This window comes from Seriola lalandi, unplaced genomic scaffold (assembly GCF_002814215.2).
Source record: "Seriola lalandi dorsalis isolate HSWRI2012SDOR001 ecotype SW California unplaced genomic scaffold, Sedor1 jcf7180002054302, whole genome shotgun sequence".
In the NCBI taxonomy this organism is placed as follows: Eukaryota; Metazoa; Chordata; class Actinopteri; order Carangiformes; family Carangidae; genus Seriola; species Seriola lalandi.
This window is the reverse complement of record NW_019524855.1, coordinates 202,616-274,704: the sequence shown is the minus strand read 5'-3', so window position 1 is coordinate 274,704 and position 72,089 is coordinate 202,616. Positions and strand designations below refer to the sequence as shown.

The 72,089-nt window shown below is 40.4% G+C and overlaps 2 protein-coding genes across 2 annotated transcripts; one reads left to right on the top strand and one right to left on the bottom strand.

Annotated features, from left to right (window-relative positions):
* The first annotated feature begins 21,734 nt into the window (after positions 1-21,734).
* On the top strand, positions 21,735-45,615 carry LOC111655073 (protein arginine N-methyltransferase 8). Its single transcript, XM_087174018.1, has 10 exons — positions 21,735-22,536; positions 26,846-27,097; positions 28,733-28,888; positions 33,487-33,550; positions 34,291-34,433; positions 35,408-35,495; positions 36,840-36,955; positions 40,347-40,497; positions 43,183-43,304; positions 43,799-45,615. Exons 1-10 carry the CDS (start codon positions 22,468-22,470, stop codon positions 43,880-43,882), a joined length of 1,245 nt encoding a protein of 414 aa, XP_087030144.1. The 5' UTR covers positions 21,735-22,467; the 3' UTR covers positions 43,883-45,615.
* Positions 45,616-45,962: 347 nt separating this feature from the next.
* Positions 45,963-62,671, bottom strand: LOC111655072 (EF-hand calcium-binding domain-containing protein 4B-like). Its single transcript, XM_023406319.2, has 18 exons — positions 62,545-62,671; positions 58,536-58,931; positions 56,803-56,914; positions 56,526-56,715; positions 55,173-55,319; positions 54,736-54,826; positions 54,507-54,602; positions 53,220-53,407; positions 52,538-52,609; positions 51,715-51,760; positions 51,450-51,538; positions 50,956-51,307; positions 50,471-50,603; positions 49,793-49,874; positions 49,319-49,433; positions 48,864-48,965; positions 48,394-48,470; positions 45,963-47,531 (listed from the first exon to the last, which is right to left on the bottom strand). Exons 2-18 carry the CDS (start codon positions 58,743-58,745, stop codon positions 47,444-47,446), a joined length of 2,190 nt encoding a protein of 729 aa, XP_023262087.1. The 5' UTR covers positions 58,746-58,931; positions 62,545-62,671; the 3' UTR covers positions 45,963-47,443.
* Positions 62,672-72,089: the final 9,418 nt, after the last annotated feature.

The window sequence follows — 72,089 nt, the reverse complement described above, 5'->3', positions numbered from 1 at the left end:
GTGTTTTCATTCAGGTTCATTAGAGCATGAGGCTGCTTGTTGTTTGCGTACATCCAGCTTTTGACACTTTGACAGGTTACTGCATTGTGTTTGTGGGCAGCAGACCACACCACATCTTTGTGTGCCTGATTGTAACTGAAAACATCTTACGTAAGCAGATTTTCTTTTTTTCCTTTCTTTCAATTTTCCTCTCCCTCAACCCACTGCCTTTCTGTTACCAGCTAAACACACTGCTGTGGTCAAACAATAGGAATGGCAGCTAGTTATTCAAACACACATGATCAAAGTAAAGCTGTAAAATTGTGGCTGGGGTGGTAAAACTGGCACTAAATATGTTTGTCCAAACTCCTTCCACTGTGAGATGAATTGTGGTGATGAAGCGTGGCTGTGGAGGGCAGGGAGTGGAGCCTTCTGTTAACAGACTGAAGCTCTCTCCTCTCACCCTGAATAGGTAACTAGTGTGTATTGTAAAAGCCGGTATGATAGATGTAGGGGAAGCATTAAAGTTCACTCGATACCTGCATAAATTTCTCCTGACCTCTCCCTATCTCAATGAGAAGCGCTTTTAAAGGATTGTTTCACCCATGTTACTGAGTCCTAGACGATGAAGACTCCCATTTTAAGACCCACTGGAGTCAAGAGGATGACGAGGATGACACATTATTTATTGCTAATGTGTCTGCAGTGCTTGGCTGCCAGTAGAATTGCACGTAGGCTGCACAGAGCCAAAATGGCTGACTGGGGCCACATGGTTTATCATGGTCTAACAGCAAGTTTAGGAAAGTATCAGGCAGATTGAAGTCAAACCAGTCTGTCCTTTAAAACCACTTAGTGTCAGGTCACAGATTCCAGGCCAGCTGCCATTCAAAACTGTTCTTCTATGTTTCCCTGAAGGGAATCAGTTGTATAGAGTCACCCAACAAAGATTTAGCTTCACTGTTGACGGAAACATTGTGCTTTCGCAGACAAATCACTGACAGTGTAGGAATCGAAACTGACAGAACAATGCACAAAAACACTTTACGCAAGACATTGTAGAGGTTGTCTGTTATAATTACCTGCCATAGAAGATAACAGACCTAACAGTTATTTTTTTGTCAGGTCTATTTAGCACACTCCTTACATACATCAGCAACAGCACAATGCTGCACAAAATTAGAATTCAGCTATAACAAGAGAGGAAAAATAAGACTGTGGATGCTCAGATGGAGTCACTGTGGGGCAGCAGATAGAGGCGATTAATTCAAGAAATGATTGTAAGCAAACACAATGCACTCTCTCGTCATGTGCACAGTTATCTTGGTCTGTGTTTTTTTTTATATGCCTGTTATTATCTCTCCTTTTCCTTTTCATTGTTGTCTTTTTTCCTTTCACCTTCTTGCATCAATCTCATTCTTCTCTTCTTTACTGGTGCCCCTCACGTTTTCTGTCCCTTTATCTTCGACTCAATCCCTCTCTCGCACCTGTCCCCCTCCTTAGCCCCCCCCTCAGTCCTCTTCTACCTCTTGTATCCTCTCAAACTAATGGAGCACATTACAGGCTTACTAAAAATAGCCCTGCTGCAAAGTCAATTCATTTTTTTTTCGTTCCGTCTTTCTCTTTTTTTTTTTCCCTTTCTCCCTTTTCTAATGCTCCCATTTTCTCTCTCTTCTGTACCTCCCTCAGGAGGGAAATGAGTAACGGGGAGAAGGCTTGTCAGCTCATTTATCAGCTGGCAGCCCGTGTGCAGCTCTCTATGCTATCAGGGCTGAGCGGCTGATGCTGTGGGACCTAGGGCCTGAGACCAGGCCCCTGGCTGTCTGTCTGTCAAGGTTCTTGCTATACAGGCGTGGAGCTTGGGGGACAGGGTGAAAATGAATGAGTGGTCAGTGTTTATGGGGAGCTCCAGGCACCGTGGACATCACCTTCTGGTCGGACCAAGGGTCTTAAATCTCTGGGCAAAGCTGGTGGCAAACAATGTGCTAAGAGAATGTATATAATGGATGAGACACACTGGGGGAGAAAAGCCTGAGGCAGATGCATGAGTAAGGAAAGATAACATAGAACCTGCCCTACCCTCTGGGGAAAAAACAAAAAATTTAAATTAGATCTTGGACAGGTTGAAAGTATTAAAGGATAATTCTGGTTTATTACAGCCTTAATCCTATTTTCATAGCTTCGGCCATCATTGCTGTTGTTAATAATAACAAAATTGGAGGCACCAGAATAGCTGTTGAGATCTAGGAACGTGGCAACATTGCTGAAAAGAAATCAGACTGAAGAAGAAAACTTAAACGGACAGAAACTCATACAGGTTTTTATAGAAAATTACAGTTTAGGTCGACTTATCTGGAACAGAACAAGTCTGTTGTAAAAACACACAGTTGTTCAATTTTGACCTAGAAAGTTTAACATAGCGCAAGTGACTTGCACAGTGAGGTATTACTGACATGATACTGTTGGCATATTCCTTTCTCAGCAATGGCTTCAGTGAGTTATCTTCACAATATACACAATTAACCCGATTGCCTAAAATATGTTCATATACTAATGATTTGCAAATATGTTTTGAAAGGAATGTAATGCAACCTGGATCACCTGGATTTTATCAGTGTAATAAGGGAAGATTCTTAATGAATATATCTGCAATTTCGCTATCCGCAAAAAACCACTGTCCATTTTCCTCACAGTGTTCCCTCCTGGCAGCTGAAGCATGATTAACATTTTTATGATTATTTTAGGCAACAAGGTGCTTGGTTAAGGCAAGATTAAATACAGAATAATCCAACATACAGTTGAATAATGATACAGGACATGTTTATGTTTTTAACATTTAATCAAAATGATGTTACTATGTACAGTTTATCATTTTTGCCAGATGCCAGATATGAATCCCAGTCTCTAGTGTCAAAGTCCTGACCATTTCCCTGTGACATTATTAGGCAAAACCCTAACCCTTACATAGGCCTATACATATGTTTTGAATAAAGAGTTGATATTGTGCCCTAAACTACAGAATGACTTTAGTATTAAACCAGAACTCTTCTTCAAAAACGTTGAGTCATTCCAAAATATGCAAAATAATGCTTACCAGTTACTATCTGCTATTGAGTGTGGAAGATATAATAAACAAAGATAAAAATGGGAAACTCTTATTCTTTCCGGAGCAAAAATTCATGTCTGAAATACCACAGAAGCCTGGAGAAGCGACAGCAGCAGCAGAGGTTAATGGTGCTAATCGCTGAGTGATGGCTGACTCATTACGACTGTCATCGGAGTGTCTCTAATGATGCTGCGAGTATCTTTCACCCTTCATATCTCAACGCGGTGTAAACAGGAATGGATGTGCGCACACACATACGCAACACACAAACACACACCACAAATACTGACAGAAGGCTTTCTGGTGCAGCCAAACTCCAGCACAGTCCAGCACTACCATTAACTCCTGGGTCAGCTGGAGAAAGAGTTTCTATTTTATTGCATAAATACACTGGTGGCTGGGACCACAGCGCAAGCAAACACCCCATGACAGCAGAACAGAAACCAATATGTTACAACGAGAGCATGTAGCTGCTCATGGCAATAAGATGTGGTTAAACGAATCTGCTCATGTTAAACACACAATGACACACAGTTGCGCGCATACATACACACACACACACACACACACACACACACACACACACACACACACACACACTCTTTCTATTTTTACGTTGCAATAAATTCAGATTAATTAGAAAAGTAACGGATTGAGAACTTCTGGAAATAGCTTTATGCAGAAGATGGAAATTGGATTCCTTCCTCTCCTCCTCCTACTCTTGGTGGTGAACATTAAAAAGCACTCTCTCGTGAGATAAAAGTTAATCACTATTGTCAGAAATGTGACAAATGCGCAGTCATTGTGGAACCGCAGTAATCTGGTTGTTAACTGTTTGCTTCAGCTGTTGCGATCTCCATAAATAATAAACAGTTTGCTTTGTCTTTGCTGTGTGCACCGTGAAATTATATTAAACATTTTTTTCTCTGTTTGATAGTAAACATATCTTCATTCTTTCATCATGTATTCAGACAGTGTCATTTGGGTTGTCCTGTGTTTTTTCAAATAAACTGAATGCATCACCGACTCTCTCCTGTTGACTTTACTGTGAAATCAACGTGTGATGGTGCCACTCTGGCAAACAGACATGACTGTCGCAGCAAATGAGCCACTGTCATCCCTTCACTTGCTTCTGTCTGATGGATTTGTTCAACTTAGCAGGAGTTATCGGAACAGCAGCCATGAAAGCTGAGGGAAATCTGTATGTGTGTGTACATGTTTGTGTGTGTATGTGTTTATGTGTGTGTGTGTGTGTGTGTGTGTGTGTGTGTGTGTGTGTGTGTGTGTGTGTGTGTGTGTGTGTGTTTGAGGCAAGTCCTCCCTGTTAGTGGAGATGAGAGAGCATCTGCCGTACCCTAACTGTTCCTCTCAGCAGACGGCGGCTGCGTCTTGTGAAGCGATGCATCAACATGGAGATGACACGACGAACATTACGTCCACCACCACCGGGTCTTCCGAGCCACCTGCCCCCCTCTTACCCAGTGGCCCCTGGTAGATGCTGCGGCCAAAGTGCTGCAAAGCAAGTATCACAATGAACAGATTTAATGAAATGAAATGAAAGATAATCATTTGCTGAACCTTTTAGAGCCTGTTTAAATAAAGGGTATTTAAAGGAACAGTTATGTAGTTAGGTATTTTGGGAAACTATTATTATTTTATGATTAGGCCTACAATTATTTCCATTCTTGTGGAGAGTTAAGATAAGGAGATTGATAATATTCTCAAATCTGTGCTCTAAACATGAAGCTAACTGCTAACAGCAGGCAGTTAGATTGATCTAGCATAAAACCAAGAAATGTGGGGAAACAGCTAGCTTGGGCATGTCCAAAGATAATAAAATCTGGTTACCAGCACCACCTAACTTTACTAACACATGATATCTGGTTTCTTTAAACTGTACAAAAACCAACATGTAATGACAAGTTGCAGTTTTACAGTTATCTAGCTGTTTCCCTCATGCTTCCAGCCTTCATGCTAGGTTACGTGACCCTAGCTCTAGCTTCATAACGGACTATATAAGAGTGTCATCTATCTTCTCAACTAATTCTCAGTAAGAAAAGGAATAAGCATATTTCAGAAAATGTCAAATTGTTTTTTTGTTTTTTTTTTTAAATAAGGCATGTGTGACAAGTTTAAATCCAAAATCAGTGTTGCTTTTATGTACTGTAATCTGTGAGAATTTAAATGCGTCTTGCAGCATGTGAGGCGAAGACAAATAACAATTTTGTTAAGAAAAGTCAATATCCATGTTAAGTGCTGTTTCCACTTTTAAAACAATAATCTCCTGCATCTCACTGTGTACATCTTGGGGAGTGTACAGTATTACATTCAATTTGAGCAATGAGCTCTAACAATTACCAATTTTGTGAAATATTCAATACCCATTTTCTGAAACACAAAGGTCTGCTCCACAGCCGGTGTGAGTTAGGATCTATTTCCCCCAACCACAGAGTGAATTCAGATGCAGCTTCAAAGCTTTTCCCTGAGCTTTAATCATGTTACAAACAAAGTACATTATCCTCAGCAGGTAGCAGGGGAAGTAGGAGCACTCAGTCTGAGTGCTTTGACTGAGAAATCACAAGCTCACCGTCACCATCTCCTTTTCCCCCTCACAGGCTGACAGGGTTAAACCTGATTAGAGAAGATTGGTAAGATTGGTTAAGAACCACTGATGGTGAAACAGCCCTCAGAGCTCTTCTTTTTCCCATCAGAACCACTTTCTAATTAACTTGTAAGAACCTGTGGGTGTCTGTGTGTCAGTGTGTGTGTGTGTGTGTGTGTGTGTGTGTGTGTGTGTGTGTGTGTGTGTGTGTGTGTGTGTGTGTTAAGAACAGCAGGGTGGGCTTTTGGGCTGATTCGAGCCTGATGATTCAGTCTAGACCAACAATCCTTAGTGAGAGGGTGAACTCGAGGGTGAAGTGGGGTTCTGTCGGTTACGGTTTGGATACTAATGTCCAATTCAAGTAAGACCCATGCTTGCGTGTGTGCCTACATGTGAATAGTAGGTTCTGGTCTGTTTGAAAATAATCCACTTCCAGATGGACAATATGCGTATAGAAAAGAATTGTGGTTATGTCAATGCGCTGCTGTAAAGCTTGCCTCTGGGTGTACCAAAGACTAATGGGAGGCACAGAATGTCCTTTACATGGTTTAACTTCCTCATCACCACCAACAAATACAAAGCAAGAAAGATGCAAAATACAGAGAGGATGTTGCCATTAACACTTAATAAGATGGATGACTGTAACTGAAGTTCCTTATGCCCTGCCCCTTTAATTACTATTGCTAAGCCTGTCAAGCTGTTCATTCTTGCATGTCAAGGATATCCAGTATTTGTAACTGGGGGTTCTGAGATAAAACAGCTTTTCATTTGTATTAGGCAAAAGTTGCTTTTAACAGCTGAAGAAAGTTAAAAAAAATTATAATAACCAAACTTTCTCGCTTGTAGTTTTTTCAATGCAAGCTGTAGTTTTGTCTATGTATGAATCCTATAAATATGGAAAATAAACCTCAGTATCACGTGTCATTTTCTCAAAAAGACCAATTAAGTAATGCTGAATGAGAGACATTGGGCTAAAGATGCTAATAGAATAGAATTGCCCGGACGTGACGCCGTGACTTCAGCTCTCTGTAGTGAACAATAAATTTTCTCAAGATGCTCATAAGTCAGCAACAGAACTAACTGAAGTTCAAGTGATATTTTCTTCTTCTTTTTTTTTTTTTTTTACCTTGATTGACAAGTAGTTATTGCTTTAGTTTTCAACACTATAAAAAAACAATGAAATATTTGACTCTAGCCTTTTATTTTTAGGCTACCTCACCATCAACCATTTATGAAGTGGCTAGAGGCTCAATATCAATTGTTGAGTTTCAAACTGAAATTTTTAAATTAACTTGCATAACTCAAATAATACATTTCTTACAGTATCCAGTCTGCAGAAACCTACTTATAACTGTGAACTTACAATTCTAGTACATTACAGTATGTGATATAGGGTTACTATCACTATTTTTATTTGAGAAAAATATATGTTTGACATTCAATATATGTGGAAAAATGCCCCGGAATAATGCACATTTTAAACTAGGGAACAGCAGATAAGAATTTGTGTCTTCTCAGTCTTGGATTTTTCTAAAGAGTGGATATCACACTGATGTCAAATGCAAAAGAGACAGCAAAGTTAGGAAGAGTTCGGTGCTCCTATCCTCCATTTTCCAAGTCAGGCTGACTGAATAGCCTCAACTTCCTTATCATTTTAACCTCCCAATTCCCTGCCAAATGCATCTCACTGTGAGGGAAGTTCTTAAAGTGTCACCAGAGGAGGAAATATCAACTTATTTTTAGACCATTGAGGTCAGGTGTCCTTGGAGCTACCACCATTGATTCACAGGCTCTACTTGTCTTTTATGAGAACAGTTACCTGGCAGGAATGTGGCCTTTATCTTCAAAGCTCACAGTGCCAAGATCAGATTTAAGAGCCATGGAGTGGCATCTTGATGCCTCAAGATGAATGACCAGCTTTCATGTAAATCCTTTATATCCAAGCCTGTGCAGTCCAATACAAAGAACAAAGAGAAAGAGAAAGACGGTTCATGCTGTTCATCTGCTGACTATATTAATATGAATATCCAGAGAGAAGCAATAATGCTCACAATAAAATTTATAAAATGAGCATTATGATGTTGGAAGAGTGAGCTTTTGCGTTTATGAAAGATTCCTCATTTTCAATCATTGACAAAACCTACTAACTTTGTCTGTGTGGCCTCATATCACTGAAATCTGAATCAATGAACAATGTGACAATGTGACTGAAGCAAAGCGCAGAGCCCTGTTATACAAACGCAAAGCTCAGGCAGACAGTCAGGACCGCAGACGGCCTCAGTCAATGCCCTCTGAGGCTGTGCGTCTGTTCTTCTGATCCCCCTGATCTGAATGTCAAATCCATAATAAGGTTTGCTGTCCATCATCCCCTGTCATCGACAGTCATCGAAGTCGGGAAGATAGCAGCAAGGTAGCTCTTATCTTGCTGAGACACAGCTGGGCCTAGATAGACAGCCACCATCTTCGCTTTCTCCATGAGCAAACAGAGTCCCATCATTACACACATCAGTTGTTCTGTCGCTAACCGGGATTTATAATCTCTATCGTCAAAACTTGTATTCAGATGTTACAGCCAAAGCACGTATTATTGCACTCTAGCTTTATTTATATCATCAAACCCTAAACAAAAACTTTCAGAGGGTGTAATTGTTTTCCTTCAGGAAATGAAGTGGAATATGTGGTAGAGCTATTAATCTTCAGATGCACAGTTTAACAATTGTGCAATGTAACTAATTACATTTACTGAAGTATTTTACTTTAGTGCAAGTTTAAAAGTTTGCGATACTCATACCATGTATAAAACAGCACTAATTCATATTTTCATGTTAACAATCCATAAAATAACTTAATAAGAAAATGTGAATTAATGCACTTTTCTATCAACTTGTTATGCCAGAGTTGGGTCGGTTTGTTGAGATAAACAGATGGTGCTCATTCTCCAGTCAGGTGCCATTAAACCACTGCAGAAGAGGAGGGTTTATATTTATTTCAGGTATTAATTTCAGGTCTCCTCATCGCTCCGAAGAGACGCAATGTTTTCCTCTGCCTCTATTTTCAGTCTCTCTAGTGGACTGGAAGCTTCAGTGGACATTTAGTCACATGGTTCATGTAGGTCATGATTAATTCACTAAGTCTGTTTCCTTGCACTTTATTGTTTTACTTTTCTCAATACCTTTCCACTTCAGCCAAGTATCACAATTTTTGCAATATTTCAAGTTTTATTCAATATTTCATGTTCTGCCAAAGCCAATGTCAAATGATCGACACCAGACTTTAGAGAAAAAAATTTTCTAACCGTAAATAATCGGGATGTGCACCAAAATGTAATGTGTTCTTCTCTGGCCCATGACCCATCCCTCCAGTAAGTTCGGTGAAAATTGGTTCAGTACTTTGTGTGTAATCCTGCTCACAAACAAACACACAAGCAGACATGGGTGAAAACATAACCTCCTTGGTAGGGGTAATAATAATCCAATAACATTGTACATATTAATATTATACTCACAAATCACTACCTTTACTTCTGAATATTTTGAAATAATCCTTCCAATCACAAGACTTTTACTTGTAATTAAATGCAAGTGAGTGAATAAGTTATTGTTCATCATCTTTCTTTCTCCATCACAGTTTTCCATTTCCGGTCTTGTACGTGCTATCATTACCCCCCTTTGAGAATGACCCACTGTGGCCTGATCTTCACCCTCGTCATTCTCATCCCGTCTTCACCCAGGACCCCTCCAGTTGATGCTGTGCTCCCAAGACACCAGCGATAATTAATCAAGTCACACAGGAATACAGTTATTGCTGGTGGAAAGTTGGCTAACCGAGAAACTGTTTGGGTCTGCATTTCCGGGCAGTCTCAATCAATCTGTCATGTTCCCGCAGATGTGAGAGACTAATGAATATGAATTGGTGCTCCAGAATGAATGAGTTTTCAGCCTTTATATTGGCAGAATGCCCTCAGGAGGATGTCACCTGCAATGAGCTGTTTTATAGCCCTCCTCACTCCTGCATACCAAGCAGGGCCAATGGCCTCTTAGAGCCTGATGGATGTCCGTGTACATTGATGGAGATTCTACACCATGTTGAACGGGTGATAATCACACTCTAAATTAAAGCTGATTAGCTTAGCTCTTTCACACCATCTCAGACATATGTTATGTTAAGACAAATGTTAAAAGTCAAAGGCTGACCTGTGCAAGTTGTGGCATTCTGAGTGATAGGCGAGGTGGTTGGAATGACTCCTGCCTTTCTAAATGTTTAAGTTGTTGCATTTAATCTTAAAGGGAACATGTTAGGCCTGAGGATGCAACAGGAAGGTTTCAGCCTAATGCTAAATGACTCCACCAGGAGTTATAACAAACATGGCGAGTGCCTGCAGCTCCGTCAAGCTCTGTTGAACACGTGAAATAGGTTTCATAGCCCGCCTTTGGGCTTTGGAAGGATTTATGCACAGTTGCACACACATATACATAAAACCTACACACTCACGCACAGACACACCCACACACACACACACACACACGGACTAAATGGTGCCGTGTCCAACCTATAGGCTAAAAATCCCAAATGCCAGTGTTTCAAAAATGGAAATTTAATCAGTTTGAGAAAAAAATAAAGGATAGTAAATAATGGCCATGTTAACATACAAAACACACTAGAACTGATTAAGCTGCTCTATCACTCATAACATTTGCTCAATAAATACTAATACGCATTTTATTCCATGGTCTCTTTGTGTACATTCATGGGAAGTGCTTGATGAATCTTGCATGAGAGATGTGGCCAAGATCACTGTCAAACAATTTTTGCACAAAATGATTTATTGCATTATTGCATGACACAAATTCAAAGTCGAAATCCTCTAGCCTCTATAAAGATATGTAGTTCTGAACAAAGAAAGTGAACCAGCGGGCTAACCTTTAATTCTTCAACTGTGGTTCTTCTGGTTTTAAAGTTTAGTGTCTGCTTAGTGTCTAAATGTTTTCTGTGTAGTGTTTTGTTCATTCATATTCTGCAGACTGCCTGTGATCCAAGCCACCACAAGTTTGCTTCACTACATTAGCTTAAAAGACACATTGTGCATCATTCTGGGCTCCTTATAATGAGATGGAGATCGCCGATGATAGGGCTAACAGAACAAACAGCTGTGACCGAGACACGCGCACACACATGCGCACACACAGACGACAGCTCTTATTGAAAATGAGGGAGTGATATGAGCTTTATTATGAAAACTCATAACAATAACAGGTCGGCACAGAGAGGCAGCTGTAGAGGTTCTATTTCTACTATACTTCAGATATGAAAAGTGATGAACAGTCAACCTTTTGCCTCACCAATCTCATCCACTCAACAAGTTGGAAATAATACAAGTGTTATCCGAATGACAAATCATATAGTATGAGTACCAGTCCACTGAGGTTATGGCCACACTAAAAGGTTTTCATTTTGAAACGCTGTTTAAAGGCGAAAGCTATCTCCGTCCACACAATAATTTTAGCTCCGTATCAAAAACAATCTGCATCCATACTAACATACCTGAGAACAAATACATACATGACCATTCATGTACACTGGGCATGCACAACATTGTCTACTCTGTAGTTGATTAATTGCACAAAATACTACGAAATGCAGAACTTGAGTGTCTACATCATCCTTTCCTCACTAAGAATCGAGTCATCACCAGTTAACCAAAAGAGCACAAATGAAGGAAATATGTTGTTTGGCGTGAGGCAGCTTATAAGTTCTAGCTGAAAGTTAAATGTAGTATAGTTCTGATGACCTCATTAGGTTGTATTCACCTGCCTGTCTTGGAGCTGTTTGTAGGTAAATACAGTGCAGCTGTGATGAAGATCAGTGTCGCCCTGTCAGGGGGCATAGTTCTTTGTAGTCCCTGCAGGTTGGGAACTGAACATCTCAGAGTTTTGTTCAAGAGGGCAAAAATGATCACAAGAACAAAGGCAGATAGTTTCATTAGCGACTGTCAAATGGGCTCCGTTCAGGGCTTGTAAAAAATAAAAAAAAAACAAAAAAATAAAAAAGTTGAGACTAAAAGTATAACTCTTTATTTACCAGTTTATACTATTCTGAAGGACATCTAGGGACAGGGTGTATAGTTTCAAAATCCAATATCAGGTAAAATCAGAGTCCGACAATGTTACAGAGGTGAAATGCTAAATCGGTGGAGCAGTCTTTTAAATGGAGCCAGTAGTGATTTTGGCGTTGGTTCGTGGATGTCTTATTCTGGCACAGCAGGATTGTCAGATTGAAAGGAGAACACAAGCCAGTCAAGAGAGGCTCTAAGACGTGGCTGAGGAAAATTGCGCCTGAGCAGCCTACAAATATCCTAATGCAGTGTATCAGGATAAACTAGGTCATGTCATGTTCAGCAAGAAGGTCCAGACTTTTGTGCTTAATTGGCACCTGAGTAGGACGTGATAAGTATAAAAACTAAGCATTGTCCTTGAACAGGAAGTAGTTTTTGAAAAAAAATGGTGTCCTCATATGGGGACACTTTATTTATTTTACTTTATAAAGTCACCAGTGTGTAACAAAGTATAAACAACTTTTATTTCAATGCCTGAACATGGCTGTGCAAAAACAAAATTGCAAACAATGCACCACATGTAAAAGCCTTGTGATTTATTCAAAATTTCGTAACTATAAAATTTCCTTGCTCCATACTCTATGAACTATGAATGTGCTTTCGTCTGTAGGGACCGTTCGTCACACCTATCGGCCTGTGTGAAATGCTGCAAAACAGTTGCGTTCAGTTTGCAAGCATAGGCACTGATTACATGTCACACACTGATTTCCTAGAGCAGCATTTTTCTCTGCAACACACTGGGTTTTTTCGGGCTGACCAGGTGTGTATTCTCTCCCTGTACTGACCCACTTGCTCAAGTATGCCTTAGCCAATGTCTTGTGAAACTGCTGTCTTCTGTGTACTAATGAGGACAACAGGTATAACTTAAGCAAAATGAAATGCAAGGTGCATCAAACCCAGAATATAATGTCCCCATATGCGGACACTGTCTCTGGTGGTTAACAACAGAAGTATAACATCGAAAGTCTCCCATCTTATGTACTCCTCAGCTGTTTAGCAATGTAAGTCAATGACCCATTGAAAAGGTTAGTTAGCACCCTGCCATAGTTGTCCCACCAGGGGATGGATGTGTTTTCATTAACATTAATAAAGTTAACTGTCTTCCTAAAATATCTGTGCTGCATTAAAAAGAGCCGGTGGGCCTGTTGCTGGCTTCCAGAGTGGCCCATTTCCATGCAGCTTCTGCTGGGTCATTAAATATGGATCCTCTCCCCAGAGAATGTCACAACTGCAGGAACTTGAGGGAGAGAGGGAAACAGGAGGGAGGAAAAAGAGAGCAAGAGCTGAGTGCAAGAAAACTGCAACAAGGCACAAACATTTAACCCTCAGTTCCCTGGCAAGATTTGATACCAACATTACACTGCAGACCTTTGTGGTCTTTATTTTATGCTTTGTGTTAATATTCGTCTCTGTTTTCAATTTTGTTTACTCAGTTGCTCATGAAACACATTGATATGTGCCAGATATCCTGAGACTGTTGTAAGATGATACTTAAATGACAAAGGACAGTCAAGTGATTACAGTTTCAGTGGGAATGAAATCATCAGAAATGACCTGTGACATCTGATGATCTTCCTACTCAAAATCTTTCATACCTCAAGACCCTCAAGTTGTTTGTTTCTAGACCAAAGGATGTAGGCCATGCCCTCAACGCCCTCCTACGACACAATAAGATTACTCCCCTCATCGCTCAGCATAACCTCAATTTCTCGCAGAGCAGGGTTGTGGGGAAGACAGAAACAGTGACCGTGGTTTTGCTCAGAGTGACTCAGCCTTTTGAGTATCTATTTCTGGGAGATTTTGTCTTTTTTCTTGTCGCTGAATTTATATAAAAATGATCATATCACATGGTTCTTGTGTTTCCTTTGTGGTGAGAGTATACAGACTAAATTAAGTCTCGTCATTTCAGATGTCTCATGTATCTCAAATGTGTCTGCCACTTAACCTCACGGTTCAATTCACACAAGCACAACCATTGTAATTGTTGCAGCTTTAATGGGGGGTGCTGCTAACTTCAGTAACCAGGGCTAATGTTACCAGTTTCCTCTTGTAAAGAGCATTCACGTCAACATCTGAGTTTTAATTATGAGTGCTGCTGAAGTCCAATGTTATAGGTAATTGAATATTGAAATTTAGTAGTTACAGTACTATATTGAACAAGCACAGTATTCTTAAAAGGAGCTATTTGTAAGTTTTGCTATTTCTACATAGGCAGTGTTAGCATTAACAGCTGTTTATGTACCCGTCCAGAAGAAACGTTGTGAGTTCAGCATCAAACTTCATTCCTTTACTCACCAAGAGCGGTCTCCAGCAGTGGAGAGCAATGTCAATGTTAACTCTTGTCTCTATCACATCTTTTCTTCTACTTAAGTTAGCACGCTAACCAGCTAGCCCTTACTTTCATGTCAATAACCTCATCAAAAGAAAAACAATACTGTGTTAGAGAAAACTGTATTGGTACACAATATTCTTCTGCGTCACTGTCTCCATTTGAACTATTATATTGTCACATATTGTCAGTCATATGGATTTGACAGCAGCAGGTTTGTTTGTTTTATCTTCAGAGCGACATGGAACAAAGAGCCTGTCAGTTTATCAAGTATCTTCCAGTCCCTTCAAAAAGGCAACAGCAAAGGATATTAGAATGACACTGGAATGACAATGTGTGTGTATGTGCGAGTGCGGGGGAGAATGGTAAGGAATGAGGAGTATTTGTGTGAGCATGTCTATTAGTGGGCAAACATGGACTGTACATGCTTTCCTGTTGCTCCCTTGTGAATCTGCTGAAACTACCACCTTGCCTCATCAAAGTCAAAACACACACGACAGTGAATTAATTCAGCTGGCTCCATTTGATCCATTTCCAATGCAGAGACCTATCCCACAGAGTGCTACGTGGAGCAGCTGATAATGAGGCGGAAACACAAGGCTTTCTCTTTGAAACAACACTTCTGATGTGAGCAAAAGTCTGTGAAACTATGATGCACATAATTTCGCGAAGTTCTCTGTCTGAGGAATACAAAAATACACCAGCATGCAGCTCGTACTCGCAGTGCCTCAAGCCAATGATCACTGAGTGTACGGAATGATTGATGTGGTTATCACTTTCATATGGTTTCTCACATTAATTCGATCCCCGTCTTGCTGGGAGTTAATCTTGAGGTTGAATTATAATGTTATCTAACTTCTATCGGGGTATAATAACCAGACACGCCTTGATTAATTACCCTTTCCAACTTAAGGATTCTGGCTTAACACCAAGCCCTTTTTAGGGACAATGCAATGCTTTAGCCTCCAAAGGCAAATGGCTAAATCAACTGCTGTAAACCACAAACATCACCATGACTCATTTAAATGCCTGTGAAAACACAGTTCATCATCAGAAGCTGCCGCCACCAATCCGTGACTGCCGGGTATCTAACAAACCAGCTACAGCCAGCCTCGTACAATCAGGCAAAATTTAACCACAACACACAATAATGTTCCCAGTCAACCTTTGATCTGTCAATCATCTCATCACATTTTGTGTTGTAGTAAGCATGAATGACAGCTACATCCATTCTTATCCTCAGCCTCATTTCACAACACAAGGGTCTAATCAACATAGAACAAAAAAAAGAGCCAAACAGCACAGCTACCATGCTAAGAACAGCCACAGCCTTTAACGTAGCATATGCAAGCATTTTGTATCTATCTTTTGTATTTCATCACCACTGATGTGAAATTATTCAGCACTTGTCCTAATACTGTAATAACTGACAGCAAACATTGCAGACGATCACTACGAGGGAACACATTTTTAATAAAAGTTATCAGGTCTACTGTTGCTTTTTGTCTTATCAGTGTTTTTTTGTGGGAAAGCGAGGGGGGAATAAATAAAAAGGCTTGTGTTGCAAACTGTCAGGGAGAGATTGATGAATTGTGGAAAGAACACTATCAGTTTTTGGGGCCTCATGGTGGAAAAACAACACAGTGATGACTAGCAGTAATGAGGTCCCAGGCTTACCTGCTTCACTAAGGCCAATGATCCACCTGGGTACCTGTCAGGCTGTGAGCCCACTGCCCAAGGTTTGACTTTTTCTGGGTAAGGACAATGTAGGTACTGTACGATAGTTATGTGTGCCTATGTGTATGTGGCAGACCAAACAAATGTGCACTTTCAACTTTATTTATAAGCAGACGGTTGAAAGAATGAAATAATATATGCAAAATATTTGATTGATTCAAAGTGGATGAGGGCTGTTTATGTGCTACCCTCCTCTGGTGGAAATTACACAGTAGTATGGTAAAGTGGAAGCTATTTGCATCTCAATCCGAAACCAAATCAAATCAGCTACATAAGGTGGGAAGAAAGCCAATGAATGGCAAACATAATTGGATGACATATGCGGTACCGTCACATGTTAATGACTGAGCAGCTCAAAATGTGAAGAACATCTTTGCAGAACTTGCCCATCTGCCCTCAGCGGATGATGACACGGGGATATGCACAGAACAAATACTTCAAAAGAGAGATGTGTTCTGAGGGATGGGTGAGTTGTCTGGAAGTTAAAGTGAAAATGTTGTTATCATGAGGTGACTGAGAAGTAGAGAGGGAGAAATATTTCAGAGGAGAGGCTGTGAAAGTCTCTGGTGGAGATGTCGAAGAATTATTTTTGACAGATTTTTGCAGAGATACTTGGCATTATACAAATAGTCATGGTCAACATTGCAAGTCAGTTATTTTCTTCCATTGCTCTGCCATTTAATGTTGGACTTCATACTGTAACACACAGAAATACGGTAGACTGCCATTAGCAGATCCACTGGCAGCAATACAACATCAAAGTCAAGCCTCTCCAACCAATGGTTCATAGTAAAATTAACTAGTTTCTAAACAAAAGCCTCAAATTTCTCATGAAGTCTCATAAGATTTCTCATAAAGTCATATTTTCCAGTTTCCAGGAAATAGTTACAGTATAATTCATACCAGCAGTGGATAATCAGAATCATGTTCCTCCAAAGTAAACTGTAAAAAAAAAAAAAAAAAAAAAAAAAAAGGCAGCAGTTACAGTAGTTTGATGACCATGATTTTCCTGTGGCTGACCCAGAATTCAAGTGTGGGAAATCACGGCAGCAGAATCTAAAAAAGTACGACTTCCTTTAGTTATAATGATATATGAAACCTTATGCTGCTTTCATGTCATATGGAGTGGATGCGAGCCTTCACGAAACAAAACTCCAGACGGTTATATGATTACAGAGTTACAGGTCATGCGAGGGTTAAAGAAATATTCTGAATTGACAATAAAGTATTATATCGTAAGTGGGTTTAACTGCCTTGAATGTTGGATTTGAATGTTGAATGTTGGCTGTCATGACACGTCCATATCCGCCTGGTTTTAGGGAATCAAGTCAGATATTAGTAGGTTTCAGAGGCAGGTGTTGGAAACTGTTAAACATGATAACCCAGATACAGCATGAACGCAGCATCACACCAGAGTATATTGCTTTTTTTATTGCGCTGTATGGCTGAATAGTGTAACCCCTCTGACGTCACCCCACTGGATGTAAAATATTAAACTGGTCTTTTGTATCAACAGGATCCTAACATTTATAACAAACAAACATATGTAACCACAAAATAAACAGTCTCAATAAACAATAGTGCAGTGCTTCCACTGTGGGACTATGTCACTCATATATTACACATGAATAATGTTTGTATTCCCCCAGAAACAATGGTAAGTATCTTTAATGTAAATAAACCTTAGGGAAATTTGTAAAAATGTATAACAAAAATATATTTATTTTGTTTATTCTAGTTTCTCTTCTGTAATTTTGTATTAAAAAATACTTTCCTTCACTGGTACTCTCTCAAAGTGCTAAAGATTATGTTAAAAACACACCTCTTTTCTGTTGCTTCACAATATTTAATAAACACAACATCAATACCAGAGCAATCAAACAAATATGTAAAATTAAATAAAATGTCAGGTAAGTACCCTTTAAACTTTAATTGACCCTATCAAAAACACTTAATAAACAAAAGATTTAGACTAAACACACCTCAAAATTAACACTTTTTCTTTTTTTTCCCCGACAGAAAAATATGCCACAAATCAAAAACCTATGTGTATGTTTATCAGTGTATAGGTGCGTGTGTGTGTGTTGGTGAGAGTGTATTTGTGTGAATGAGCTTATTTATCAATCATATCAAACAGATAATATTGTAACCGGAATTGTATTCACCACAATGGAAAAGTATGAATCAATTAAATTTGTGGTTAGACCGTTCAACCTTTAGAGCAGTGCTGACTATTACCAAGCACTTGGATTTCTAACTGGGGCCCATTAGTTGGTGCAAATAAGAAGAAACAAAATCTGGCACAGTCAGTTACTCACAATACATGCAGTTCAGAAGAGTCCATGAGCTGGTAGATGATGTAGCAGCAGGCGAGGTGCACAGGTAGTTAGTTGTCTGTATCCAGATCCTGGTGCAGTAGCTGAGTCTGTCCTCACAAGCAGTAGCAACAGATGCCAATTAACACGGTGCTCCAGCACGTCCGTTTCCTTCCAGTCCTCAGCGAAAAATGAGGCTGGTGTTTACAGCTGACTGCCCCTCACGACGGTGCTAGCTTACACGTCCACGTTTTACAGTCCAAATTACACTTTTTACAATGCGAGTGAAAACAACAAACCGCGGATAACCTGGCTACACTTTCACTTTGAACGTCGGGAAAACACGTTATATGATAATACTTGTGCCGATACTATAGAAGTATTTTAGTCTACAAATATTAATCACCTCGATTATACAATTAGCTTTCACCGCTGCGCTGGCTATGTACACCTCTCTTCTTCAACATGTGCTCCTCTTTCTCCTTACCTATTTTTTCCAAGCTGATCTCCAATTGGCTAAGAGTGTAGCTCTTCCCGAAACAAATTATTTTGGGCCAAATCCCAATGTCCCACCCTCACAGACTTGGAGGCGCGTTCCCGGTGAGTTGGTGAGGGCTTAGGGCTGTCCCACTGTCAAACCATGGAGGGCATGAGGGCTCTCTAGCAGACAATTTGAGCTCTTTATGCAGACTTTTCGTAAGTCCGCATTTCTGCAGACTTTGCCTGAGGGTATTACCCAAAGTTCATAGCGTTGTGACATTCGACACGGTGTTGCCATGGTTATCAGGGGACTCCCGGAAGCGTTAAAAATGGCAAACAACGGCCATAAAACGCAAGTAAAATAGGATAGAGGAAGAACTGTTAACAAATAAGTATGAAAAGAATGAACCCTAATGTTAGCATAACAAGAAAAAAGACAGTATAATGACACCCAGATATTAATAAAACATAAAACACTCTGTTATTTAGGTGTATTTTGTAGGTCTCTACATAGGCCCTCTCTTTATCTCATTATCTTATCATTTCCCTATAATGTTAAACAGTATATATAACCATGCATGGCACTGTGTTTCAGTCTTAGTGTTATCATCAAAGCCACGTTACAGCAAAGGTATTCAAGCTAGGTAGGGGGCGAAAAACATTTGAAATTTACACATCTACAGGTCCACAGCCCTCAGTGTCTTTTTAAAATCAAAATTCTTTTTTCCATTTTGTCAAAACTGGTAACCCTCCAACAAATTTTGCTTGCCTGTAATTTTAGTGCTTATGCATCGTAAGGACATCAATAACCCCATAAGATCTTGGGCTATTTTTTAAAAACTGAATCAGAGAAATAGCATTCCAGTTGGGAAAGAGATGTTAGGTTAAATGGGAAATGACAATGAAAACTAACTGAAAAAAAAAGAAAAAGCTCCCAGCCAAACCAAACTTTTTTCACTACACTGTAAAAGTAGACAAAATTCAGCACTCTCTATTAAAGCTCCATAGTTACACCAGACATGTAAACCTGTGGGGAAGATCTGCTTCATGTTCTATCAGCACCACAATTCATGTATGAAAATGTATATTTACTCTCTGCCAGGAAATGTATGTGAAGCAGTTTGAAAAATCCCTTCACTCAGCTGAAGATGAACCCACCGTGAACTCTAGATAAACCGACATAGAAAGAACAAATGCTAAGCCGAAATCAAACAAGAGCACGGGAGAGAGGGTGAGCGGGTGCAGGGTAAATGGAATACAGTTTGAATATTTATTAAAGTTGACTTTCCGTGAACTGAATGTATAAGTAAAGCAGCAAATACAAGTATTCTGATCTTTTTACAGCTGCCCAAGCTGAATCATAAACTGTATAATTAAGCATCTGACAGTTGTTCCTGTGGCTCTCATTTTACATTGAGGTTAATGAAGTCCAAATGATTTGATGCTTCTGTTACTTGTGCATGTTTGTAAGTGTGTAGCTACAATTCAGGAAGTTCATGTAAAAATGAAAGACGCAGAATTGCCTAATTAAGCTTCACAAGGCTGCAATGCCTTCTCAAAGATAATGACTAGCTCCTCACACACATACACTGAGAGAGTCAAAACACAGCTCCTCACTACACCAGAGGAGGAAGCAATTATTGTAACTCTGGACAATGGGCTATTACCATTGATCATAGCTTTGCTCTTTATCAGAAAAAAAGTAACAAGGTATTTTCAGCGGCAATCAGCCCTGCGATGATAAAAGACACATCAGATACACATCAGAGGGAGCCAAAACGAGATAATTGAAGCGACTTCAGTGCATCTCAGGTTCTGATCCTCTCGCAGTGAAGACAGAAAAGGAGCGATGACCCAGTGAGAGAGCCAACTCATCCACAGTCGTTGTCAGAAAATGATATACCGCACATTATAGGAGAGTAATTACTAAGATCAAAGAACATTTTAGCAGTAATCTGCTTGACTGCATGATCAATTGTCTGTGTGATGAAATATTGATCCTCATGCTGTAGGAAGATCCAGAATTTGTGGGCTTCTCAGATGTTTTGGTCATGCTAGCAGCGTGGCTATAGAGATGATGTCGGTGCCGGTTCACCAGTTTGGTCCAGACTGAAATATCTCAACTATTTTTAGATGGATTGCTATTGCTATAATCTTTATACATTCATGGCCCTTAAATGATGAATCATTGGGTAATAAACATTAACATGCAAGCATTCTCATTCCTATCATGCTAGCATGCTAAAATGAGCATTTAGAGCTCCACCAAGTGTGGCTGCAGTTTTATTTGTTTGCATGCAATCTACATGCTTTCTGTGAGGCTGCCATGTTCATTTTTCTACAGTGCATGTGTACATCCATATTTTCATGCAAGACATGTGTGCATGTAACAGGTGTATTAACATATAAGATGGCAACAAAAAGAGCACCGGGGCAGGTTTCTGTCTTGGTGCCTGCTTACTGCCCGGTGAGTGTCTGCCTACCCTCCCTGTTGAATAATGTAACAAGTGGTGAGTGGTGTGGGTGGCAGAGAGGGATGGCCTCTCCTCAAAATAGACTCCAGTGCAAAAGCTGAAGACTTCAGAGACAAGATACAGTAGCACAGTTCTGACAGCGATGGCACTCTGCAGTAATTTACAAAATCACAACCACTGCAGTGTGAGCAGAATCCTATAGGTGCTCCAAAGAGATCTCCAGAGATCGTTCTGCTTGAGTAAAAGTCAAACAAGAGAGATTAAAATTGCAAAGAATAATACCACATCAGCACATTACAGTGGAGTGAAGTGCAAGGAGAGATTTTCATTAGAGAGATACTGCATGGATGTAGCAGCTGGGAGAAGAAAGACGCATCAAGGAAAAGGGTGCGTATGTGTATGTGGAGGATATCCTGCTTCATCCCTGGAGTGAACAGAGCAGGTGAGCCACAGAATTGGCGTGCAAACAGCAGCCAGCACTGATAATGCCTCTCTGGCCAGTGAGACAGGAGTGGTCACTCCCCTGTACACTCTGTGTGTGTGTGTGTGTGTGTGTGTGTGTGTGTGTGTGTGTGTGTGTGTGTGTGTGTGTGTGTGTGCAACCTGAGCACAGAGCGTCCTCGTTTTTCCCAACTCCAACTTTCTCTGGACAGGCGACGGTCAGCACTTTGCGGAGATGGAGAGCGAATAAATGGCGCAAAGAGAGGTCCAACTGAAAGATGATGAGCACCTGAAGACTTTAATGGTGGCATGTGTTGATAAGAAATCCGTGGGCACGTTTTGAGAGTCATCAGATTTCTGTGCATGTACTCAGCAGTAAGTCTTTCCACTGTGTGAGGCAGCAGCGGCTGCATTGGTACTATTTTTAGCAACAATGTTGCGGTAGAGGAATCAATCAAACTGGGGCTAAAACAGTGTTTTCATGACAATCGGCTTTGGTGCTGCAGTCTTCTGAGATCCCTATCTGCGCTTACCAGGTCATGGGATAGGACGTTAGCCTACATTTATAGCCTATCTTTTTTTTCTTAATCTCAGCTGATGCCTAATTATCCATTTTCCTCTCATGCTCTCCAGGAACCGGTGGACTGCAAACTTTTGCACCATGGGACACGCTACAGTTTATGGCAACAGTGGCTGCAATGCTTTTGGGACCTCCTGTACTTTAGTGTCTCTTCACAGTCTCATAATTTTTAAAGAACACTGCAGTTTGGGATGTGAATGAGAATTATTTGATGATAAAGAACAAAAGAGCCTGAGAATTGGGAGGCGCGTGTTGGTTTTTTTTCCTTTCTTCTTTCTTTTCTATCAAGTGCAAGCACATTTTTCGCTGGCTCTTATGGGAATTAAGCACTCGTCCCGCTGCATGCTCCTCAGGAGAAAAATGGCGGAGTCTGAGAGCAGTGAGGTAAGTGTGACAGACACCTTTGATTTTCCCTAATTAAAATGACAGCTAAGGGTTTTTTGGGGGTTTTTTTTTGGAGTCCTCCTAAATGCACCCTGCAGCATGTGTCCTACCTTTAACAGAAGTTGCATCCCGGACAAAATGCAGTATGCTGACTGTCCGGATAGTGAGACAGCAATCTGAGTAATGAGTCTCGGTAAGGATGTTTAGTAGCCCCCTCGACAAAACAGGCATTTTGTGCCGAGCAGGCGCAAGAGAAGTGAGTGTTCCCAACATCGAGTGCACTTAGAAATTTGTATGCAGTCTTGCTGTTCTTTTTTCTCTTCCCGTGTATCTCCCAAGGTTAGGATGCTGTGGAGGAGGAGTAGCCTACGGTTTCACTTTTATTCTACTAGACAGAGCAGTGACAGGATGGAACAAAAAAAGTATCTGCTTTCCCTCCCATTCGTTCTCCGGGTAGAGATCCCTCTGCAAAGGTCTCATAACATCTACATGTATTTGCGGTCAAAGCACGTGAAAAAAGAAGCAGTTTGAATGAGGAGTGTCCTGTGAGAAATATGTGTTGGAACGGGAGGGAGTGCTGCTGCCTGACGCTGCGCTGAGATCGGAATTCCTTGCGCTGTCCAAGGTACTGCAGCACCTTGCAGAGGGAGCGGAGAGCGCGGGGACTTGATGTGGAGAGCAATTCTGCAGAAAGTAGGGTGAGCAAAAGACGTGCTGTGTCTTTGGCTTGAAAATGGACACGATGGGAGGTCTAAGTTGCTAGTTTAAGTCCAGCTTTCACAGCCCCTCCATCCCAAAATCTTGTACTGCAATTTCCCCAAATGCACAGCGAGGAATCCATCCACCCTGGCTCCTTTCTTTTTTTTTTTTTTTTGGGGGGGGGGTGTACATTCAGCACAGCACAACATGATCCCTATGTTTTATTGAGTCCTGTGCCACATCTGTATTCACAATGTGGCTGGATACTGTAGGAGAGATTGCTGATTTATTTGAAAGTACTGCTTAGAGGATTCAAACACCCTGTGAAGTTGTAGACAGCCTCGTGTTGCTTCCTTATACATTATTCATTAGAAAACGTTTCCTCAAAGCAAGTTTATTCATGGCAGAAGCCTTCCACCTCAAACTCTCAGTGTTTTATCAATAGGCTCATACATCTGAGGGCAGAAGGAACCTGATACACGATAATAAGAGGACACTAGTTGGATGTTAGATGGATGAAGCTTTCTCTTCTGCTGCTGCTCTCTGCTGTTTGGGGTTGTCAGAACCATCTAAGAGGTGTAATGACAGAGGACCAAAATGAAAAATTAAGATGCCAATTTCCTTCGATTACTAAAGAAAACACCTTCCCCACAGAAGGCCATAATAAGTATTGTATGTGATTTTTTTTCATTGCAGTAAAACACCAAACATCCTTCAGCGTTGACATAGAGTTTACCCACAATCCAACCCCTGACATTACCACTGACTTCAGAATTAACAATACACAAACAGGAGGGGTCAACGTCAACAGTCAGACAGTTACAAAGTGAGTGTGTCCCCTCGCGCAGACAAGTACCGAGTCAATGTCCTTCTCAAATAACACGTCTCACTTCAGATGAGGATCCAGTGTGAACCTCAGACGTGTTGATCTGTGTTGAGGGTCAGCAGCAAGGACGTGCGCCACCCTCTCCGTCCTGTGTCAGGGCATCTCAGTTACACTCACTGCAGCTGCTCCCCAGGTCGACTTTAATCCATCCTTTAATGACACCCTGTAGTGACTTTGTTTTCTCTGCGCTGCAACTTCTGATTCTGTATTAAACTTGGCATCCTTAATCATCTCCTCGGTGGCCCTGTCTTGTAATTATTGACTCTGAGTGTTGGCTTCTTGCCAGCTGTTTATCAAATGCTGTTTTATTTATTTATTTATTTATTGCTTTTGCTGTTGTAAGTTGTTTTTTTTTTTTTTTTTTTAGAGATGCCAAGATTTAATTTGATCTGCGCTCTTTACACCCGGGTAAGAGATCCGTTGCTAAATGGAAAACATTTTATTAAAAGCATCAATTAAAGCACAAATTCAGGCAGTCACATTAAAGTTACCTCGACGACCCCAGTAATTAACATATTGTGTGAATATCTATAACAGAAATAGTGGGTTAATACTGTAGGCTGCAGTGTGCTGAGCCTCCGCAGATCATCGCCATGGCTTAACGGATTAGGAGAAGTTCAACAGTTGGTCTTTGCTTCTAAATTAAAAGTCAAACCTTCATTAAGTGTGTCATCTTTTATATAACCATCACAACACTCTGAACTTTACCCAGCACTTTTCCCAGCAGTTGGTTGCTAAAGAGTGAATGTTACTCTGCTTTCATTCATGTGACTTTTTCAAAAACAGTTTTCATGTTCAGATGCTTTATCACTGATGTTATTCATCCCAGTCAACTTCAAAAAGAATTTTCGTACAATTTAAGGTTTACATTTTGTATGATTTCATTCACTATTGATTTATTCAATCATGAATTCATTTATTCAGTCTAGCAGGCTCTGCGCTTACAGTGGTGCTTTAAAGTAAATGCGAATGTCAGCATGCTAACATGCTCACAGTGAGAAGTGTTTGGCAGCTGCAACATTTACCATGTTCACTTTTTACTTCAGCTAATTGCCACTAAACACAAAGTGCATCTGAGGCTGATGTCTTTAGCTATGCAGGTATTTGCTCATGATCCAAAGACAAATTGAAATCTTGACCGGATGATTGCGCTGGATGAAAAGTCAGGGGATCACCAACATGGCCACAAATCATCAAGAATATGAATGTCTGCATCAGATTTCATTGTAATCTATCATCTAATAGCTGTTGAGATATTCCAGTCTGAACCAACAGACAGACATCGCCATAGAGCGACGCACAGCATGGCTTCTACTCTGACACAGGTCAGCTGCAGCCTGGATGCACCATGTTGTGACCAGGTATTTTCACGCATCATTTTCTTGGTCACCATGTCCCGGTCTCTGCTGCAGCAAAAAGGAAGAGGAAAATAGATACTCAGTGACGGCTGTTTTGAAGAAATAGATAGAGGTGAGAGGAGAAGAAGGGGGAACAGAAGAGCAATCGACTTGCACAAGGAAAAATCAATTCCACTGACAGAAATCTGGCTTAAAGTCCAGCAGATCTATGTGCCACAGCGCTGTTGCTGCAAATCCCAGCAGTACGACTTCATCCATTAATGAAGCCCACCTCACTCACTCTGCTGTATGTCAATCCTATTAGATTAAACTGAAGAATAAATGATAAATGTTGTCATTTAACTGAAACTGAAACAATTAACTGAAACTTCCTGAAATCAGAGTGGGTTGCACTTGCTACCGCAGGTTATTGTTGTAATTGCAACACTTCAGCCGCGGCATAATGAATGAAGCTGCTCTTAGACAAGTTGGAATTCCTCATTCACAGGTGACGATATGTGCGACACATAAAACGCAGCTCTGAAAAGTACACAAGCAAAATGTAATCATGCAAGAAATGCTTTAAATTCTAGCAGCAGCATGTTACATAATGCGCTGCAAGATCAGGCTGATAGATGCGAAATGAAGAGGCGATAACAGTAGAAAGATGTGAAGAAAATATGTGTTTTTGCCACACTTTCAGGAACTAAAATGTTTTATCTTCTAGATAGGATATCAAATATTTATACTGTTGTAATACTGCAATATCCCTGTTAGCTGTCCAGCAACACATATTTCTGTCCACCTTTATGTATTTTTAGAAGCGTGAAAGTTGGAATGAGAATAAACACCAGAACGGCTTCCTGGCTCTCAACACTGAGATGCTGTTTCTCCATCCCTCTCTCTCTCTCTCTTTCTCTCTCTCCATCTCTCCATCTCTCTCTCTTTCTCTCTCTCTCTCTCTCTTTCAAACTCATAAACCAACACACACACTCCATGACTAGACCTTCCCAGCATGCTTTAGAGGTGATAATCAGGGCATTATGGATGTACCTTCTGTGCAGAGCAGAGCACTCTTGCCTTCTGCCTTCTGCTGACAGACTCTATGTCAGTGATCAGTGATCCTCCAGACTCAGTTGGACTCTCTGGTCTGGCCGAGCAGCGAGCTGACAGATGAGCTGAGAGGCATGAGAGCAGATAAAAATATTAAGGGGAATGGATAATGAGTCTGAGCCAATTACTGTCCTTGAATGCAAACCACACCCTCTGAGGTGTTGCTGTCACATCCTTGTTTTGCTTCTTACTCCAAAAGGAGTTGGACTGACTGAAGTCCAGGGTCTCCAGCCTTAATAAAGACTTTTTTTCTCCTTTATCTCTCCCTCTCCAGCTGCCACAGCCGCAGCCACAGCCGCAGCCAATCCGCATAATTCCATCCCAGTCGGCACAGCCCACCTCGTTGCCCAAGCCTGTGCCTTCCATCCAGCATGCCACGCGGCCTCCTCTCCCGCCGCACACGCCCCACGCCGCCAGCCTCCCAAGCTGTCCGGGGCGGGGCAAGATGTCCAAGTTCCTTAATCCAGAGGAGATGACCTCACGGGACTACTATTTTGACTCCTATGCTCATTTTGGTATCCATGAGGTACGCCTGTACGTCCTATCACTGTATCTGTTATCGCCAGTGACAGACAGATGTGAATCATGCATGCTAACTGTTTTTTATGGGCTCTTGCACCACCTGTAGACAATACTTGACCATGTGGAATATGCATCTTCCCTGACAGACAGGTAATGGTCAACACAGCTCCACATAAAACTATGAGTTTTTGCAACAGCATAGAGTCAAAATTAAAACTCTTGTATGACACAGATGTTCACTGAAGCGGTGTCATAGTGCTAACTACTTATTTCTCACATTGTGAATCACTCAACGGCATGGAATGCACCTGTTCGCATGTGTTGCATTTATAAAACTCTGTTTGGAGATGCAATAGATTAACATTGAACCAGATGTAGTTGACATCTACATGGCCTCTGTGCTTCCCCCATAAATGGCTCAGATAATACAGTTAGACCTCTGACTTCCTGTTTGATCACTGGTTTGGCTTCTCAGTGAACCTCTCGCAGAGTCACAGTGACTGCAGATCACAGCTATGAACTCTGTAGATGAGATGTCATCATGATAACCAATAGGAGTGATGGCTAAATAATGATTATGTCTATGTCTATTATGTCTAAAATTGTAATAGCTCAAAAAAGAAAGAAAAAGAAACAAACATGAATGTAACTCACATGCAGATACAAATGCAGATTTTAGATGTTGTAAAAGCAACACTAATATTTACCTTCTTTTTATGCTGATGTTGGTGTCCACGTCTTTTTTCTCCTTTGTTTCTCCTCCTCTTTTAGACATAATTGTTTTACTCTGATTGTGATTTAATGATGTGTGACTTTTAGCTCACTCTCTTGATCTGTACTGCCCCAGCAACCTCTAAAAACCAAGAGCTTTATGTCATAAATGGTTAGGGCCGTGGTTGGGGTTTCGGTCAGCCAATCCCATCAAAGGACAGGAGATATGAACCCCCGTCTGGGAGAAGTTTCTGCCTGGGAGGCTCAGCTCAGGGCAGATGCCATGCTTAAGCTCTACACAGAGTGTGGGCATGGCAGAGAGTGGCTGGAGACTGGCGCTTGTTCAAAACTCCTGAAAGTTTTTCAACAGTGAGACATTATTTAACACCTTTCTTTATGTATCTCGCATTTCCACCATTCTGGAGCTGATATTTTCGTCTCCCTATGTGGTCGCCTCCTCCCTCAGGGTTCAGCGGCAGTCTAAAGAGAGGAGAGAGAAGGTGTTCGAGGCGGCATAAAAAAGAAACACGTTTCTCGTGTGACCTGCAAAATGAATATTTTATATTTTGGGAATGTAGGTCAGGTGTATTTTTGTCATTTCTGAACATTTTTCACACTCACATTCATGCACAGAGCGAGGCAGAGACAGAAAAAAAACAGGTGCAGACAGGCTGATCCTGCAGGCTCATGGGGCTTATTCAGAAACACCAGCCATGGATTTGAATGTAGAACCATATATCTGAGATGAGATTAGGCGAAGCCTGTGTGTTATTTGTCACTGCTCCACTGCAGATATCACAGCAAATCCAGACTCCTGATGTCCAGCCAACCTTTTTTTTTTCTTTCTAAACAAAACAAATTGTCACTCTCCTCAGGGTTTAGCTGTGCCAGCGTCTTCCTGATATTATTTGTCATATGCTAAAACCAGGAGATGCTGAAGGACGAAGTGAGGACGCTCACCTACAGGAACTCCATGTACCACAACAAGCACGTCTTCAAGGACAAAATAGTGCTGGATGTTGGGAGCGGGACTGGGATCCTGTCCATGTTCGCGGCCAAGGCGGGGGCAAAGCACGTGTATGGGGTAAGACGTGTTTCCTTTCAGCGGAGTGTTATCATGCTGAAGCATCAAGGTCTGATCACTGAAGAGAAACTAGCCTGACAAGCTGCTCACACATGTAGGATGCGTGTGTGAGGGGTTTCTTTGTGTGTCTGTACATACATTTGAACCAATCTTCCTCAGATGCCCTCTACGACTTCAAGGACTCTCTCGTCTGACAGGCAGGTGATAAAACTGTGTGGCCTCTCAGGCAGGTTGACAGGCCCGAGCCGTGGCGATTTGAGAGCTCTCACTGTTATCGTGTACCGGAGCAGAAGTAATTGCTAGTCTGAGAAAACATGCCGGATACACACCAGTAGCTTGGGATAACCACATGGAACTTATTTTAGTTTTTTTGCTTCAGACAGCCCATATTTGCTTCAGGGGAAGAATGATTTATTCGGAATTGCCAAGAGAGTTGTCCTGAACTACTGCTTGACATTATGTGTTTATGTGTGTGTGACTTTGCCTCGTGCCTTGTGTTTGTTTGTCTTCACTCTTCTGCTGCTTCACTCACTTTCTCCCTCCCTGCCTCCTTCCCTCTCTCTCCCTCTCTCTCTCTCTCTCTCTCTCTCTCTCTCTCTCTCTCTCTCTCTCCTCCTGCTTTATGTGCTTTAAAGTGAAATCTCACTTCAGTTTGGGCTTTAGCTCACATTTGTGTTGCTGCTGTCCGTCTGGCAGGGTTTTAGCAGCGTAAATGGGACTAAGATTTAAGGGATTTAGTTCACTTTCGACTTAGATCCCTTCAGTTTTAAGTCCGCGCCAAATCCCATACCTTTATCATACCTAAAGCTTATAAAGCTTGATATAAACGTTAGGCCTGAGAGGTGGAAGGACTGGGCCCCGAGCCAACAGGAACATCATTCTGTCATATGGACGTCGTTAGAGACCAAAGAAAAGTGATGACTTCAATTCCGGATCCACCGAGTAGCAATAAAAGACCCTTTGGTGCTACTAAATTCCATATGTCAGAGAGCTATACATCCTGATACACTATGCCCACATTTATGAGCCCACATTTGTATACCATCAGTAAATGATTAACATAAAAACACCTAAAAACTGATATTATTAAAGCAATCTTTTTTGTTTTTGTTTATTTTCTCCTTAATTATGTAACAGAAAATTTCCAAGTTCAACAGCGTGGAAGTATAACAAACTGCTTATTTGCACTCAAACAATCTGCAGTACATGCAACCGATTGCTAATGCTAATTTTATTTCAATCAGGAGAGAATAATAAGAGGAACAAAACAGTATGAGAAATTTGAATTAAAATGGAATTTATTGTGAACAGAAGGAATAGACTTTGGCACTTGGATCCCCCCACCCCCCCGGTAGGAAGTGGATGACCATGGGAAGCAGTCCATAGGTTTAAGTTCCTTCCACTTGGAGGAAACTTCCCCTGGAGCCTAGACACTGCGGCTCGTGATAAGGAATGGAGCTCGAAGGTGGGGACATCTTCGTGAGAGGGAAACTTCTGACGGGATGGTTTGATCGCAGATGGTCAGGCATCCACGCCTGAGATGGTGGAGGGGTGGAGGTGGGTCACGAAATGTTCAAGGTGCTGAAATTATAGCAACATGAGATCACACGTTTAAAGTTTGACAGTTTAGAAGTGATTGGCTAAAGGCCAGCGTGTCAGGTTGTGATTGGATGAAGACAAGAATGAGCTTGGTGGAGCTTAGAGACAGCGAGAAACGGTGCTTGTAACTTAGAGATGAAGGAACTTTCGCTAAGCTTCATTTGTAGGACTTACCTGTAGCAAGGAGGAGAGTACGGAGAGTAAATCATGTGTGTTTAGCGTGGTCAGTCCATATAGTTAAGTCGCCAGAAAACCGTGGACAGCCTGCAGTATGCAGTATGATACCTGCCCTGCTTGAAATCATAGAAAGCCAATGTCAACTAGACTTGCAAACCGGTCTATCAGGGTCCAAACACCCAAAAGGACTCAGAACCAGAGGCGCAGCACCCAGGGGCAACCAGGATGCTAAGATCATTGTGGACCAAAGCTGATGTACTGGGTAGGCTCAGATGCCTGTTTGCAGTGCTTACAGACAGGATCTGATCCAGCCTTGGCTAAACAAATCATTTTGCAGCTCATTCACTGGAGTTAAAGGGTCTCGTAGTTTGGAAACTTTCACCAGGTTTTGTAACTTTGAAAACATCCTTTGGGCAGACATTAACTCCTCTGCCTTGAAGAACGTCGCCAGCGTTTCTCAGCGAGTGTGTCCTCTCGCGCGGCCGTGTCTCTGAAGCGGGTTCTGCCCTCTTCCACTCACAGAACACACAGAGACAGTTTTGAAGTAGGCTTCAGCTGCTTTCACTGAAAATAGCTGGCAACAGTGAAGAGAGCCAGATACTTGTGATACACCATAAATGTGTTGAGGTGAGATGAACACAGCTCCCGAGATTTTGTTTCTCCTGCATGTAACATTAGGCAAATGAGCCCGATTGGCTCCTATAGCTTCACTCTAGTGTGGCTTTAGTGGAAAACGACTTTGGCTATAGCACATGATTTATACAAGACTGACTCTGTCCTTACTTTACTTTTTCCCAACACACTGTGTGACTCGCAGGTTAACAGCTCAGGCCGAGGAGAGAAGTGCCATGACACCTGGGTGAAGTTACAAACTTGTACTTGCTGTGTCTCCGGAGAGGAGGCCGAGTGGGAGCCCGCGGGGATGAGCACAGTGACAGTGACTCTTCCTGACACTAGTGAGAGGTGCAAGAGGCATCGTGTGAGGGGGTGTTGACTGTAAACACGCCTCCGGGCTTCAGTGCTCCCACTGAAGCGTGACTCTGATGGACACATGGCTAATGGCTGTCTCTCCTCACTGAGATTCAGCAAGACATCAGGAATCATCGCCAATTAGAGGGCTGGCGTTGGCAGCCCTATTATCACGCACTATCAAAGCACAGCAATACACATACACACACACACACACACACATGTGAGTGCACGCTTTCCTGCAGCTGGTATAACCATAGGTATTGCTGTTTGTTTACACAGTTGACACAGCCTGATTTTTAATGGGCAGCTGCAGGTGTTGTGTCAGAAGGCTGTGGGCGCCACCAGCAGCCTCCTGACCGGTCCTCTGCTAATAGGCAGCAGAGAATAGGGCTGCTCCAGGGAGGCAGAGCTAATGTGAAGTCCTGCATTCTGTATGCATGCTTGGTAGGGAAACTGGAGACCTCAGCTAGAAAGCTCAAGTTAATTTCAGTATGCACCGCGCAACAAAAACGAGAAAGATCCCTTTATTTGTCTAGCTCACAGTCGGTGTGTTGCCCATAAAGCATGTCTAATCAGTTCCTGCCCCCCAAAATAAAAGACCCTATAGACCTAATTCTTCCATGAAAGCCGAGGCACAGCTGAGCGCTTCAATTTTCAAGCCCGCTCTCTTGACAAGGGTCCCAGCCTGGCTTTGCTTTTTTTATGATCCAGAGCACCTAGAGTTCATTCAAAAGTCCTCTGCTTGATTACGACCAGATGGATTTCTATGGCAGCATGAATAAGTCCACACACCTCTGACAAACAGAATCCGGGGGAAAGTGGAACAGAGCGTACACACTCAGGTGAAAATCTATACCCTCTTCCTGACTATGCCTGATAATGTAAAAGCTTGGTATTCACAAATGCCTCCTGCTGAATCATGTCCTTATTTTGTTTGAACACTGCTTACGAAAGTGTCCGGAGTTTATTCTTTTTATAACTCTGTTACTGCTGGCGCCTGAATAAATCAGTCATGAGCTGTGCATTGGTGGGCAGAGCAAGAAGTAAGAAAATGTCAGGCAAGGATTTCAGGATTCAGAGAAGAGAGGGCAGAAAAGAAAAGGTGTAAAAGAGAGAGCAGGGAGGAAAACGTGACAGAGATGCAGACATTTCAGGAGGAGAGAAATGGGAGAGAAGCAGTGGGGTAAGGATCATTTAAAAGAATTTAAAATGTCAGAAGAGTAATGAAAGTAAAGTTGAAGGTCTCATTGGAGCTAAATGGCTGGTTGCAGATGAGCAGTGACTAATCGTCATTGTAATTACATTTGAATAAAATGCTGTGGCAGCGCTTCAGCTTCAGTGATAGTGTGAATTCCGTCCCTGTATCTTAAACCATCCACTATTTTCAAATTGACTCCGGGACACTTCATGCATTTCTCAATTCACCACAGTGCAGGATGCCAGATGATAATCCCTCTTTTCTTAGCCCCTGCTGCCCTCAGGCTCACAAGTCACAAACGTACTGTAAGCGATAAAAACCTGCTTATTGCCATCAAACACGGCTCATTAGCTCACCTCCACCAGCTGGCAAACATCCAGCTGCCCGGTTTTCCATTTTGCAGTTGTTTGGTTTAAAGGAATAAAGTGCGTCGAAGATTTTCTAACCAGGTGCAAGCCAACGGTGCTGTATTCAGGACTGGACTGGAAGTCGTGCAAAGAGAGAGACTAAATTAAGCTGATCTTGTTTCACCTCATGGGTGGCTGCAGTGTTGGACAGACATGATGTTCCATTAAAGATATTCCTCCCGAAATATCACAGTCCTTCGTGTACAGTCAGTGAATTGGTTTTTCTCTTTTTTTTTTTCTTCCAGATTGAATGTTCCAGTATATCCGAGTACTCAGAGAGGATCATCAAGTCCAACCACCTCGACAGCGGTAAGAGCTGCTCCTCATCTCTCCCTTTTAATGACACTGTACTTCATCCTCAGTGAAGCGAGCAACAGTCCAGGTTACGGTAGTGACAGAGGGAAGGAAGAAGAGGAAGCAGAGAAGGCTGGCAGAGGAGATGCATGAAGAGAGGTGGTCACCGTTCAGGATCTGATCTGAGGGGACGGTCAAATTCTGTTTGCCATTCCTCACTGCACTGGGCCGGCTCATTTGTATTTCATTTGCATAAACACGCTTTCAACTTATGGAACTTCAAAGCGTATGTCGTATCATATAACACCTCTGCAAGTTCGAAAACAAATTTACAGCCAAGCTACTGCATCTACCAAATAACAGTAACTGAGCGTAGAGTTCACAGTAGATTCAGTCCGAGTTTTGGACCGTGAATAAGCAAAAAGCAATCAGCAGACACTTGTATCACTAGGGAAACTCTTCAGTAACTTCTTGCCAAAGCAGAGCAAACAAAGCTGAAGTCAGCTAATCACAGGCAGGGCAAAGATCCACTCCTCCATTGTGAAGTAGGTCCCAGCTGGACTGATTACCATAAGAAAAGCAAGGCTGCCATGGTAGCACATACTGTACCAACGGATTTCTTTCTTTCTTTCTTTCTTACAGTTTTAGGCCTGATCAGTTCTGAATTTCAGTATTATCTGGTTTGTAAAGATTCTTTTCTTCATGCCAAAATATGAGCGCTAATTATGCTTTAAAAAATACAATCTTTGTTTCAGTGATCACCATCTTCAAAGGCAAGGTGGAGGAGGTGGAGCTTCCTGTGGAGAAGGTTGACATCATTATATCTGAGTGGATGGGCTACTGCCTCTTCTATGAATCCATGCTCAACACCGTCATCTTTGCCAGGGACAAGTGGCTGGTATGATGTATGGAGTCTGTGTGAGTGCGTGGCATGATACTGTTTGTTCATGTATGCTGTAATAACATCAGGGACTTAGCTCCCTGGGACAAAACAAACCATAAATGGATTTTTTTGTTTTTTTAGCAAATAGTTTCATAACCCCCCAACATAAGGCTTCTTGACTGAAGATTTCTAGCTCTAAAAAAATTTTCAACTGATAACCTCATAACAGTCTAAATTCAATTAGCAGCTGTGGCTCTTTAAAACAGAGAATTTCAACCTTTTCAGTTTGTGACCCCTTGAAAAGAAGCACTGTGTCCTTGCAAAGTGTTTTTCATGCATATTGAATGCGAATAATTTCCCCGAAAAATGAAAAATTATCCAAGACAAAAAAACAATCAGTAAAGTTTAAAATAACTTTTGTTGCAGAAATGTTTTTTACTTCTTTGCTGTTTATAAGGAAGCAGATTACTGCCACTTCAAAATAAAGGTTTTTATCATTATTCTAAGTGTTTTTTCCCAAAATTTTCACAAATATTCAGATAACTGTATGTAATTAGTATGATGTCATTAAGAACTCATAGATTTAGAGATGAGAGTGCTTTTAAAGGGTTGCTCATTAGCTACATGATGCTACAGCTAAAAGCAGAGATGAGTTAACTTCATTACTAATTGCTAAACTCGATAGTGCAAAAATTACAGAAATAAAACAATGCAATGGTAGATTTTATTACATTAATATAATGTTAGTGGGATGTTACATTATTAGCTAATACCTTGTGTTTCTGCTTGATAATTTGTATTATCAGTTATAATTATAGTCCTGTAGTTATAAATCATGAACAGTGAACACAATTGGAACAATAACACCTCAATAATTTCAACTTTTTCTTGGCTGTGGAATGAAATGTCACTAGTGCTGTAATGTGGACATTTTATAATGTGTTCAGGATTAATTGCTGAATTATTTCCTTGCCTCATTTTTCAAACAGAAACCCGGTGGATTAATGTTTCCTGACCGTGCCTCTCTGTACGTGGTGGCCATCGAGGACAGGCAGTACAAAGACTTTAAAATACATTGTAAGTTCAGTGTGAGAGAGTGTGTGAGTGTGTGAGTGTGTGTGGGAGGTGAGTGTTCCCATTACCTGAACTTGTACTGTGAGATGCCACTTACCTGTACTGTGCCGGGTGTACTCGGCGCAGCTCTTGGGTGGCTATAACCAAGATTATGTCTCTACATTATAAATGAACCATGGATGTAGAACATCATCCACACCTCCGCACTGCACTCACACAATTGTGGGTGCACTCATACAGTACACAGCCTTGCCAGCACTGCAAATGATTTTGAACTTTTCCTCAGGCATAACACTGGGGGCGATAATTGATATTATAAGTCAACAAGCCTCTCCATCTCTGTATCATCCCACTCTAAAACCCGCCAGGAGGACTGTGGGCGATGTTTTGCTGTTGGACACAAAGCATAAGAACAGCGCCAAAGTCAATGTTAAGCCAGTGCACAACCTAGATGACAAAAGGCAAACAGAACCACAGCCCATGGGCCTCCTACTCACACTCCCCCATACATGTGGGAAATTATACAACCACACTGCACCAGATAATATCCGCAGAAAGTCATATCACATTGTCTCGCTGCGTCGCAGGCTTTCCTATCACGTCTGGATACTTCAATTTAGTCTGCCATTATTCTGTATTTCAGAGCTTTACACATGAATGAAGTGAGTGGTGAGACAAGTGCACATACTGACCACATACTTCTTTCTCTCCAGGCAGATGGCCAGAGACGACCTTTAGACTGAGTTAGAAGCAGCCCTCTGAGATAGTCCGGTATTCTAAGAGCATCCTGTGGTCATTAGTGCTACTCTGGGCTGCACACTGCCTGAGTTAAGTGGGCAGCAAAAAATGCAAATACAGTACATTACAAAAATCCCCGGTGGTTTGTGACCTGTTCATTATCACCAGCTCTCGACGCACTCAAGCAATTCTCTCCTTTTGGGTCACAACAGAGATGTTTGCTCACGCACTATTTTCAGGAGCTTAATGAATAATGTATGGGATGGTTTAGCCTGAGCAGCGAGGCTATCCCGGGCAAGAGTGGACTCTGTGTTCAAGGAGAGTCATATTTACAAATCAATACAATATGACTTTCATCTGTCAAAATGAAAACTGTTCCAAAACACCACGAAGTCTAACTCTAAGGTCATAGATCAGAAGATTCTGGGAAGCTCTGTAAATAAAGACCCAACTGCAGCTGCAGCCCAACTGCTTACACCTCCTGTGGCTTTTCCCATCCTACAAGCTGAATAAAAACTTGGACAGAAGAAAAGTGTGTCATATGTTTGCAATTGACAAATAACATATGAAAAATAGATTGAAATAATTCAATGATGGTGTATTTGACAGGGTGGGAGAATGTATATGGCTTTGACATGACCTGTATCCGTAACGTGGCGATGAAGGAACCACTGGTGGACGTGGTGGACCAAAAACAGGTGGTGACCAACTCCTGCTTGGTAAAGGTTAGTAAAATGTTGATCATATTTTGGCTGCAGGGGAGAGAAGGCCAAGTTCTGTCATAATGTCATGAAGTAGTGGGCTGTTAACTCCATTATTCTGTGACCAAGATACACACAGTACACAGTAGTAAACTCTGTAATGGAGACTGTAATGGCCGTTTTACTATGCTCCATCTTCCTAGACCACTTAGTCTGCAGGGTATCTTGTTTTGACCTGTGTTACACTGAATTAAATCCAAGCTTATTGTGAAAACCCAATGTTGTTACACTTGAACAAGGGTTTATTTGTGTATACAAGCATCAAAGCAGGTGATCCAATCTCACATCTCAGCCCTACTCTACATACTGATGGCGGTAAATCCGTTGGATATCACACAGTCAAAAACCTGTATTGATCCAAACTGTGCTGACCTCTTGGTGTCTTATTAGCGCTGTTTTATCCAAAGCACTGAACTGTTTTACGGCATAATCCACCTCTCATAAACTACAAATAGTGGGGCAGATAGGAAAACTAATTGTGCCTTTTATGACTAAAGCATGAAAGTTTCAGCATATTTTTGCGACATTTCTTTATTATAATCATGTATATCTTTGCCAAAATTGCACTGTAAACACATAATAAAGATGCCGCTATGACTATGTAACATAATTTTGCTTTGGGCACCAGTTTTGCAGGGGAACTGAAAAGCCCACCATTTCCTGGTGTTAATGTAGCTACAGCTTGTTAAAAAACATTGACAACTTCTGCTTTTTGTTCCATGGAATTACATGACTAGCTAGCACATTGGTGAAAACACTCATCAAAAACTAGCATGCTAGCTTGGTCTGGACCACACTCATGTCTAAGGGGTCAAATCTAAAATGCCTTTACATCTGAAAATAAACTTCATGGATTATAGAAACACTGAAGAAAGTTTCATGCTTTTGTCATAAAATGCACAATAACATTCCATATACAAGCTTATCTTATCTGCTGCGCTAAACCATATAACTGTATTCCCACACTTTACAGCAGAATGCAAAAGAGTAGCAGTAAAGACATCAATCTCACCACAAGATCACTTAAAAAGTGTCTGAAAGCTCCATGAATGCACCTCTTGGTGAGATCAACATCATCATCACTACTAATTATTACCAAGGTGCTAATGGCACACACACATTATCAGCCACATTTTATGATGCCAGTCCACTTGTCACTTGTGGGGGAAAACTAGGCCAATATGTTACAGACCAGGTAGGTTGACTCAATAGGCAGAGACTGGAGGCAGAGGGCGGTTACAAAGAGTTTTATTGCAAGAGAAGGTGCGGGGCAGATGAAGGGACGGATGATGAGGCGGATGATGGCTGGAGGAGTGTGGCAGGCAGGAGAGCTGAGCCGGGCAGGGGATCTGGAAGCTGGAGGCCGGGTGGGAGTGCAGGTGATCCTGGGCAGAAGAGAACAGGTTAGAATGGCTCTACGGCAGACTGAATGGAAACAACTAGAATACGTTTTTTTGGGAGCTGGAGAAGGAACTAACTCTGTAGCTGAGTCTACAATCCAGCGCTGACTGACTGATGCAGGGAGCTTAAATAGGCTGAGGATGCAGACAGCAATCAGCGACACCTGGGCTCTCCAGCACAGCCGACCGGCATCAGCAATTAGCAACCTGCACAGAGAGAGGGAGAGGACAAGGAGGCAGAGGGCATGACACAATAGTAACTAATAACGAGTGATTACCACGTTGAGTGTATAGTCTCAGTGTATTGTAAGTTGTTGCGGGGATGCTGGCATGATTTCAGTGGTCAAAAACACACACACACACACACACACACACACACACACACACACATAAATTTTACTATGACTACTCACAGAGACTGATTGATAGCTAAACATATTGTGTGACATGCTGCGGCCCCAGTCTGACCTTGATGTGTGGCCTTTGCCCCGTCTGTGTATCTCACTGTGTGGATTAGACTGATCTGCCAGCTGTGCCATGCATGTCAATAGCAGCCTGTCTAGTCGTCCTGATTGTGCTCCTTGTCATACTGACCTTCTTATCGCTGGCGTTGATTAGACAGCTCTGGCCTGTCTCACCTCTGTCCTGGAGGAAAATTGCTGTGCGATCGTGACTATACCTCCACTTCCGCGTCTTTGCTGCTGATTGCTGATTGTTTGTGTTTTCTTTCATATCAGTCAGACTTTCATTTTAAATGCAGTGAGAAATTGCATTAAACTTTTACAACAATTTTACCCCACTGACAAGCTTTATAGTCTTTAAATGGATTACTGCATGACCTCATTAAAGGTGTACAGCCCAGTAATGGTACACATAGGACCAGTGTTATTACACTGCTGCTTGAAACTAACAATAATCAGTGAGGATCATTACCCGGTATAATCCTGTAGAAAATAATTTATTTAACATTAACAACCTGCATTATAATACTCTTTAAATTTTTATTTTGTCTTTAGAGTAACTGTGAGAGAGTAAACATTGCAGCGCATTACATTGCTGTATTAAACTTTGAAATGTGACTTTGAGAAGTTTATACTGCATAACCACAGTAAATATCTTCAAAACGTGTTTATGGGAGTAATTATTTTTTAAAGACAGCAGGGGGAAGCTGACATTAATATTGCATGTTTTTATTGCCAACAAACATAAGGCTCATTCCTCCACAGCAAATGTGGCATCTGGCACCAAAAGCCAATGAGCAAGCAGCAAATATCTATTAGCATCGTCGGTACATGAAACACGATTATCACACCTCTGCCTACATGTTTACCCCGCAGTGTATGGTTTCAGGTGAGCTGCCCCCCCCCCAAAAAAAAAAAAAAAAGAAAAAGCTAACATGATATGTGATGCAGTGCTGTTCATGACAGCAAACCAGGGAGTAGAACAACATGTTCTTCTCTGAACATGGCCTAGAGGGACGAGGAGGTATCAGATACCCTGCTAAACTGGCTGAAACCAGGGGACATACACATATTTGGCTTGTAAACACCATACATGAATAACACGTGCAGTCTGACAACAGTGTTCCCACAAGCATGACTCCTTGTCCCACCTATATATAAGGGTTACTGGCCTCATTCTTGATGGGTATTAGGATCTTGGCACAATCAGAGTGAGGTTTAGTGGTGACAATATATTTTTTCGCAGGTGGAAGTTGTACTTTACTTCATGTCGTTCTTTTGGTCTCCTTTATGTCTTGTACATGACATCACAAATCTTCTGGATTTGTTTCTGCACCAGCAGTTCTGCAAAAGCATCATAGCATTAGAGCAGTATTTTCTCAGCTCAACTCTTTGCAAGAACGCAAACAGGAATATCCTTAACGACTTACACTGTCAGACTTTTGTTTATGTAGTCCAGACGTGTGAGAACAGTCCATCTCTTTACTCTTTCAGGAGGTGGACATCTACACAGTGAAGACTGAGGACCTCTCATTCACCTCATCGTTCTGCCTTCAGATCCAGAGGAATGACTACATTCATGCACTGGTCACCTACTTCAACATCGAGTTCACCAAGTGTCATAAGAAAACTGGTTTTTCTACCGGTAAGATGCTTCACACTTTCTCATATGTTACAGCTGTATCCTTAAAGATGCATTAAATCTATTTAAATGACAGTAATGATAATCTCAAACTTGGTTTAAAGAGAGGTATGAGTGAAACTTCAGCAATAAAACAGCGCCCTCCAGAGTTCAGAGTCTGTATCTTGCTGAAGGCCACTGACAGTACAGCAGACTTTACTGAAGCTGTGGCTGCTCTTGGTTCCACATTAATGAACTGTCTTAACCTCAGTTTGAGAGAGAGAGTGTTCAAAGGTTTCCAACATCACATCGCTGTTAATTTTGGGATACCGTTTCCTACTGGTTGCAAGCACTTTACAGTATACACTTGCTACAGGGGAGCAAAATGAGGGAACAAGGGAGGATATATTGTTGGACTTTTATGTCCAGCAATGTCGGCTTTTTAACATTATTATTTAACAGTTAATGTGGGAGCTAATACTCCCGGTTCCAGGACAGCTTCATTAGTCACTTGCAGTATCAATGTAGCTGAAGTAAAATGGGAGTACCAGGTACAAAGCATGACAGTGGCCCAACAAAAATCCAAAGCTTATTCTGTTTCATCCCGGCCTGGGTGACTTTCATACTAATAACTAACCTTGTTAGCTGCTTACTTCTCCTAGACAAGAGAGGTAAGAAGTCTGGTTATGTTTTGGGTGAAGTCACTCTGCCATCTTCCCTCAAGATGATTAGAAATACCTCTAATCATAGATGAAAGACAGTTTTCTGATGTGGTCCTTGATGAGGCTTTAAAGGCAAGGATCGCCATATATCAGAAGCAGTTCAGATCAGGCTTCCTGATGAGATCCAAACAGTGCTGGATTGGAGTGATTTTGTATGGCTGGCCTCCGAGCTGATGTGTCAAAATCTGTGTGTGACTGACATCTAGTGGTGTTGGAGTGAATGACATCTTTGAAAAAATACCATATAATGAAATGAGATGTCAAGGAGAATGAATTGCTTCAAATGCTGGTTTGAGCAATTGATGTTTTGGCCCTCTGGTATTGATAACTGTGTGTAACCACTGACTATTTGCTTTCAAAATAATGCCATCACCACTTTCACTTAAAGAAATATGTAAAAAAATCCCCTTCTAACCTCAACATTTTCTGCCCTACCCACTTCCACTCTTTCTGTAAGTTTGTCTGTCAAGCAAGGTTTCCAGTGTCAGCCCTGAAGAGTCTTTGACTGCCAAAACTTTAAGCTTCGGATCTAAACTTGCACACAAAGAGCCAAAGTGTTTGATTGATTCCCCATACAGTCAGACTCTCAGCCAAGGGGAAAAAGGCAGGTAGGGGTCAAAGATTACAATTCATGCTGGACAGTAGAAATGCCATCTCATCTGCTGAATTAGTATAAGAAACACATCTAACCTGTCAGTGTCTTTATTGAGCTATGCCCATAAACCAAGAGCCAGGCCTGTGCAGCAGCCATGCTGATTGGCAGGTTCTTTTATCTATGGACTCACAAAGAGCCCGTGTATAAAGGCAGAGCCACCAATCTGCCCCAGGACAGCTGGCAGAAATTGGATTTAAGTGCTACTGACCTTTTGAATCGTGGCCAAGCGATCAGTGATGGTCAGGCCACTGGGGAATGCGCACACTTGTTTTGGGGCTTGGGTTTCACGTTGTACCCACCTGTGTTTCCAGGCATACATGCGCACACACACACACACACACACGGACAGATGAATGCACATAAGGTAGCACAACAGACACAACGTGAAATGTTAATGAAAGCAGATTGACTCGAGCAGCAGGGGAGAGGTCAAGAATGCAGTCATGCGTTTTCTGCCTTTGACTTCAGTGCTGTCATGGTGAACTCAAGAGGAGACGCCTGTTCCTCACAACAAGCACACTGACTCTATTCTCTGCCCGTCCTCTGTACATTTTGTTTATTCTCTTGTTGGCATTCACGTCAGATAGATAGGAGACTGTATAGGTATAATTGTCTCTCCTCATTGGCCTCCTGACAACCTGTCCAGGTGTCCCCCCCCCCCGTCCCCCCCGCGCCTTCTGCCCAGTCTATACTTGAATAGACATCACATCCTTGGCCAGAGTAAATGGAGGTTAACTGGGTGGAGAAATTAGGCCTCATTGACGTATTTGCTGTTGCTTTGCCTCCGAGACAATTAGTTGGTTTGTTGCCAATGTTTAAAACTTTGTTGGTACAACTTTCTTATAAGGCAATCTTTGTAAGAGCTTATATTGTAACTAATGGCTTTTTTAAATGGTTAATAAATTGTTTGGTATTTCTTCATAGATCAGTTATAACCCATTAATGAGAGCAACTTTTGTGTTGTGTGGCTGCAGAAAAATACAATGGTGCTATTTAGTAATTATGCAATCAAAAATGCTGGTAATCATTAATAAATACTCATTGGTTTCTCAGTCAGTACTAAATATGACATCTTTATTAAGCACCTTTTTAAAATAAGCCAGTTATAGATTTCAAAAAGATGATTTTGATCCAGTGGCTTATATCTGATCTGTGAAGCATCAATCAAGCAGTGCACGATTTACCAGTCTTTGCTACAAAGTTATTATTACATACAACTTCTAAACCTTTATAAAGGCTGCCTTAATAGAAAGTGGTACAGTTTTTGCGAAAGATTGTAATGGCTGGGGTTAATTTTGAAAGCGTTTGTTTCTGTGTGTGTGTTTGTCCCAGCTCCAGATGCTCCGTACACCCACTGGAAGCAGACCGTGTTTTACCTGGAGGACTATTTGACGGTGCGGAGAGGAGAGGAGATTGTTGGCAGCATTGCTATGAAGCCTAATGAGAAAAACATTGTGAGTATTGCACACGCTAATGTTCATATTGTGTTAGTAGTCGGTGGAATTATAACCAACAGCAATGATAATGGAATCTGCCTTTAAGCATCTGAGCACATTTTTATATATAAAAGCGGCTAAGAAATTACTCATTTCCTGAGCTGCGTGCCCACTGCATTTCCTGAGCTGCGTGCCCACTGCAGGTTATTTCCTCCTTGGTGTTGGAGAGCGGTCAAACAGGCAGCAGCGCTACAGCGACTTTCACACAAACAGCAACAGAATCTATTGTTGACTCTGTCAGTGTCCTCTCCCAGCCCTGTAGTGGTGTCTGACTCAAACAATCTGTGCTTATTTAATACCATATTCTGCTGTCAGGTCAAAATGCAAAACCAGAGAGCACTTTCTCACCTTACTTTTTTTTTTCTCACTTATGGCTACATGTTTGCTTAATCATTACTTCCCGTTTTCTTGTGAAAACCATTTTTAGTCTTCTCTCTCTGTTTCACCTGCAGCGTGACTTGGACTTTACCTTCGAGCTGGATTTTAAAGGACAGCTGTGTGAAGCAGCCATATCGCATGACTACAAGATGCGTTAAGTTTGACTGCGGGGACCTCGGTGCCCCATCAAGTACAACCCTTGAGCACCAGAGGGAGACAGAGACACTCCCATGACCACAGACAGACACACTGAGTAATGTAAAAGGGGCCAACAATAAGAGGGAAGACCGGGCCAAAGACCAGGCAGTAGGTGGCCCCACTGACAATATCACCATTGTCACTACAGTGTATGATGAAAGCAGGAAGTTACTGATGCTGACTGTTAAACAGTTCTGAATGTAACACTGACAAAAAAGAGGTCAGGAATATTTTCTAGTCTCGATGAATGTTATAGATTATTGATGTACGTCTGGTGTGAGATGGAGTGATGTACCTGTGTGTTTTGTTCAGTATTAATTTCCCACAATGACTTGGATCTTAAGGAGGGAGAGTTGGCATTTTTAAAAAAAAAAAAAAACAGTAGAGCTCATCTGATGAATTACTGTATTGTCCACATTCTGTTATAAATAGATGATGAATTTAAGGCGTAGTTCTTATGTCATACTATGTACTGTAGGGAATGATTGTCAGAGAAACATTCTAATTTATAGCCGTGTCAATTTAGCGATGTTGGAAAACTGACAACAATCGAAAACCACAGCCAAGGACAAACCTGCGTAGGTCAGTACTGTACGTGTAATGTGAAAGGTAACGTGTTTGCATAGTCAGTGTACCAGTAGCTTTCTGTGAGTGTGTAATAGAAGGTGTCGAAGCTCACAGTGTTGCACAGCTTGGACTCCAGAAGTTTGAGCTGTGATGTTGACATGCCGATAACACACCTCCCCCATCCTAAATGCCTTGACCAAGTGCCGAAGTCTACCCAACTCTTTTCCGCACTGATGCATTTAGCGGTTTTCTATAGTTTCATGTATGGATAATAACCAAACATTTATTGGTTTGAGACTAGATATTACTTAAAAACACAAGCCATGAAGCTTCTGTAGTCTACATCTGGACATAATTCACGTTAAGCACTCTAACCCTAAGTATATTATGAATTCCTTTGTACCTGGACGTTGTGCTCCTTGACAAGGCTTGTTTCTAAGCCTTTTTAGCCAGTGACTAGCTCTGATGTCAGATAACAAGGAAGTACTTGTAAGAGTGAGTGTGACGATGATGAAAACTGGAGACCCACAGTGTTCCTGTGCTGATCTTTATGTCTAATGAGATCAGGAATCCTGTTTCCTGAGCCATTTATACAAGCTTCATGATGTGGATTTGGAGTTTACAGACTGTATTGCAGTCTCATGGTTTATTGAAGCTGATGAAAAATCTTTCAACTTCACATATGCTCTTACTAATGTCATTGCCAAGGTACTACTGAAGGAATATCTTCAATCAAGACATATAGATCTTGGCAAAGACTACCTGAAAATACTTTTAAAACGTAACTTTAATGTTCCTAGTATTAGCCTCAAATATCTACAAAAGATTACAATAAAAAATAATTTTTTTTCTTGAAAGAGTTTAACTCTTTTCCAGATTGTAACTGTGTGTTCTATGATATTGTCCTGTCCATAAACAGCCAAGAACCAGCCTCTGTCCTTACGTCGTCTACAACATGCACAGCCCCTACTGAATCTTTTCAGGGCTGTAACCAAAATGTACAGTGTGGACACTGACTGTCATTTATAAAGAAAGCAACTACTGCTGATAACAATCAACAAAAAGTGCAGTCTCAAACTGAGCTGCTTCCTCTGAGCAGAAAGTCTGACTATTTCTGTTATCCTGTGCATTTTGCAGGGCACTGGCTGGTACAAAATAATAAATAAAAAAAAGCAATACAATGTTAAGAGTCATTCATACTTACAATCAACTATACATGGTAAGTAATCTTATTTATTTAGAATAATTGTATAATTGTATTGAAAGAGCAGCTTTGGAATCTGTCCACACAAACACGACGGAGCAAAGCTGCTCTAATTAAACACAAATCTAGATTGCCATATAATTTATAAATCAAAGATTCGAATAAATTGGCATGTTGATTCCACATGTATTACTTATATTGAATATGTTGTTTCACATATTGTCATGTCAACTTGAAAAATTGAATAAACAGCAATGTCCAAACTCATGTCACCGGGTGATGCTGTATAGCTTATTTTAATTTCACTGTACCAGGAACAGATGAATAAGTCACCAGGTGCTTTACATATAATACACACAAAAACAAACGTTTATTCATTTGTTTTACGCTAATTACATTTTTATATTTACATTAAAGTGATGTGCAAGACACTGGCAGTAGTGAAGCACTATTAGTGATAATAGTGCAATATCAAACAGTAAAATCTGAACGTTTTACCAAAACTTCTACAACTGTGACCGTCCTGTAACATACAGATAACATAATTTACTTGACATGTTACAGTGGCACTATTTTATTAAAATACTTGGCACTGAGGCAGATTAAGGTGACATGAAATAAATATTTTGTGCACTCGACGTCATTTGGTCTGTACTGTCTTCTAAGTGTTAAAAAGCACAACACAGCTGAGCCAACTTCCCAGCCTAACAACCTTCTGTATAACAAAAACAACACAAAATTATAATTCACTTACTGTACAATTCACAGAGCGGACAAAATAACACCTGTAAAATATAACACTAAATATAACAGCCCGGGAGGAAACACTACATTTGAAGCTAATAATTTTCATTTGAAGTCCACAATAATTTATTGTTTATTCAGTGGAACTACATTGCTTCTGCACTGTGCTGCATGATAGTTAGTGTTTTTGTCCACCAGGTGAAGACACCTGTACAATATTCATAGTTTATACTGCATAGCCAGTAGCAGTGCCACATAACCACGAGAAATCAAATAACCACTGAATTAAATTAACACCTCTCTGACATAATGTCAACATCAAAAGCTTCACTAAGGTAGTGATAACTGCACGGCTGTTTGAATATGCATTACATTTTACAGTTGTTCAGGTGACTATGTATATATTTCATATACAGTGGGGTCCAAAAGTTTGTTGTCTAAGGCATTTGGACCCCACTGCATGTGTACAAAAATTGGAAAAGCAAAACAGCTAAAAATATTACACATAACACTGAATGACTATATTAATACATACAGTAAAAATGCCTTTGGAGCCTAAATAAATATTTGAGAGTTACAGTCAGAATTTGAGAGAGTATTCAACATTTACAAAATGAAAAAGTCTTAGTTTGATTCCAAAGGGACAAATTTGTTCAGTTATTTTTACCTCAAAGGGAACATTTGAACTTTTCTTACATTATTATCAATGTTTATATTATTATTTTATTAAATCTTCATAAAATATAAATTCAAGGTTATTTGTAAACTGCAAATACTACCTTGGAAAATCATATAGAGTAGACTGTTATAATAGTGCAATAACATGTGTGACACGTGACAGTATATATTCTGATGTTGGGTTTACCCAGACTGCTACAAGGCTGAAGAATAGGTGAAAAGCTGACATTTAAAATAAGGTTCCCTCACTGATACGTGTGGTCACACTTTAACATTGTGTATGTGAGTAAAGGGTAGTGCTACTGCGTATGTGTTTACTGTTTAACTGTTAGCAGCAGGATCTCTTCTTCTCTGAAGGGCTGCTGACCAGCTGGACAGTCTTCTCCTTCTCTCTGTCCTCTTGTTCTTTCAGAATTCTGGAAAAACGTAACGAGATATAAACACATGAAGCAGCGATGACAGGACATCCTAATGTGCATCATAATGTCCTTTGACCTTTGTACACGCTCAGCTCTGAAAACTGATGTGTGTTTTGTGGCTGCAACTGCTACTGCATCTCAACCTGCATAAGCTGTATCAGGTCTGCATGAACCCTGCAGTGTCATTTTTTCACTGAGGGATTAGTTTGCAGCACTTCCTGCTGTTATTTGTCATGTAGCAAACGTTGTAGAACCATGATGTCAGGTCATTTGCAACAGCACTGTGTGGTTATTCCATGCAGAAATGCCAGTGAGAGCAGATTACTGGCAGTTCTAGCAGTAACATAGATTAAATAAGGGAGTGGTGCAGCTTTCTAATGCAAAAGGAATGAAGCACACTGCACCACAGTTTGACAATAGGTCTCTAATTAAAGAAAGTCAGTGACATACATACACACACACACACACACACACACACACACACAGAGGAAACAATATGGTGCACATAATCACATGAACATTTGATTTTGCACTTCGCACCAATTAAATTGTGAACAACACCAGATATTTTCACTTGCGAGTAACTGTTTCCTGCTGTGCTGTACAGAACCAGCTTACAAGAAAAGGTCCTTTGTGCCTCCAACACAGCACAAATTAAACATTTGGCTCTCTATGAATTGCCTTATTTCAGTGCAGAAATAATCCCACTTTAAAAGCTGTTCAAGCAGACAATTGCTCCATATTTAGACTAACACAATTATTGTTTCTTTGTTTTCCTGTTGCATAAACTCACTCACACTCACACACACACACACACACACACACACACACACACACACACACACACACTCACGCTCACCTGGCTAAATACACCATGGACTCCACCACGTTGTGTCCAGAGCATGCACTACACTCATAGAAAGTCATTTGGTAGTCCTGAAAAAGAGCCAAATGAAAATGATGATTGTCGATACCACAAAAGAGAAAGGCTCCTGTGATTAAAATACACTGTTTTACAACACAACAATTTCAACTACACACTGATGAGTGTAAGCCTATCAAGAAACATTTGAGTAAATTCACAGAGTTCTTTCCAGTCTCCATAGAAACTACACTGCACAACAGAGACTAGAGGAATAAAAAAATGAACAAAAGATGAAGATAAAACACCCACAGAATTATACTGCCTCCACATAAAACTCTATTCAACATTAATTGTGTTTCTTTCATTTAAAAAACTAAAAAAAGCACCACTTTATGACTGTGGTCTGTAACTGACACCGATTTGCCCAGAACTTTGGCCGGGCAAAGTAAGACAGACGCACAGACCTTGGCTAGTCTTTCACCCACTCCTTTCTGAACTTGTCTCTCAATCTCCTTGTCTGTTTTGTTTCCCAAAAGCATAATAGGAATGTCCTCGCCTGCACCCTCCTATAAAGGAAGAGAAGGAAAGAACACAGAAAACAAGGAAATTATCTTTAGAGAGTCCACTGTGGTTAAAGGACGACTGTAGTCCACCAGCTTCCCTGTTGCTCTTTGTTCCCAAATGGAAAACCAGTCAGCAGTGAATAGACACATCACTGTTAATAGATACAGCAACTGACCTACATTTGTCTTTTATTTTCTACAATATTATACTGTGGAAAATATTCAACATACACCCACTCTGTTTCTTAGAGAGCTGATTTCAGTCTACTGTAGGGACTCAAAATAACTACACAGAGACTTGAAGCAAAACAATACTCATCTGCTCAGTGTTTCTGTGGTGAATGTTACTGTGTTACCTTTACACTCGTCAGCCACTGTCTGACAGCTGTGAAGCTCTGCTCAGCTGTGATGTCATACATCACAATCACACCGTCAGCCTTGCGAAAGAATTGTTTGGTGATGCTTCGATACCTGCAGTGGGAGGAGGAGGAATCAGGCAAAAGAGGAAGTTATGTTTTCACTGGTATATTAGAAAACCCTGAAAAATGCAGGAGTAACGGTTTCATATTTGCTCACTGAGCTAGATTAAGTTCAAAAGAATAATGGTAACCATACTGTAAGTCTGACTGAATGATGCAGCACAAGGAAAGAAAACAAAGTGGTGTGTATTTTGAACTTTTACAAGAAACAAGGAAATTGATTTTCTATCAACTACACTGATGTTGGTGTCAAGTGGCATCATACAGTGACTCATCAAAAAACCACAACAGACAGTTCCCCTTTGGCTTCATTTAATACACTACATATACATATACTACATATAACCACACCTTTCCTGTCCTGCTGTGTCCCACATCTGCAGTGCCACCTGGCTGTTGTCCACAGTTACTGTCTTTACACTGTAGTCTATACCTGCACATACAGATAAGAAAATCAACAACAAACATCATATATATTTCTATGACAAAAATGAGTGTAGAGACATGTGAAGATATACCAACTGGAAATGTACACAATGACCTGAATGAGCTAATCCTAACAAATTCTAAGTGTGAATATGTTCATATAAAATAATGCTCGGATCAATGGAAAAAATTAAAGAACTGAAAATGGAGGCTTTTATTGATGAATACAACACAAAGTGTGCTACTTCCAAACATAATCAAAATTAAATCCTACAAACAGTTGTATCTTTTAAAAAATTAAGTGTGAAGATTTATATTCTTTACATGCCAAATCGAAAATATGTGATCAAAACAAAATACTTCACTATGCTGAAGGTTGCAGGACCAAAACCTGATGCCTTTTTCATCTTTCTTTTCAGTGTTAAAACCATCAGGTAGAATAAAGTGCTTTGTAGGCAAACACATACGGAGTCTGGGGTCAACCAAAGGGCTAGCTGTTTTGATGCCTTTGCTCACAGGAAGTGAGTCAAGGCATCAAAAACATTCACCCCTGTGGTTGAGCTCAGACTCTGTATGTGTGTGTTTGCAGTGTATAGTACATACCCACAGTGGCAGAAGTGCCAGGGTAGAAGCAGTCATCACAAAATCGTCTAAGTAGGGAGGTCTTTCCTACACTAGAGTTCCCCACCAGAACGATCTTGAAGAGGCGATCAGGAGGCGAGGGCCTGCCCTCATCCTGGATAAAGAGAGGAATGATGGGAGCAGATATTGGAAGAAGGTTTTAGGAACTCCCTTTAAATAAATCAGTCAGGTGGCTGGCTCTTATTGGTGTGAGGTAGGCTACAACAGGGTAATGATTTCTCTCACTGAGAAATGTAACACCTGTCTCCTTCCAGTATAATACCTGTTTGGAAAGGCTATTTTTCCAATAAACAAAAGAAACCCATTTAATGACTTACAGTAAATGTATTAATGTAGTATTTCAATGTTGATAACAGAATTGAAACATTATTCTATTATTATTAATATTATCTATTATTCTATTCTTACAAGCAGTATATTACTTGACTCTCAGTCCACATGCTTACACTTATGCTGGTCTCCTTGCCAACAGGCTGACCCCTTGGAGATGTGGGGGTTTCCCTTTTCTCCACATTTCCCTTTGACTGTTGCTGCCGGGGAGAAGACGCACACGGGTGAATGTCACTCATCACTAAGTCTATATTCTCCTCACTGTCTGTGGCTTCCTCTCCTTCACTACACTCCTGGAGAGGGGTTTGAGCCTGACAGTCACTCTGGAGCAAGTGTGGGAGGTGGTCTTCTTCGATGGAGATGATCCTCTGAAGGTGCCCTCTTTTCTCCACTGGGAAAGATGGCTGGCATGACTCATTGGCTAGGTTCTGCCTCATCAAGCTGGAGGTCAGCTCCTCCTCATCCCCACTGCAGACACAAAGTAATATTACAGCCCACATGACTAATGGAAACAAAGCAGATCCAATACATCTGATAAAACCAATAAAGGCATGAGCAGGCACAGCACATACTGTGGCTTAAGAGAAAAGTAATGAATGTGATGGTTTACCTTTTGAAGAAATTTGTGTTTGTGTGTTTCACAACACTGATTGAAGGCCTCTGCTTCAAACATGGTGTTTTCTTGGAGTTCTTTGGATTCTGCAGAAAATAAAATATGAAATTTTAATTCATATCAAAATTGAAATGAGATTCAGGGTTGAGTCAACATTTTTGGATTGCTATTACATTACATTTTTTCTATTCCTCACATTTTTAAAAAGAGGACACGAGGTGCAGAAATGAGAATTAATTTTGCTATGATGAATGGCACCCACCTGATAGCACATGTCCCTTTCATCCCGTAAATGTTTGTTCATTTCCCTGGATACAACAAAGAAATAAAGATACCGAAGACACTGTGAGAACCTTCTTTTCATACTATTGAACTATTACGCAATTTTCAGCATTGTGCGACAGGCCAAAGTCACTATCAATTATGCTGTTTGCGGTTGTACAATTTTCTAGCCATAATGACTGACAGCTCTCTCCCAGGTTCATGGCGACACATCTCTCCATGGCTAATCATGACATGATGTCAGTGGTGTAAAAGGCTGTAGGATAGGCTGTAGAATGAGGATTTCCCAGGAAGGAATCACTGTCATTGATTTTGAAGCAGATCATTTCTGAGAAGGAGCTTAAACGCTCATCAATTCTTCCTTCTAACTGAGATTTTAAGCTCAGTAAGCAATCCGTCCTGCTTTGTGCTGTGACCACTGCACTAATATGAGGTGAATTACCCGCTGAGGTATGATGTTGATGATGATGATTTTGTCTGACCAATACTGTAATGATGTGGCACCTATAAGTAATATGTCACAAAAATAATGAGACTACACCAGTAATATCTATTACAGGGGGAAGATACCTGGTATGACCTATTCTGCTTCACAGAGTTGAAGGTCAGAATCATCCTCAACCCTCATCCCCACAAAATAACATTACTCAAGTTAAGGAACAAAACACTTTCTCATTACACACTTTTTCAAATTTGTTGAGTAAGCTTCCCAACTCATCATATAATTCAAAGTATAAAAAGGAACAGAAAAACATTACAATTACAATATCTAAGCTGTACCTCTATTTTTATTCTGATCATACCTCAATAGGTCCAGTTGTTTGAGGAGGCTTGCTCGCTCCCGCTGCAGTCCCTCAGTCACTCTGTAAATTTCCCTGTGTTGAAAAACAATGCATCCTTTATTACTAATGGCTGCGACTAAGTAGACACAGTGTGTGGAGTGGTTACACTTTAAAAACTGGCAAGAAAGTATAACCCAGAGCAAAGAAAGGCAAAATGATGAGTGATTTAATAGGAAACAGACACATGCTCTTTTCTTGCCTACTCGCGGTATCACAGCATTTGAAACATGAGACCCGTCTTTATAACAGGATGTAGATGGACAGTACAAGAAAATAAACCTCTGAGGAATCATAAGAAAGAGACACACAAAAATAATTTGTGGGTTACAGCAACTCAGCATCAACACGTAAATGATTTCAATAGTTTTACAGGTGGTGAGAACAGAAACACTTGTGAAATGTGAGAGTCAGTTGATACTATTATTACTATTATTCAAGGTAGCTGTTCAGCTCTTGCTCACTAACAATATAAATTGTGTATGAACACATTGCCATGTTTTACTGCCTCTCTATTTGTTTGAAGCAATATAATATGATTGCATCCTAACCATTGAGAAAGAAATAAGAAACAGAGAGGCCAAACAATCAGGCCTGGAGATATAAAGAAACCTGAGTAACTAAGATTAGCTACAGTATAACTCACATCTCCTTCTCCTCATGAAGCCGTGTGGACTGCTCCTGCAGCAGACTCAGCTGCTCTTGTGCCAAGATCAGCTCTTGGCTGGTGTGCTCCAGCTCCCGCGCCAACTCGTCATTTGTCTGCTTCAGCTTCACATTCTCTACTTTGGTCACATGTTGCTCGCTGTGAAGGTCCTGACACTGAAGCTCCAGCTGGAGAGAGACCCAAGGTCAAAAACGAAACAGGAGAAGTGAAGACATCTCAGATAAGATACCTAAATACTTTTTGGATAATCCAGGCATTGCCTCCTTGATCACATCAACATAAATAAAATCTGTAACATTTGAAATGTATTTCTTAATCTTAAATCCCTGTGTTTAGGATGATGAGGAAGTGTCTGACGTGGGCGACTCCTAGTGGTACACATTCACAGCATGATATCAAGACACAATACAAGTTGGAAGCAGCTGACAGCTCTTTTTCAACAAACTAAATACTTTTAAAGCTGTGCCAGCAGTTATACCACTGTATGGACCACTGTTCTCCACAAACAGGAAACTTAGTAAACACTTGGCAAGCAGCTGACATATTAATTAGTGGTGTTAAGGAGCTGTGAAGAGAAGAAAAGTCCTTGTTTGGCATGACCAGAATTCATTTCAGTTCACTAATTGGCCTTAAAAGCCTGACTGTAAGTCTGTAAATAAAGCTGTGACAAAACCTATTAACATCTATCAGTACCTATCAACACAAGCTATTGTTGCTTCTGCAGAAGAAGCTCATTGGAGAATCATTGGTTACACTGTGTTTGATATCAGTTTGAAAATAACAACTCCATATAATTGAGGATTAAAGGTTAATGCTGCTATACTGAACACATCAAGTATATCAAATTAGTGAGCTTGGTCTCAGTCTAGGGGGGAAACCCAGTGATCCTCTGGCTAACATTTGGTATAACTAAATACTTCCAATTCTCATTGATGTTTTGTATTAGACAGCATGTCAGAGTTTGAACATGTAAGAAAATATATCTGAGTATCAGTAAGCATTGGGCAAACATATTTATCATTGTGTTTCAATGGCATTTCAATAGGTGCATTGATGTTAGAGTGGTATTTAATCACTTTATTAGCTTTTTTACAGCACTGTGTTATCTGTCATCTTGTTTAATGTGCCTCACGTGTGTTGCTGCTCTGACAGTCTGACAAAATTTCCTCATAGGAAAACTGAAAGAAATCAGTGTGCATGTAAAGCCATAGACTGTGAACACTGCAGTGCACTCTGGGGGAAATCATTTTGATAGATCTCACTCACCCTTCTCTTATTCTGGAAGAGCTGTTCCAGCTCTTTCTCTTTACTGGACAGCTGCAGCTGTAGGTCTTGACTCCGAGACAGAAACCGCTCATAGTCCTTTAGTCCAGTGATAGAAGAAGGAGGGAAGAGGCGAACAAAGCAAAAGGGTGAGAAGGAAGCGGATGTACAGTATTTGATAGAATTAACAACAAAGTGAAAAACTTGTTTGACATTACTAGCAGCTGTTTACCTGCAGCACAATCCTGTCTTTTTCATTCTTTATTTGCTGCTCCATTTCTTCATATAGGCGCTGGATCTCATCATCGTGTGTTGCTGCTTTTCTGTATGGATAAAATTCAGATGTGATAACATGCTATGTACTGTATTTACCTCACATAATACATGTTTTTGAAACAACTGCCTAGGTCGACACAATTGAAGTAATCTTGTTTATTTATAGAGGTCAATAATCCCTTTGATATGCCCTAAAAACAACAGGTCTATGAAAGCCATCATTCAAGAGCACAAAGCATGAAAGCAACTTCTTTAAATGATGTAACTTCAGAGCTCATCTTTAGTCAGCCAAATACTCCTCAGTGGAGACATAAGAATTCAATAAACCTCTAATTATCTCTGAACCTTCCACACTGTCTGATATCCAAATACACAAAGATGCCCTGCCCTGACCTCTTTAGAGCGCTTTCCATCTCCCTCTTCTCCTGGTTGGCCTCTATGATCTGGGATGTCACTCTGGCCAAGAAGTCCTCAAAATTGGATAAAAGGTGTGGTTCATCCCGGCGCAGCTGGGCCCACAAACTGCGCACCTCAGCAGGACTGATGGGACAGAATGAAGGAGCAGGTGTAACTAAGTGCAGCATCGCAGTCAATTTCTTTAATGGCATTTGCAGTCTTTGTCACAGGGTTTCACTCTGAATTGATGATCCTATTTTAGCATAAAAGTAGAAAAAATATGGTGAGGATATGGGTGGAAATAATAGCACAATTATAGCACAATCGGACACAATCACAAACACAAAGGGTAGCTCAGCTAGCAAGACATGATGTTCTTTGCCTTGAAAAATCAATTAATCTTCACAGTATAAACAATCTGGCAGTAGTCATGACTGCTTTTCTGTGTTCCAAGATCTGCTACCAATACACTCACAAGACAGCACGAGTAAAACACTGGATATAAGCAATGATTTAAGTTGTGAAATTTGCATTCAAATCATTTGCGAGACATAAAGAACAGTGTGATGATAGAAATGGAACAATGATGTAATTATCTTTCCACAAGAAACAATGTAATGTGGCTGTGAGCTATGATAAGGTAAGGAAAATCAAACAAATCCCTAAAAGCCTTTTCAACAGTTACAAATACTTATCCTTAAAGTCTAGCCAGCATCAATATCAGTTAGTGGTGCACAAACTGATCTGATCTAAAATGTCATCTGAGGCTCTAACCAGGTGGGTGGAAGCCAATAGGATGTTTAAATCTGGCATCCACCTCCTCTACTGTTTACTTATATTGAGTTGGAGTTGTTTGTTAAAGGTGAGTCTAGTCATGCATTTCATAAGATCCTGTTATTATATATTTATATCTTTCCGTCTAACAAAGCAATGTCTAAACAGGCCTCAAGGAGAGTTACTAATGACCTGTATGAAATAACAACGCAGAGAAAGTTCATAGTAATGATTTAGAAGCCTGTGAAGGTGTTTTAAGGGTGAATGTTTCCTGGACGTTTTCAGATTTAAATAGAAATTTCAATGTTTCAAATGCAAGATTATCAAAAAAACTTGATAGTTTAAGTAGACTGCTCACAGAGGGAGCACAGGAACAGCTTGGTGGAAACTGCCAACTCTTGTGTAGTTTGCACAGCTGATTATGGTCTCAGGCTTAAAATATACTGTAGGAAATGTTGACAAAGTGTGCAAAGATATGAAGTAGACCTACAAAGGCTCGCATTACACACACACACACACACACACACACACACACACACACACACACACACACACACACACACACACAGTACTCACTCTTCAAAGACACTGTTTGCTCCAAGGCTCTCCATTAACATGCAGAAGTGTTTCTCTTCTTCATCCTCGTCTCCTCTTGCTCGGCTCTCCTCCCAGCGGGTCTGGTACAGGACCTCTGACGGGCTCTTACAGGGGTTTTTGTCCTCCATGCTTTCCTCTACAGAAATCTCCCGGCCAAATAAAAACTTACCTAGAAAAATCAAAAGCACAATCGAAACATCAGATTACTGATGACACTGGAGGCATTGTTACAAGTAGAAACAGACTGTAAACGTACTAAAGCCTGAGGAGAACTCATCGAGGGTAAGGAATCCGTTGCCGTCGGAATCGAGGGTATCGAATACGTTCTCCAAGTCCTCTGCACTGAGAGGGAGCTCGCCGTTCAGCCTCTGTTTAACAGGACACAAAAAACAGCTGCTATTGACAAGAACAAAGCCTCAAGAACATTAACTAGACTGTAGCTATAACAACTGCTACTTGAGACTCATAAGGACAGTCATTTGTGCAATGGTGATCATGTGCTACAGAGCAATTAGTGGTAGTCCCAAATAGTTTTAACCCTTGACGGTCTAAATTAGAGTAAATTAGCGCTAATAACACAGGACATGAGTCATATTCCAAATAACCTCTTTCTAACTCTCATTTCAACCAAAATGTTTAAAGCGCAAACATGCATCCTCTTCAGCATCACAGTGCTTCACACTCATATAGTTCACTCATTTACACCTGGGAACTTCCCAGTGTAGTTTGTCTTCAACCCCTGGGTAGCTCCATTGGAACAGATGTTGGCTCAAGTGAAACCTTTGACAAAAGATCCAAAGTAGATAAATAGAGATAGTACTTGAGAGAGGAGTGACAGCTGCTCCTTCAGTAATCCAATGTGAGACCCTCCCAAAAAACTGTGTGACCATGACAGTAACTGCTGGACCATTTAAAAAGCCAACACAGACACACCTCTGTAAGCAGCTTGGTTTTTATACTGTGTTTACACTGCTGCAAATGTTGACTGAGGCAACCCATACAATCCAGGGGAGGGACAGGGAGAGGATAGCATCAGTGTAAGACTATCTGCTGTTCTTGTAAAATGTGTTATCTGGGCAGAACATATCCCTTATGTCAGCAAACAGTAGAAGTAAAGCTTGTGAAGCTTGTCTGTTGGTGGTCATGGTGTGCAGCAAATTTTAAGCTGTGAAGATCCAACAAAAGATATTGTGATAGTGAAATAGTCTGTGAAAATACTGTGTCAAACAAATGTAAGAAGTACCGCTAATTTAGCTGATCTAGAAACTTCGGCCAACAAAAGGAAAGTGTAAAAAAACTGACAGTAAAAGTATCAACTGCTGCTACAGTCTGTGCTCTTCTATACAACCGGTTCAGTGGACCACTGCCCTGGTTGCCATCTAATTTTCAAATCCATTATCATAAACACCAGATCAAAGCCTCCCCTCTATGTATTTATGCTCCTCGCAATGAAAGCCTACAAGTGCTTCATCAAAGGATTAGCTGTGGCAGGGATGAACATCTGAAGCACAAGTGAATCTGCACAATAATGTGAGTGGAGGAGTTGCGTGACAAAGCTGCCGTATGGCTCACTGTGTCTCAGTCTCTTTTATGCTGCTTTGAATAAGGTGCACATGCTCTATTCGTGTCCTGTTCAGAATCATTAATGAGTGCACAAACCATCCCTGTATTTCATGTCCATTCTGGATGAATGTTATCTCTAAAAATGAAGAAAATGTGAATGTAATTCATTGTACACTGCGGATGCTAAAAATCAGCGTTGACACTTGGTGATTAGGCTTCTTCACAAGTTAATAAGTTAGTAACAACAGGTTTCTATTACTTTGCAGGGTAATATGCCACTATATTTAATCTATGCTAACATAAAATCAAAAAGTTCTCCTATTTGAATTACTTGTATACAACAAAGATCAGTCCTCACACTATTTTTCAGAAAAAAGAGCTTAATGGGTCCAGACACAGCACATATCATTGTATCAGTAACCTCACCTGCATGTCACGTCGGGTGATGAAGCCCTTGTTTTCGATGTCACACATCTGGAAGAACTCGTGGGTTTTCTCCACGATAGTGTTTTGTCCCACATCCCCATTCTCATATTTCCCCTCCTCTTCGCCGCTTCCTTGCCTTTGCCATGCAGTCGGGGCCACCGTGGAGGTCGTAGTATTGGAGATGGCACAAGGAGCAGTAAAAGCTGCCATGGTATTTATGAGTCTGTTGATAGAAGAGCGTTTCCTGTGTCCTTCACATGAGCCAGGTACAGAGAGACGTGTAGCGGAAAAAGATCCTGGAGAAGTCGAGCTTCAGGCTGCTGTACATCAGACGCTTTCACCAATGTCACAGATCGCCATCTCTTAGCAACCACCTCTTTAATTAGTCGATGAAACCTAGGAGAGAGATAGAAGAGTCTTCAGTTTAAATAAGTACAGCCTTGCCCATTGAGTACAGTTAATAACAATATTCTAAATGTATGTACATCAAATAGTACTATTTAAACTTAATAAATCAGAAAGATAGTTGAATAAAGGATATAGTACAGTCTCCAGCACATTAAGAACACAATAACACATATGTATTATTAGCAATATTATTATTGTTAACTAGAATTAACGAAATAATGAAAATGTCTTAATATTTGTGTTTGTCAGTTCATTTCATACATCAGCCTACAGTATTTTGAGTATGGGATATGAAATCTATGTTCCAGTTTTTTAGCTGTGCCAGATGGATCAGTACCTTCCAGATGTCTGGCTCACAGTGTACAACCAGTACATGTAGCACCTTAGGCAAGTGCTGGACAGTCCAGTTCATTTTGAGTTGGTTCATCTAAATAAATGGAACCTCCAGCGTGTGTGGGGTTTTTGAGTGTTTTGTGTGAACTTAACTGAAGTAAATAGGCAAACCTGCTAAACTAATTAAAACTAAACTGAAATTGAAAGCAAAAAGTCAAAACAAAATAAAAGTAAAAACTGATGAAAATTCCAAAACAATTGTAACCTTGATTATGAGAATAAACTTAAGAGAATCTGATCAGTCCATTTGTGTTGAAAAAGGGTATGTTAATAGTAATTATACAGCACCTGTATGTTTGCTCTCTCTCTTTCTGCCACTCTTTCACACACATTATCAATCTGAATTTTGATTTAACTAGAGATGCAATATTAAACATGGCCCACTGTGTGCTGCACACCTAAAACAACTGCTGCTCTTCTACTTCACTTCAGGTACGGCTCTTGCTGAGACTAATGTCATCTGACAAGTAAAAAGTAAAGCCAAAAGTGAAAACAAAGTTGTGGTATGACGAGGAGGGGTCCTGTCTGCCTGGAAATATTGACTGATATAACTCACTTAGTGGTGGGTCTCACGCAGCACAGTTCTTTGTGCACTGGTTTGGAAGACTGGCTTCCGGAGGCTGCTGTGCATCATGAGTTGGCTCAGTCGATTCATGAACAAGAGCATCTGACAGTGTGTGTGTGTGTGTGTGTGTTGACCCACGCAAATGTAGACATGTGGGACTGGTATAAGACAAACAGTGGAAAAAAAGTGACATGCATGTAGGCAGGTAGAAGGCCAGGAGAAAATATAGGGTCAGAGACATTACACACACACATGCACAAACCGACTATAAGCCCTCTAACTCTGCTACTACTACAAGTATAATCTATATCTTTTGCTTGTAAATCTTACTGTCTGTATCTCTCATTTCTTAAAAGCTGTACTGAACCTATATATAATAAAATCCACTTTTATCAATCCATTTTCATGTTTATTAAATATTTCAATTAAAACATTTGGTTTGGCATAAACATTTATTGTCTCAACATTTCTACAAAGTGATGTGGACTTAATGAAATATTTGCTATTTCTGAATCTGTCATGCTTGTAAGTGCGAGCCTGCACATTGTGCAACGTATTACAAGCATGACAAACTTCACGAGGGAAGTCACCAACACACAATAAGCAACATTCAAACTTTAAGCAGCTGGGGTTTAAGAAAGGGAACTATTGCTATTTGGACAGAGTAATGTAGTAGACACATTCTAATACATAATATTTGTCTAATCTTTACAGACTGTTCCATGGGCTAGAAGCCAAACATTTACGGCTCCTTTGTTAAAACTTGGTTTAGTTTGTTGAGACAGGTGGCCAGTGACCTAAGATTACAGCAGAAGGATATCAGACAAGAAAAACACTCAGATGCCGTTTGCCATTTTGCCCAGAGACCACACCTCGCACATGATTTATTGCTAAACTGTCTGCGTGTCTAGTGTTGAGTTAGTACTCATTCACATATTTGGTCTAACTTTACTAAACTGCGGTCAATTATAAGTTTGGGGAATAAAATAATATTTGCATTGAAAAAAAAAAAAAACTATGTCTCATTTTCCTATGATCTATGGTTGAATGCTGGAGCTCACCGCTTTGCATACAGTTACCTTATCTGTTTTAGGGTTTGACCTGAAACAGCTGTTAGACCTACTGCCGTTTTTACCGGCTAAGCACAATGAGTTCAAACAGAAACTCAAACTGTGTTTAACATGACGCAAATTAAGGGAGCAGTGAAATCATAGTTATGAATAATCACTACATTCAACAGGCTATACACAGATGAAGTGCAATGTGCTCAGCAGACATGAGTTTCTCTTGTCTATTTGAACACACAGGAGAGGGACTGTATTTGAAGTAGAAAATGACATTGTGGTGAAGACTACAGCAAAACAAATTTAGGTTGTGGTCTATAGCTGTGACCACACCGGCTTGAAAAATGTCACCATTGTACCAAGTCTCTATAGAAAACAATAAAGAGTGACAATTTCAACTTTCTATGACATAATTTCTATTATATATCTGCCGTCTATATATCTGTCATCTCTCACTCCTGCCTGTGCCTTCTGCAGTCAAATATCAGTTTGGTTACCGTTTAAATATGAGACAACTACTGAGTAAAAGCCAGCTGTAATAACTCACTGAGCTACATTGCATTCATTATTTCCAAAAATGAACAGCGTGCATAGATTTGCTCAGATGAAAATTGATTTAAGTGTCTGTCTGTGAAAACAAATGACAGGGCTGTTCAGAAAGCGTGAAACGCTTTGTACATGCTGCCTGTTTTGTTTGAAAAAACTAGAGTAACTGACGGAGCTGCTGTGACACCTGTCTCTTCAACTCACCTTTAGTGAAAAAGGTATGTTACGTGTTCATGTTGTCGCACACTTTTTTAATTGCATTGTTTTGCTTTTGTTGGACGATTCCTAACTTCAGTGGGTCATCGTTGTGTCCGTCTATTGTCAAATCGCGCAAGCTTTTCATAACGCTATGGGCTGCAGTATCGTATCCAACCCAGCACAATAAATCTGTAGAGAGATGATGTGCAGAGGGTATTAAGTTTTACCCAAATACTAATCTAACAACACATCCGTCTGACATGCTGGAGGTATTTCAGGTATAACAAGTCAAGTCGCCAAGTTCCATTTCCTGGAGAGTGGTCACGGCGATTTTTCACATATGACAAAAATCATCAGTCATGTGCAGCTACCTTTAAATAACTGTATACCACCAAGTTTCACCTGTCAAGTGCTTACTTGCTACAACAGAAATGTCATAAAAATAATACAAGTGCTTGCATGTAAATATTATATCAGCAGAAGAAGAACGGCATGTGACAAGGAAAACAATAGTCAGATGAGGGCCACAGGTTCCAGTTTCACAAAACACGTGTAACAGGATAAAACGTCCACTTCCTTCCCTATAGCCACGCTTTTTATTCTATTGTGAAACTTCCTATGACAGATAAAGCCTCTTTGACATTGTGTTCTTACACCTTATACATAAACTCAAAGTTAACTTTACCCAGAAAGGACTTCCCTAAAACACCCACTAGATAGTAGGTGTAACGTCAGGCTAACGTCAACAGCAAAGAGCAGGCTGTCAGGGTAATTAAGCTAAAGTGCTCACTGGTGTAGCCAGCGGGCCAGCAGGGAACAAAAGTTGGTTACGTACCGGTAAAAGTGAAATTCAGCTCGGAAGAATTCATTGACTTGCTCTATCAGCCTTATCCGCTTTGTGCGAAGTTCTCTGTTTACAAGTGTCAACTGGTGAGAGTGCAGGAATTTGACTGAGCACTGACGGAGCAAACCTGGAGGGAGGGACTTCTAAAAGTCATCACCGGTAGCCATAGAAACGCTAACAAGGAAGTCTACACGCAGCAAACCAGAATTTATTTTTCTCTCTTTCTTTCTTTCTTTGTTCCCTTTTGGTCAGACAAGAACATGACATGACAAAAAGAAGTGGTTTGTTCATAAATTTAAATATATTAATCACAGAACTAAAAAAAGAATTGGCCTTGTGGAGTTCTATGTGTGAGGCTACTATTGAAAGCCTTTTATGATCTTTATCTCTGTCAATAACATATGAGATAATAACTAAAACTAATTTCAACACAGCCTACAGCATAGTGATTGAGTTTTTCCAGTATAAGACAACAGAGTGTGGTCATGTGGATAGAGCAGGTTGTTGTTCTGTGGTGGACAGTGAGGAACAGGGTTTGCCTGCAATGAAATCATATGCATATACATACAGGCCGTACTCTGTAGTGTACAATACTGTACATTAATATTACATAATGTTCACTGGCATGTAGGAATTAAATAGGAATATTATTTTGATAGTTTGAATATGCAGATGCATCAAACATAGAAACAGTGGTAAATGCCATGTGCTTTTATAAGCACTAAACTCTTCTTCCAACAAACAACAACAAACCCGAAAAACAGTCCTTTCTTAACAACTTTTGGAAAGATGTGAAGGAAAATTCACAAGGTCTTAGGAAAAGACGATGGCAGTGCTAAGAGAATCCAATTGCACTCTACTAGGCTTTTTTATTAAACCAACTTTATAATGCCGGGAAGATAAGTACAGTGACACTCAATGCTGTAGGCTTTCAATTCAAGTAAGTTTTCCTGTACAGTACAGAATCATACCTCCTAAAAAAGGATGTTTTCCGTTTTCATTTAACCATCAATTAACCACAGGAGGTAACAATTTTACTACGATATTACTACTTTTCTAAATACCACTGGGTTCCAGTCACAAATTATCTAGAAGAGGGAAGTGACCATTAGAGTTTTCAAAAATGCTGACCTAATTTATTCATCATGAATGTAAATGTTTGCCTCACATTTTTGACTTCATGTCATGTACCATTGCAGAAGCCTGTAGGTTCTACCACATGGACAGATTCATTTTTGCAGAATAAGTGGTGTGGTTTAAACTGCATACATTGATAACAATAATATTACTGTTTATACTTTCTCTTCAAATGCTGTTTAGCACTGAAGCACACATGAGAGTTCCATCAGTCATCAAGAATAAGGAGTTAAAACAATTTTCAGTTTGAGTTTCTCTGTATTAATTGTTACCAGTTTATCAAAACTACAAACACTAATCAGTAAGGAAAAGGCTCAAATACTTGAAGACATTTAAACACAAACTGTTGACAATTACTTGTTGTGCAGTTGTAATACCAATGAGCCTCTGATGAGGGCAGTATAGGACCTCCTAAGGATTCATTGAAACTAAACGAAAAGTGTTTCAATACTAGTTTTCCATCATAAAACAGGAAACCTATGTTTAATCAGCTGCTTTATAGAAGTTATTATTGTACTTATTGACCTTTCAACATACTGTAGCAGATTTTACGCTCTCCATCTGGCCAGATATAGTCTAATAAATGGTTCAGATGAGCTTGGACTCTGTTTTATAACAAGTGGGGCTAATTTACAGGGGGAACAGTCTTGTACTGTACCATAAAAATGTGCCTGCTCCATTGCACAGCAGCCCAGCAGGTGTAAAAACACTCTCCCCTGCCACGACTGTCACACTGTCCCATTTCACAGACTGAAACTACATGGATGTTCCTCATGTGTGGTGGTGATGAGGGCCCTTGAGCTTCAACTGTCTCCTCTTCAAGTTGTTTTTGAAAGGCTGATTTGCAGCAAGCACATGCATGCAAAGCAATGCTCCAGCTGAGATTTCAGAGCCAGATGTGTTTACACTGGAGCACACTGAGTAATGAACATTTGAACAGCACTCGTTTTGTGCATGAGTGGGAGCAGACAACAGCAAGGACGTGTGATAGATTTTATTTGGTTTTAAAGTCTGTATTTTAATTCTCTGTATAAAATGCAAAAATCTACTATTAAAAATTGAGTATTATCTGCTTTAAAAATCTATATTGATTTCCTCAGGTTGTTACAGTTCTTTGAACACTATCATCCATGAAGCTCAGAGGGGAGATAGAAAACTACAGCCAGGCTCTGCAGACGAGTAAAGATCCACTACTACTGGACCTCTGGGAGCCATTTCCACCAGTGGAGAGAAGAACCAGAGCAGAATGGCGAGAAAGAGAAGAGAGTGTGTGCAGCCAGTGTCACCACACTGCTCTGGTTTAAGGTCTCGGAAGGACTGACATCACACTTGGAGAGCTTCATTCTGCTCTGCATCTCAGGGTATGGGGGGGGTGTGTGGTTGGGGGCTTGGAGTCATCTGTGCCACTGCTTTAGTGGTCTTCCAGTGCCTCTGGGATCACGCTATGTGGGTATGATCAGAGATATGCCAGTGGCTGGGGATGTGGCTATGCATGTGGACAATTCTTCCATTCAAAGCCATGGCCTTTACTGTATCATTGTGTATCTTTGTGGCTACGGTTTCGGGTTTTGCTCGTCTACAGTCATGCCCTTTTGTGCTTTTAGTCTCGTAACGATTGAAGGTTTTTGTGCCAGGGAAAACTGAAGAACTCATTCACATATTTGTGCCGCAGCAGAAAGACTGTAAAAGTTTATGAGGAGCTCTTGATCTTTTGTCATTGCATCTCCTCAGTCTGGGTAAACAATTGAAAACTCACATGTAGGACAGACCTACTTTGAAGAGTTATCATCACCTAGAAGGCCTCCAAATTTAGACCATTTCTGACATCTATGATACAGTGTTTGCTCTTATTTTCACCTCGAGGATCCCCAATGGCACTCAGACTTCATTTACTTCAGCCCCTTTGCATAAGGTTCACTGGCTATTGTTCTGTGGCAGCCTCAAGATAACTTTAACCTAGTTGTTTTCAAGTTCAATGCAAAAAAACAAAAAAATGTTGCATATAACATTATTTGTGTATGTGCACAAGAAATGATGGGTTTTATAATGTATCACTCACAACTGACAACTCCCTTGGGGTTTCACTTCTTACTACAACCTCTAGATGGCACTCTAAAGTAGGTTAATGTGGTGAAAGAATACAGCTCATCACCTGTGGACTTAATTTGCAGCCAAACCACTCACACTAATGACCTCTGGATATGGAGATCGAGTATGTCATGGTTAATTTATCGCTGCTGAGTAGTAAAGATGATTTTATGAATGGATCATCTAAGTTCTTCCATTCTATTATCGGCACATTTCTGCAAGAGAAGAGGATTTCCAATGTGCCGTTCATTCTTGGTATGTTGTGTGAAAAAGGGGATTATTTTTGGAGAGAAATGCAGGTGCTTCATACTGTAAATTGGGTGTGAGAGTGTCTGGGAGCTATAGTTAAATTGCTTTTGCAGCAAAATACCACAATTGCCTTACTTCTGTCACAAAACACCTCCATCCTTCATGTTCTCCCTCTGAAGTCTGCTATTTCTCAGTATTTTTACATTACATCGATGAAAGATCTGACCAATGTGACTTATTTTTCCAAGGATGTGGTGATGGTTGGGCGCGCACTCATGTGGCAACCTGGCCCCTGACTGGGGCCAAGTTGGAAGCACTGTAGTGTGCATGCAAAGCAAGCATGCTGCTGCTATTGCTTCTTATCACACAAAGTCTTATTGTGCAAGACAAGCTATTACACGCTCCATTTACAGGTTGGCTGCTGATGCACTGAGGGCCAGAATATTTAGCCTGATGTGTGACATAGTGGAAAGCTTCCAAAGCTGCCATAGTTGCGTCATCGATCCACCCCATTCAGCCTCTGTGGATTCCATTATGATAAACATACAACCCCCAAATGATTAGTGAAGCTCTTATGGTGACCAGTGTTGTTACTGTACATTTGCATCAGGGATTTCCATTCACTCTTGCAACAGGATTTATGCCATTAGACATGATTGCATGTAAGTACCACTTGCTACAGGCCTCACCCCAGGGGAATATGAGAAAAGTGTGTTTCCCATTGTTTCATTAGTTTCTTCACATGTTCACACTGACTTTTCCATTATCTCAATGCACTTGTGTACTTCGACAGACTCCCTTATCATCTTTCGGTTTGTCTTAAGATTCTATCACCTAATGGTATTACACTGGTGGAGTGAATCAGTAAATAAATACAAACGTTACCATATATATGATGTTGAATCATGCTCATTTTGGCAAATGTTTGTTTGCCTTCTTTCCGAGAGATAGATGAGACTAATAACACACTGTAGCCTGCTAGCTCCAGCTTCGTATTTAGCATACAGACATGACTTGTACCAATCTCCTCATCTAACTCTTGGAAAGGAAGTGAATAAGCATATTACCCAACATATTGAACTATTCTAACTATTAAACTCATAATCTTTTCACTTTCTGTCCCTGAACCAATGTCCTTAACCAACAAAGCTGATTCCAGCCTGATGAACTATAATAGGAAGGAGCAAACTGACTTTTAGACCTTCAATAAAATACATAAAAGAACACTTGAGCCTTGCAGAATAATTTTCCCTGTGGTGTTTGAAACACATGCTTTACTTTCAGCCACTTCCATAACCTGGGCAAGTGAAAACATTATCTTTTTATCTTTTATTTGGCCCAGACTTTCACAAGTCCTATTTTACAACCCACAGGAAGAAAAAGGCCAATTTTCTGGCCTACAGAGCTTTAAGATAAATGCTGCTCTCTAAAAAATGAATTGCAGGTGTTATTTCAATCATGCCATAGCTTTTTTAATATCTGAAATTTGTCTCAAAGTGAACTAAGCTAAGATGATTTTGCTGTTCAACCAAAGAAAGGACTAGAATAACACTGCATCACTATGTGTCATTTAGTAAAGTAAAGGTTGTAGTTCACACTCTTGACTAAGAATATACCCACCCTGATAGAAGAGAGAGAGCTGGATTTGGTGTTATTAGTTATGCTTTTGCTGAGCACATCTACTTTTAGATTTGCAATTCACACGGCAGTTTGACAGAGCTTCTCATTTTCTCAGTGTGACAGGATAAAATACATTTTTGAGAGTTCTAGAATTGTAAATGCAGAAATGCAAAAAGGGTTGATCGTATAGTTTTTTAAATCACTTGTCAACTTGGTCTCACTTCATGGTATCATTTATCCAGTCTTCACTGTCTCCTACAGTATAGTGAAAATGTAGAAAAGGGACTTTTCTTAGCTTTTTTTCCCCGTCTAGACAACATTTGACCAGATCCAGAGCAGCGAGAACTGGTCTCAGCTACAGAGTTATACAAGTTATACATGTAAAGCAACTTTACATGTACATGTCTCACCAGTTTACATGTACATCACCAGTCACCAGCTCTGAATCCAACAGAACACTTTCGGGATGTGGTAGAACATGAATGTGCAGCTGAGAAATGTGCAGAAATAATGCGATGCAGTCATGTTAACACAATATATAGCTAATTAACAATATAAATCAGCTATACACTCAAAAAAACTGCTGGGTTAAAAAAAAACCTAAACTCCGCCACTAGGTAAGTATGGGGCAGAACAAACATGGGTTGGCTTGACAGAAATGCTGGGTTTTACCCAGAATGCTGTTGTTCATTTGACCCAACCTGGTGAGTGAAATTAACTCTGTTGCTGGGTTACATATTACCCATATACCGGGTTATTTCCTGTCTCATTGGCTTGATATTTTTATATTCAATAATAATACTAAGAATAAGAAGAAGAACAGTATATTATATACCAGCTATTACATGTGTATTTAATGACATTTTACAATTTTTCTACCAAAATGACATTATGCAGGAACACAAATATACATAATATACAATACAGTGCATGCTATGGAAACTCACAAGTTAAGAGGCACTGATTGGTGTAATTGATGTCAAAGATCATGAAACAAACTTCTACAGCCACCAGCAAAGACCTGAAATAATGGTGATTTCATTTCATCCCCAAGGCACAAAATGTGCAGGAACGGTTGGCTGGTCTTTGCATTTTGTATATATTCAACCATGTAGACCCCATCTGTTAAATACACATCAGTCACTTAGTGTTGCAATACAACCGACCTTAAGTTAACAAGTTTATTTTGTGGAAGGGTTAGAGTTATTGCATTGATTGCAAACATTGTATAACTATTTCAAAATATGGCCAAATACAAATATGTGAAAGGCAAAACTAAACTAAATGTAAAGGTTATTTTGAAATAGTAGTTTCGATAGTTTTTCAATGTTACTTTAATGTGGATATTGTGATTAACATTTAAACACACACAGCCACACAGCTTGTTTGCACACACCAGATCTTACAGGCATAGTGATTAGGAAACACATTACATTATTTGGATGATTACACAGGACATGAAGGGCCACACCAATTGAGCCATCAGTAACTTCAGTCATGCCCCTACATTTAAGAGTATTGGGCAGCGCTGCCATAAAAATCAGCACTACTGAACTCTAGTAATCTCTGGAGGGTTATCTGTGAAGGTAATTTAGGGCCATAATGTTTGAAAGCAAAAAAGAACAAACTGTGAATGTTCAACAAAAGTCATAAATGAGGGAGGGAAAATTAAACTGTAAATGAAACCGAGAACAAGAACACTGAACTGAGAATTAAAAAATTGTAACATGAAAGAAAGAAGTGTTACATAATCAAAACAGGACAATTGATTTCAATTGTTGTCTCCTTTAGATTTAGATTTCATTTTTCACTTACAGTTTTCTTTTGCTTGCTTTTTGTTAGGGTTGTGATTTCTCATTTGCATTTTTTTGTCCATTTCACCATTTGGTTTTCTCCTTTACAGGTTTGGTTTTACATTTACATTTGATTTTTTATCATTTATGGCTTTTGCTTTCAAACATTCTAGCCCTAAATTACCTTCAAAGTAATCAGGCATATCAAGCAGTACACACAACCACCCTTACTGAAGTAGAAAAAGTAAAAGCAAAACTTACAGACTGCATATCAATAAATGACCTCCAGGACTCCTCAGTGGTGGGTCTGAAGACTTTATCTCCTCTCCTGTACAGTAGATGGATAGGGGTAACAGAGTTGGCAGGACACTTCTCTCTCTCACCTTTAGCAAATAAACAGTCTGAGCATAACACAGAGTGTTGCATTAACATTTAAATAGTATGCTATAAATGACAATTGATATTTCTGAAGCACTATTTCGGATTTCGTCTGTTGACTTTGGTACCCATAAGTGTTGATAATGTAGCCTAATATAATGCCACAAAGTCACAAACCGCACTAAAGTTATGTCGATTAGCTAATGTTGTTATATGTTGTTATGTGTTATAAACTCACCGATAGGCACCAGGATTTCCCCTCTGAAATGTTTCTCCTCTGTGTCGCTGATGTGAAAATACAAAAGAGGAGATGGAAAAACAGAAAAAGATTAGAAGCAAAATAGCAGCTAATGCTGACACTCTATTCTTTTTCCAAGAACTAGTAGCTAAAGTTAGCCTTGTAATTTTTACAGGTGAGGAGGAGCAGAAGCCATCTTTGTAATTGTAAGGTCTAAAAGTCAGAGGCTTATGCCAGCCTAATGTACAAAGGTTAGCTAATACTAACCTTGAAATGTCCAAAAGTAGCAGTTAATGCTAGTCTTATAATGTCCTAACTTTAAGAGAGTAGCTAATGCTAGCCTTGTAATGTCCAAACTTTAGAACTTTGGCAGCTAATGCTAGCACTGTTAATAGCACTGTGTAATGTATCTTAATGCTAGTCCTTGTCCAAGAGCTAGTAGCTAAAGCTAGCCATGTAATATTCAGAGGTTATGGGGAGCTGAATCTGTCTGTGTAATTGTAAGGTCTAAAAGTCAGAAGCTTATGCTAGCCTGGTCTGCAAATGTTAGTTAATGCTAGCTTTGAAATGTCCAAAAGAAGCAGGTAAGGCTAGCATTATATGTCCAAACTTTAAGATAGCATCTAATGCTAGCCTTATAATGTTTGATTTATGTTAGTGACACTGTACTGCTGAGCTTCATGCTAGTCTTGTTTTGTATAAGTTAGCAGCTAATGCTACTGACATGTTTTCATTTTATCTTAGCATTAAGATCAAATCAAACAGTGCTGATGTTACTGGTATTGTTTAATGAAGCTTAATACCAGCCTTGTAATATCCAAAGGGTTAGATTATAGCCTTTAAATATTCAGAGGTTAGGTTATCTTTGTAATTGTCATAGCCAAAGGTTTGCAACTAATGCCACTTACACTATATTTCTGTGTGTGTTTTGTGTGTGTGTGTGTACAGCAACTGTGATTACCATTTTGATCTTTAGCACTGCAAAAACTTAGTATGACAGCTTTGTTATGGTTAGCATTGTGTTTTGTTACAGCTACCATCACTATTTTTTGCTTAAATAGACACAGTTCTACTGTACTGGTTTAATCTGAGCACTTCAAGCCTCCACACTCACCATGGACTCCATTAGACCAAAGGGGTGTGGCAGCAAAACACTTCCCTGTTTTATGCTCTTGCTGATGTCATCAATGATATCAAGGGTTATACTATGACTGTGGGGGTGGTCACAAGTTTAATATACTTTGTTAATAAGTATTTTTCTGATTTCGAGCGATTATATAGTATGTTTATAAAATTAAAATTTAAGAATTCTTTGTTCTGTTGATGTTTACAAATAAAAGTAACTTTTTGTCAATAAGACTTTTTAATTGAGATAGACTTAGACCCCTGAATGAAGTTTGGTTCTGCCAGGCCAATTGTTTAGTACAAAAAGGGACTATATAAGCAGTTGTTCTTTCTCAAGCACACATTATCTGCTCTGACTATGTTTCAGTTCTTAGCAGCCTGAGATCCTTCAATTCTAGCGGCCAAGATATCCTGTTTGAAGTGTTACAAGGTATGTCAATTAAATTCATGTTGGTTCCAGCACATGTAGGTCTGAGGGGAAATGAGGAGGTGGACAGGCTAGAGAAACAAGTATTACATAAAGACACCACAGATTTGCAAATCGCATTAAGTAAAGCAGAAGTCAAAGCAATAATTTGAAATAAAGCAACAGAGGAATGGCAAGGGAAGTGGAATACAGAAACAAGGGATTATGGATGATTTCTTGGAGGCACTGTTATGTAGAAACCTGTTTAAGTGTGCAGTAGTTAAGAGCTGACCTCTCTTTTAGCTGACACAATTAAATGCAGAAAATGTAACTTCCTTTGTGAAATGCACACCTTCCACCTTATGCAACATTTTGGTAGGTGTGAACGTTAGCTGAAAGAACTAAGGCAAACTTCTCAGTGTTTTGCACCTCTTACTGTTGTGAAAGTGTGTTAGACAATTTCTGTAAAGCCTTAACACTGTGTAAACCCACTTTCACTTTT

Excerpts from the sequence above, each read along its gene's own strand:
- LOC111655073 (XM_087174018.1), top strand. The coding sequence starts at position 22,468 with ATGGGAATTAAGCACTCGTCCCGCTGCATGCTCCTCAGGAGAAAAATG. Across the intron at positions 22,537-26,845 it reads CGGAGTCTGAGAGCAGTGAG|CTGCCACAGCCGCAGCCACA; the intron begins GTAAGTGTGACA and ends CTCCCTCTCCAG. Across the intron at positions 36,956-40,346 it reads CCAACTCCTGCTTGGTAAAG|GAGGTGGACATCTACACAGT; the intron begins GTTAGTAAAATG and ends TTACTCTTTCAG.
- LOC111655072 (XM_023406319.2), bottom strand. The coding sequence starts at position 58,745 with ATGGCAGCTTTTACTGCTCCTTGTGCCATCTCCAATACTACGACCTCC. Across the intron at positions 56,716-56,802 it reads TGAGTTCTCCTCAGGCTTTA|GTAAGTTTTTATTTGGCCGG; the intron begins GTACGTTTACAG and ends TGATTTTTCTAG. Across the intron at positions 49,434-49,792 it reads GACACAGCAGGACAGGAAAG|GTATCGAAGCATCACCAAAC; the intron begins GTGTGGTTATAT and ends CTCCCACTGCAG.